Raw genomic sequence first — 60,948 nt, 5'->3', positions numbered from 1 at the left:
ACTACATCACTACAGTTTGTTTCAAACTAACAAGTTTCAGGCCTCAAGGAGCTGACAGTCAGGTTTTGGAGACAAGTATGAATCTAATAATTGTCTTCTTAAAGGTAGAGAAGAAACTTCAGTAATCATTTTACACATAAATTGAGGACAAGAGATGTATGGTCTTTGCTCAATGTCACTTAGCTAATTGGTATAATAAATGCAAGAGAAGAAACATTACAAGACAAATGTGACTTAACTGCCAGAGGATGATAAAACCTACACTTGTGGGCCGGAAAGGACTTTAAACGGATTTCAGCTGACTTATGAACCAACAGACAATGTGAGGAACATTCACTGAAGAGCTGATTTGTTAAAGTGGTCTCAAGAATATTAATTGAGGTGGATGGTAGGCAGATAGTTAAGAACATTTAAAATTTCCAACCAAGAAATATATATTTGATTCTGTGGAACATGGGAGATATCTAAAGTTTAGAGAACATTTCTTAAGAATGCCCTGCTACCTCAAAAAAAAAAAAAAAAAAAAATTAGCCAGGTGTGGTGGTCCACGCCTGTGGTCCCAGCTACACAGGAGGCTGAGGCAGGAGAATCGCTTGAACCCAAGAGGCAGAGGTTGCAGTGAGGTGAGATTGCGTCACTGCACTCCAGCCTGGACTACAGAGTAAGACTGTCTCAAAAAAATAAATAAATAAATAAAAGCCCAGGTAGCAATATGCCAATCATCCTAAGGACTTGAACTGATATACTCAAATCCACTAGGTAACCTTATTTCTGACCTGCTTTATTAAAAACACTGAAAATAGGAAGGCTTGAAAAAAATACATTGCTTAAGTTACTCTTAAAAATTAAGTATGTTTCCACTGAACTTAAAACGATGACTCTTAATTATATTTACATTTAAAAGAAGTTTCAGATAAGTCAAACCTCTATTTGGTCAATTTACTTCTGGTGTTTTCATTTCTCATGTTTTGGACACAACCAGTCTGAGTTATAACACCACTAGGAAAACAAGCTTAAAAGTAATGTCACACCCAAGTGGGTAGAAGATACAAGCGGATTTCATTACCAGGCAAAATACTGATATTATCACCATTTGTAATTAATGAATCAAAATAAACAATTACTTTAAAAGAGAGAGAGGGGAATGATGTCAGCAACAGGGCAGAATAGAAGGCTCCTGACTGTCCTTCATCCCACAGACACACTGGGTAAACACCTACACATGGATCAGCTCTCAAGAGAAAGCCAGAATCCAGCTGAAAGACACCTACACACCATATGACTGAGAAAATATCCACATCAAAACAGGTAGGAAAAGTGGAGATACACCAGCACACTAACCCTACCGTGAGCATGGCACCTTAAAAACAGAAAGGAAACTCCAAATCCTAGCTTCTTCCTGATGGGTGAGGGACTTATACCACATGTGCTCAACATTTACAGTCCCTGCCTTAAAGTCTGACACTTAAAATTACTTTGCTTGGGAAACAGGAGGGCATGGCATCAGATTTCCTTCAAGCACAAACAACAAAGGGGGCTTTTGAACCAAACAAACACTCCCAGTTGCTGCAGTCCCCAGGATCAGCTCAGCTCCCAACTTGTTCCTGAAAGGGTTTGAACACACACTTTTCCAGCAGCTCCCTGAGATTCTGGCTTCTAACAAACCTGTACCTGGTAACCTACATAGCAAAATAAAGAATAAACCTCACTTTGGGAGGCTGAGGCAGGAGGATGAAACCAGGAGTTCAAGACCAGCCTGGGCAACATAGCAAGATGCTGTTTCTACTTAAAATTTTAAAATTAGCTGGGTGTGGTGGTGTGTGCCTGTAATCCTAGCTACTTGGAAGGCTGAGGCAGAAGGATCACTTGAGCCCAGGAGTTTGAGGCTGCAGTAAGTTATGAAGCTGCGACTGCATTAAAGCCTGGGTGACAGAGCAGGACCCTGTCTCCAAAACATATATATATATATAAGGCTAGGTGTGGTGGCTCACACTTATAATCTCAGCACTTTGGGAGGCCAAGGCAGGATGACTGCTTGAGCCCAGGAGTTCAAGACCAGCCTAGGCAACATAGTTCAGACCTCATCTCTAAAAAAAAACCCCCAAAATTTAGCTGGGCATGGTGGCATGCACCTGTAGCCCCAGCTACTCGGGAGGCTGAGGTGGAGGATCACCTGAGCCCAAGGACGTTGAAGCTGAAGTGAACCATGATCATGCCACTACACTCCAGCCTGGGCAACAGTGAGGCCCTGTCTCAAAAAATATATAAATAAATAAATAAATCTCTTCAAGTCTAAACGGGAAGCATGGCACTCCCTATGTCACCTTCCTTAACTTGCTATAGCTCTCCAGGGAAAGAGGTTGGAGACTTCTGCCAGCAAGAATGGGAGCGATAGCATCCCCTGCACCTTCTTGACCAGCAAGGGGTACCTCTCTATGTATAAAAGGGAAAGCAGACACTCCCTGCCTTCCTCCCTGGCTTACTTCAGTGACAACTCCAGGAAAGTCTCCCCCTGCTAGGAGGTTGTGAAACTTCTGTTTGCTCTAACAGGAGAGTGAGCACTCCCAACATCATCTTCTCTGGCTTGTTCCAACAACAGATCCAACCTGCAAACTCTGTGGAAAGTTTCCACATGCATCTAGCACCCCAACTTGTAAAGCCTTCACTAAGCCTTTACTGGCACCTACATCACCTAGTTCTGGAAACTGACAGAGCTCTGTATTCCTGAGTCTTCTGGACCATAGAGAACAAACAGATGACTTTTAAACTTGTACGTTCAGCAGCTATCTCCCCAGGTTCAAAGTGCACAACCTGAACAAGACTTTAAGGATCTGCTTCTGACCCGTCCTTGATGTAAGATAGAAAGAGTCAGAGATAAACTCTGGCTCTCAGCTTCTCTGCAAGGGAAGAACTGAATCATATCTCACACTCCAACCTCTGCAGTTGCATTCCAAAGGACTGCCTTCTATCCTGCCTCTTACAAGGCAATAGTATGACTTGATGCTCTCTAATTTCTTGGGGTCCACTAAGAACAAAGATTCTTTGGACAAGCACAAAGAGTTTAGAGGCACTTAGAATCTCTGGTGGGGCTGACTGAGGGAGAACATCTACATGAGGCCAGTCTACCAAGACTTGGAGGGGGATTCTTTTATCTAATGAGCAAAAACTAACACAAAAATTACGGACAATGAAGAAAAAGGGAAATGTATTCCAAGTAAAAAAAAAAAAAAGATAAATCTCCAGAAGCCAACCCTAAGGAAATGGAGATATGTCATTTGCCTGACAAAAATTCAAAAGGACAGTCATAAAGATGCTCACCAAGGTAAGGAGAGCCATTCTTAAAGAGAGAAATTCAATAAAAAGATAGAAAATATTAACAAGTACCAAACAGAAATCATCAAGCTGAAAAATACAATAACTAAACTAAAAAACTCAGAATGGTTCAACAACAGATTAGATCAAGCAGCAGGATTAGCAAATTTGAAGACAGGTCATTGGAAATCATTCAGCCTGAAGAGAGGAAAAAAAAAGGATAAGAAGGAGTGAAGACAGCCTAAGGGACATACAGGACATCATCAAGCAGAATTTATGCATTATCATTGTGCCAGGAAAAGAGAGAAAGGGACAAAACATTCAAACAAATAATGGTAAAAAATTTCCGAAGTCTGAAGAAGGAAATAGAAAGCCAGGTCCAGGAAGTTCAATGATGTAAAAGGATGAATCCAGAGACCAACACCAAAACATATTATAATCAAACTGTTCAGAAGTTAAAGACAAAGAGAAGATATTGAAAGCTGCAAGGAAAAAGTGACTCGCTACATTCAAAGGGGCTGCCCCATAAGACTATCACTGGGTTTTTCAAAAGAAACCCTGCCAACCAGAAGGAAATAGGATGATATATTCAAAAAGCTGAAAGGAAAAAACCTTACCAACCAAGATACTATCTATACCCAGCAATCCTGTCTTCCAAAAACTTTACCTGAAAAACAAAAGCTAATGATTTATCACCGCTAGACCTGCCTTACAAGAAATCCCAAAAGGACTCTTCAAAAAATACCGCTAAGTAGCAACATGAAAATATATCAAGATAGAAAACTCACTGGTAAAAGTATACAGTCAAATTCAGAACACTCATACTCTGATGGTGGTATAAAAAACAATTATATATCTAGTACAAAGGCTAAAAGACAAAACTATTAAAAAAACCATAGCTAGAATAATTTCTTAAGGAACACAAACTATAAAATATATAAAACATGTCAAGAAAAACACTAGTAGGGAGTAAAAGTGTAATTTGTGCAAGTGATCAAAATTAAGGTGTTATCAGCTTAAAATAGCCCGTTATTAGTATGTTTTACGCAAGCCTTGTGGTAACCACAAAGCAAAGATCCTTAGTAGATATACAAAAAATAAAAAGTAAATATTAAAGCATACCACTATAAAAAGTCAAGGAACCACAAAGGAAGACAGCAATAGAGGAAGAGAGGAACAACTGATCCACAATATTGACCAGAAAACAATTAACAAAATGACAGTATTAAGTTCTTACCTATCAATAGTTACTTTAAATATAAATGGATTAAACACTCCAATCAAAAAGCAGAGCAGATGAATGGTTTTAAAAAAAAAAGAAAAAAGAAAAAAAGACCCAACTACATACTGCCTAAAAGAGACTGACTTCACTTCTAAGGACATATATAGACTGAAAGTGAAGGTATGAAAAAAGATATTCCATGAAAATGTAAAGCAAAAAGGCAAAACAGTATGGTAATGGCATAAAAACAGTCACATCAACCAACGGAATAGGATAGATAGCACAGAAATAAACCCAAGTATTTATAGTCAATTGATTTCCAAAGAGGATGCCAAGAACACACAATGGGAAAAAGAGTTTCTTCAACAAATGGTGTTTGGAATAAGTGCTTTTACCAACATGCAGAGGAATGAAATGGAATTCTTATCTCACACCATAATCAACTCAAAATGGATGAAAGACTTAAACCTAAGACCTGTAACTATAAAGTTACTGGAAGCTCTACAACATTCATCTGGGCAATGATTTTTTGAACAGAACTCCAGAAGCACAGGCAACAAAAGCAAAACCAGACAAATGGGGTTGCATCAAACTGAAAAGCTCCTGCACAGGAAAAGGCATAATCCATATATTGGGAGAAAATATTTGCAAACCATATAACTGATAAAGAGCCAATATCTAAAACATATAAGGAACTAAATTCTATTTATTTAGAAATAATTTCTTATTAATGTCTAATAATTTCTAATGATTTATTAATAAATCAATTCCAGTTATTAAGAAAAATAACTTTTTTAAATGGGCAAAAGATAAACAGATATTTCTCAAAACACACAAATAGCTAACAGATATAAGAAATGCTCAACATCTCTAATTATCAAGGAAACACATATTAAAACCCAATCAGAGATCACCTGTTAACAATGGTTATGATCAAAAAGACAAATAAGTATTAGTGAGAATTTTGAGAAAAGGGAACCCTTGTACACTCTTGGTGGGAATGTAAATTAGTACAGCCATTTTGGAAAATAGTATGAAGTTTCCTCAAAAAACTAAAAAAAACAGAATTACCCTGTATCCCGGCAATCCCAATTCTGGATATGTATCCAAGGAACTGAAATCAGTATGTTGAAGAGATATTTGCACTCCCATGTTCATTTCAGCATTATTCACAGTAGCCAAGATAGGGAAGTAACCTAAGTTTCTGTCAATGAATGAATGGGTAAAGAAAATGTAGTATACATGCTGGAATACTATACAGCCTTAAAAAAGGAAGGAAATTCTGTCACTTGCAGTAACATAGACAGAATTGAAGGACATTATGCTAAGTGAAATAAGCCAGGAAGAGAAAGAAATACTGTATGATCTCACTTATATGTAGAACCTAAAAAAGTTAATCTCATAGAAACAATACAAAGGTGGTTACAAGAGGCTGGGAAGTAAGGGAGGAATGGAGAAAGAGAAGATGTTGATCAAACAGTACTGAGTTCCAGTTAGACAACAGGAATACATTTTAGTGATCTATTGCATGGCATGGTGACCACAGTTAATGCATATTTCAAAATAGCTAACTTATATTTTTAACATTTTCTCCACAAAAAAAATGATAAACTGGTGAAGTGATGGATATATTAGCTTGGTCAAATCTTTCTACATGTACACAGATAAAAACATCACATTGTATCCTATAAATATACACAATTATTTCCTGTCAGTTAAAAATAAATGACAAAGGCCAGGCACAGTGCCTCACGCCTGTAATCCCAGCACTTTGGGAGGCCGAGGTGGGCGGATCATGAGGTCAGGAGATCGAGACCATCCTGGCTAACATGGTGAAACCCCAACTCCAGTAAAAATACAAAAAATTAGCCGAGCATGGTGGTGGGCACCTGCGCCTGTAGTCCCAGCTACTCGGGAGGCTGAGGCAGGAGAATGGCGTGAACCCTGGAGGCGGAGGTTGCAGTGAGCCGAGATCATGCCACTGCACTCCAGCCGGGGCAACAGAGTGAGACTCCATCTCAAAAATATAAATAAATAAATAAGAAAAAAGGGGATATGTTACACCTGTTCAAATATATAATCTGACTTTGCTATTTACATATTACCAAAATTCCAACTTAAATTTATTGTTACTCTAGTTTTAATGGTTTCACAAATACAAAAGTTGCTAGATAAGCAGTACCAACATATCTAAATCTCCAATGATGTTCAATTAAAATTTTATTTATAGACTCATACACTCAGCAAAACCACTCATTTAATAAGTCCAACTGAAATAAATTCTTATTAATAAAATACCTATATTGAAAGTAATATATTGTAAGAACTCTACCTTAAATTGACCATGGGGATGAACTACAATGTCATAAAATATGAGCCAAAATGTTCACTCAATAATTTTAATTACATCACAATTAAGCCCAGAACTATGCCTTTTTTTGTGTAAGGCTGAATAAGGACGAAACTGATGAGAGAAAATTGCTTTCTAAAGCATCATTTACTGCAATAACTTACTTTATGCAATAACCAACATCACGAGACTGCAAATACTGAATAATTATGGTTATTTATGAATAGCATTTATTCACTCCTACATTCTGACAGGAGTGAAATTTTAAGACCAAAATAATAGCCGGGCATGGTGGCACATGCCTGTAATCCCAGCTACTTGGGAGGCTGAGGCAGAAGAACTGCTTGAACCCAGGAGGTGGAGGTTGCAGTGAGCCAAGATCATGCCATTGCACTCCAGCCTGGGCAACAAGAGTGAAACTCTGTCTCAAAAAAAAAAAAAAGACCAAAATAAGAGATTGCTGAATTTCATGTACCCACACTGAAGAAAAAAAACAAAAACAAAAACAAACAAAAAAAGATTTGGAACAAGAATTAGATTCAAATTTTACCTATTTGTACCACACCTCTGGGCTGACTCACCTGAAAGATGTGCAATGCTTACCTGTCTTGCAGTTGTCATTAGGACTAAATTAATAAATACAAGAAAACAACAAAGCTCCAGTAGGTACTTGGTAAATGGCAGCTGTTAGATGTAGCCAGAATTCTTCATTAAAACTTTTTTCAGTCTTTCTGATAATCATTAAGTATTTACACAACGTAAGGTAGAATACTGTATTTTCCTCTAGAGATCAGATTTTACAATACTTCAGTAGTACAGCTGAATTGATTATGGTGGGTAGGTGGCCCAGAATTCTCCAGGATATTACTTTTACTATACCTTATTCTTTCCTAAACCATTTGTAAATAATCCCAAAGTTTCTATAAGCCTGTTACTAACTGAAAATTAATTACTCAGATGTCTACAGTGACAATCTTTAAGAACCGTGAGATTATATGTTTCCTGAAATTTCAAGACCCTATCTGTTCAGCCAACTTTACATTTTCTATAGTACAGGGGTCTTTTTGTGGTTTTTGTTTTGCTTTGATTTTTTACTCTATAGAATCTTTCTGGTCACATATTTTCTAATAAAAAAATTGGCCATGTCACATATACTAGAACACTAAAAAAAAAAAATGCTTGATTAATGAGCATTACTGTCCTTAAACATCTCAATAGAAAAAGAAGGCAGTCTTTTGATTACACATATCAAGTACATATATAGGAACACACAACTACTCATCTGAACATCGTTAAATACAAAGTAATAAAGCATACCTTCAAAAAGCAACCAGAAATCATACTGGTCTTCAGCTTTAATGAAGTGGTTAGAAAGGTTTATTTTGTGCTTAGGATATTTTTCTAAGGCATCACAAGTTACACATCCAAACTCTTCAATGGTACAATATTTTAAATTCTAAAGGAGAGGGCTTTAAAGAAAACTTGTATATTACGATACTGTAAATCTAATGGATTCACACAGCAACAGAGCCTAGAAAGAAGGGGACATTACAGAAATTGTCTACTACGTAATGGTCAGTTGATTCATTGTATTTATGATTTTCCCCCTTCTTTTAAGGTGAAAACTATGTATTCTAGCTCTTTAAGGAGTAAAAATACACTAAAATGTTCCATCCTACTGACTTTTACCTGTGAAATCCCACACAATATTACCAGTCAGGAAAGAACACAGGATAATATGAAGTTTGTCTTTTAAAAAATATAAAAATGTTATTATTTTAAAACATCAAGCATTACAGACTGTAAAATCAATTAAGAACTTTCTGTATATGAGGACAAAAATACATTTAAGACATATACAAGAAGATGCTTTTTCCTGAGTAGAATGCAAACTTTTATATTAAGCTTCTTTGAATTTTCAAAATGTAAAATACCAAGGCTTTTTCACATCAGACAAAAATCAGGAATGTTCACCTTCACATCCAAAAAGAAAAAAAAAAAAAAACAATTTCAAGTTGAAGTTCAGCAAGAATGATGTAAAATCTGAAAAAAGTGGCCAAAATTTTAAATTACAACAGATTGTTCAATTTGATGGATCTCTCAGTAAACTTCAGTTTGAAACAACAAAAAAATACTGTTTACTAAAACATAAAAAATGTTTCCAAGAAATTATCATCCAATTTGAAAAATAAAAAATGTAACCCATAGTAAGTAAGAAAAATACAAGAGAAAATCAAACTTTGTTGGAATCAAGAGAATACCATGAACTTAAAAACTTCCTAAATCAGTAGCATATCCTGTATTACCATGTGTAGAAAACTGTAATTAATTAATGTAAGGTAGTTTTTATTAGTTGCATAACCTAAAAATACAAGGAAATTTTGGAATATACCTCTAAAAAGACCACGAAATTGTCACTGAAATACACATTTCTTGAGACAATGGGCAAACTTCCCATTTATGGGAAATATCTTCTTTTTTTCACACAGTGAAACAGAGAAAAATTATATCAAATGAGAAATATTTTTCTCTAAAATAATCTTCTTAAATACCTCAATAATGCAATACTTGGGAAATGTAAATTTTCAAAACTCAGACTTGAAATAGGTTATTATTAAACAAATATACATAAATCTTATTGCTTGGCACGATTTTTCAAAAATTAGAGAACTATTTAAACCATCATACTGTGCTTAAATCATATTTCAAACTTGTATACCTAGTGCTTTTATGTTCTGAATGTAGACTCTTCAATTTAATGACAATCTAGACTGAACCCTGCAATATTCAAAAAAGTCACAGTTCACTTCAAACCAAACAAAATGATCAATCTTCTGTTTTTATCAAAATCATAATATTAAGATAACTATAAAATTTAACTAGGATTTATCTGTGGCCAATGATGGACCCAGAGAGCGTTGTCTTATGGCATTCTGTGGAAAGTCTTTGTTTGTTCCTTCTTTACTTTCAGCTTCTTCTTCTGAAACATCTTCTTCATCCGCCTCTTGTTCCTCCTCCACTTTTTTCAAAGGTTGTGCAGATTCTGATAATAATTTTTCTTAAAGACAAAGACCAAAAATGTATTTTTGTTGATGTATTAGATTTGCTTTAGAGTAAAATCAAGATACAATGTCTCATATGCCCCAAAACTGCTTTGGCATAAATTTATCATGTTTGGATGTCCAAAAGGAAAGTTATTCAAGATAAGATAAAAAAAACCATGAATATTATAAAAATAAAAATTGTTTGAGCCATTTTAGTTATCAAAGTCATTCTAATTACCCACCTATTTATAAACTGAACTGAAATTAATGAATCAGCATTAATGTTGTGAATATGGAAGTTGTGAGAAAATATACAGCATTAAAAAAAACTGGTTGGTCCAATGGTAGTAGGTTATCAGAACTTACTATTACTGTCACTAATGGTGATACACAACCCCCACTGCTAAATTTGACTGCCTTTTAAAAAAACTATCTCATATTAATTTGCTATTAAACTTCTGGTCAACAAGTATACTAAAACTTAAACAGTATCCTTGTTTCAGTTCCCAGGGGAACAGAAATCACACATTTACAGTTGAAGGTTGTATTTCTGTCCATATCTTCTTCTGGTCTTATAAATGTGCTTCCCCTTACTCATCCCCCATATGTATGATTTTATTACAACATAGTTACAAGAATAAAATGTACAAATCTTAAGTGTACATCTCAATGAATAAATACACACCCTTTCGATGTTTTATATGGCCAGCTGCTAGTTAACTTAAGCTTAGAGCACACCATGGTGAGATACAGGAGACAGAACTGGGTCAAAGAGCTTTACTCTGTTCAATGATCTCAGACTGCCCCCAATCCTAGGCAATCAAGAATGGTGGGGCCAGGGAGGGGACACCCGCAAGGAAGGATTGGGTTAATAAGGCAGAATAAACCATGGGGAAAAATTACCAGTAATGAACCATCTGTTGTTTAGTCTGCCTGGCATCCATCTTTATTTTGGGCTAACAGCCCCTTTTCTATGCCACACCCCAGGCGGTCCTGGTGAATACTAGTTTACAGCAGTGGTTCCCTACCAAGGGTAAGTTCTCGCCCTCCTCAAGGAACACTTAACAATGTCTAGAGATATTTGTTTTTTCACACCTCAGAAGGGCAGTGCTATTGGCAAGTAGAATGCTATTAAATATTCAACAGTGTATAAAAGGCAGTCCATCACAACTAAGAATCATCTGGCCAAAAACGTCAATAGTGTCAAGGCTGAGAAACCCTGGTTTCCAAAAAATGAGACCTTTACACAAGCAGAGTGCACCAGAATTTCTCCAAAAAATAGGTGGGTGTAGAAAAAAAATGAATTTCCTTCTTATTCTTAGATTGTGACTATGGTTTTCTCTAACCACCTTATGCTAGTGACTGGAAAGGGCCAAACTGATCCAGATGTCCTTGTGAGCAGAAAAAAACTAGAAAAATAAAAAATAAAAAATTCTAAACACTCAACTGAGAATTGAACAAGTCAAGGTGTGGAGAACTGAGTAACTCAGAAACAGCATCTTAACAACATCATTTGAGCCTTAAGGATCCAGTCAACCCTGACCTCAGACTTCATCCCTACATAAACCAATAAATTCCAATTTTGCTTAACAGTAGATTGAGTTGGGTTTCCTTAGCAACCCTAGCAACTCAAAATCAAGACAAGCACACATACTGAAAAACAATTCAAATCATGTGTTCCATTACGGAAGGGGCATGGCAATATCACTTTAAAGTCTGGATTAATATCAGTTGTATTACTAAAGAAAAATAAATTACACAATCATATACATAGTGCTTACTGCTTATATGTTACTAGGATAATGTGAGCATTACATACCTATCTCCTAAGTGTCATAATGATCCAAAGGGGCAAATTTAATTACTTTCATTTCACAAAGGAGGTTACACGCTCAGAGGGTAAAAAATGTCTGTCATACTGCTTTGCTACTAAGTGGTAGAGTTGGGATGCCCAATCAGATCTCTCTGGCTCATAGACCATGCTTGCCTTCTTTTTGAATGATTTGGAAAGGCATTCAAAAAACCCTTTACTTTATACCTTTCAATCCCTCCAAATTAACAGATATTTAAAGGGAAAGATTTCTTTAGTGACTTTTACTGTGGATCATAATAGAGGACAGAAAAACTTAAGTAGCTTGACATTAATTAGCCAAGTCATTTTAAAAATTTCATTTCCAAGAAATGAATTCCCTTGTAACTTCCTAAAAGAGGTAGAGTATTATCTCTGTCATTTCCTTAGGTTCAACTCTTTTAAAGTTTCTAAAATTGTGCCTATTCACTGACTTACCCATCTTGTTTGAGAACACTTACCTCTTTGTGTACACCAGTTACGTATTCCACGATATTGCACAGAAAGGATTCTATCAGAGTCAGTATTCTTTTAAAAAGTTTGTATGGTCAACACCAAAAGACAAGTTATTTCAGGCCCCGGGGCCTATAGATTTTCCCATTGGTAACCACTTTCTCTAAGACAGGGGTTCTCAAATAGTGGTCCTCAGACCAGCAACATCAACTTCACCTGGGAATTTTAAGAAATGGAAATTCTTGGCCCCAATACAGAACTTCTGAGTCCAAAACCCAGGGTGGGGAATCAGCAATCTGTTTGAACAAGTTCTTCGGGCAAGTCTCAGACACTCTCAAGTTTGCTCTAAGTGGTAAGATGACTCAGACTCCAACACCTACATCCTCAGAGAAATCAATCTATGCAGACTCCCAAAGTAAACTCTTGGGAGACAGGAGGACGACCTGGCAACAGTGGCAGTAACAGCCTGCACATCACATGACTTAGTAGGTACTTTGGTACATTTATGGGATCCAATGCTAGTTGCACACTTATCACACAACGGATTTTCTGACGGCCATATGATTTATGTGAGGGTGAAGACAGAATATAAAAAAACAAAACATAATACAGATGCTCCTTGACTTATGATGGGGTTATACCCTGATAAATCATCATAAGCTGAAAATATCATAAGTCAAAAAGGCATTTAATACAACTAACCTATCCTTACATAAGTTGAAATACATTAATACACCTAACCTAACCTAATCTGCCCAGCATCACAAAAGTACTCCATACCAGTAGCCCAGAATAGGTCAAAATTCAAAATTTAAAGTACGGTTTCTACTGAACGCATATTCATTTTGCACCATCGTAAAGTCAATTTTAAGTTGAATGATTGTAGGTCAGGGACCATCGGTATAGCTACTTTTATATATCTATCTTTTGTATCTACTAAATTATATCTTACATTTTATTCACAATTTAAAAGTTGGTGAGTAAACATTTTATATTCATTTCACTTCAAAAACCTTAAACCTAACAATACATTTGTCTTTTAAGTAATCTGTGCTTACGTTTTTTTCCTAGACATCAGTGGCCCTTTTTGGATAAAATGATTCCATCCCCTATGCATGTCCTTTTTAGTATCAATGCAACTATCTAAGAAATGAAAAGATGACCTACCAGTATGAAAGGACAAGGTACACTATAAATTCAATCTCCATAGACTTCATTTCGGAAATTTTGATCTCAATAAGCTAAGTTAAGAAAGACATCATGGCTGGGCGCAGTGGCTCACGCCTGTAATCCCAGCACTTTGGGAGGCCGAGGCTGGCGGATCACGAGGTCAGGAGATCGAGACCATCCTGGCTAACACAGTGAAACCCCGTCTCTACTAAAAACACAAAAAATTAGCCGGGCGTGGTGGTGGGCACCTGTAGTCCCAGCTACTCGGCAGGGCAAGGCAGGAGAATAGCATGAACCCGGAAGGCAGAGGTTGCAGTGAGCCAAGATCGCGCCACTGCACTCCAGCCTGGGCAACAGAGCGAGACTCCGTCTCAAAAACAAACAAACAAACAAACAAACAAAAGACATAATAAATGAAGGAATATCAGGCCACAAGTCTGATTTAGTTAAAATCAGCTTTGTCACTTCTGTGTGACTGTGAACCTTAGTCTCCTCAAGTACAAAATGGGAGCAGTAACACCTATGCACTCTACTACAGAGGTGCTGAAGAGCAAACGAGGTAACAGATAAGTAAAAGTTCTTTAAGAACTGCAAATATAAATGCTTCCATTAACAGTACAATTACAAGATTGGTAAATGCTTGTAATTATTTAAATTGTTCTGTAGTACAGTTCAGTGTCAGTGGCATCCTAAATCAACTATAGGGATTGCTTTTCCCAATATCCTACCAGAAAAAACTTACAGTTGGCTGGCATTCAAAGAATAATCTTCAAATGTGGCGGCCGGTATACTAATGAAAGACTTCAAGAGTAGAATATACTCCACTTATAAAACGACACCAAATAAATATTATTAAATAGCTACATGCTATATGCAATGTTAAAATTCCCCATAATATAAGAGTCAAGAAAATAACAATGTTCCAAAATCCACTGGGCTACATTCTTATATGAAATATACATCTCCTCTACCTTCCTTTATGCCATAGCTGATAAAGACCAACAATCCACAGTTAGAATTCTAAGCTGGAAGAGCAACCTGTGAAATGTGTGATTGTGATTACAGAAATGAATAGGACTATCGTGAATAAAAAATAAACATTTTAAAATATACTTACTTGAAGGGTATGGGTACGGCTGTGGTCTGCGCCTTTTTGAAGGACAAAGGCAATCTGCCACAAATATCATACACTGTAAAAATAAACATTGTAAGAAATCTGAATGTAGAATATATGCCACAGCTAATGTAACTATTTTAAATAATCACATTTTTAAATATCTTTCTTCCTAGCACTCCAAAAATGAAATACTTACGAGTCCTAATAACAGTCCGGAAAACAGAGTTGCTAAAGCAAAAACAGTATATGATCCCCACACTGGCAATCCAAGGTCTTCAATAAAGTAGTTATGGCAAGTCTAAAATCAAAAGAAAAAAAAAAACTAAAAATCTGTTCATTTTTGTTAAAGTGATAGTGGTAAAAATGTTTAAGATAAAAATATTTTAGTCCATACCCTGATCCACATAGATAGCTGAAAGAGTGCTGACATACTACTCATCCTAAAAATAAAAGAGATGATTAAAAAACTGAGTAACATACACAGATTTGTCTATACATACTATTTTCTACTCTATAATTTCCCCAATATGACAGATTTTATTGCTGTTAATCAAGACTAGTGACACATCACTGATTTCATGCCTGTAATAAGCCTTCTTCATGAAAACTGTTTCTAAATTGACACTACCATGTGACAGCCTCATAAATAAAAATACTTGACAGTATTTTTTTCCTTTTCTCCCACTGTTTTGATGTTAATATTTTGTATTTCATCTGATGATTTCTCCAATACACTGAGTAAAGGGTTACAAGTTCCATGAAACCAGTTGGAAAAGGCAACTCTTACTCACCCTTAAAAGCCTTCAAAGCAAGACCAAAGGGAGGCTAAAGTAAGGACTGGAAACAATTGTCAAGCCAATTCTTTCCATTTAAGAACTATCCCTCTTTTTTATTGAAATTAATTAAAATTTACAAGAGCATTAGTTTGACATCTTTTAATGATATACAAAATTATTACATAGGAAATAAATGCTAAGTCATCATATAAGCAAAAATTAGTATTTTACATAATTAAATGGCCAGTTTTAAAAAGGCATGTTTCAGAAATAAGAAAGGTCTGTGAGTTCCCAATTGTAGCTGCTTGAAAATAGACTTACAAGCAACTACTTTCTTCTACTGGAAGGACAAGATTCATTTATGAGATGAGATTTCAGAGAACAAAAATCAGTTATACTTTTAGTTCGACACAGAAAGGTATTTTAATCATGTTGCTTCTGTTGTTTAAAAGCCAAGTGAGAAGAGAAACAAGGAACTGAAACATAAAGCACTGTATAGCCTCACTGTAGTCTGCAGTAATTTATTTCAGAAACAGTAGGATCCAAAATTGAGTTGGGCATGGTAGTTCAATGGGTGAGTGTTAACAGGGCTAATCTTTCTCCCATCCCCAGAATCTAGAGCATTTTTCTCTTATGTGATTACTGTCCCAACTCCCTATCCTCCAAAGGTAAGTGTGGTGAGAGGACAGGAAGAGACAGATGGCCACACAGGATCAGTCCATGGTGACCTCAGCAAAACTCACTGTTCCCAGAGGTCTCTCACATGACCAGTGAGGCCTTGTACTCCAACAGCAAAGCAGAAAGCATGCTTGCTACTTCCAATCCTTATCACTCCATAGCCAGTTGCTACGAGGAAATTCATCTACCCTCTAGATATCTATAAAGCTCAGTGCTTAGGCACACTATTACGGTCACCGTTTATACACACTATTCATATAAGAAGTTATCAGACAGGTGGAATAACCAACCAAACATAATTCAGTCGCTTGACATCAAGAGTTGAAGTTTATGTAATTAATTTAGTTGGTATCGGCAATTATTGACGGTCTCTATGGAGACAGAACATTAAAAGACAAATTGAAGTCTGGAGGTAGCATGAGTACAAGTTTGAGCCTACTCATTCAAATTATTACACTCGAGTGATAGCTTTACCCATTACACTGTGAAGACTCTTAGGGGCATTTAGTTTTTGATGATACATATGACCAAATCTAGCAAGCTAAAATATTCCTGAAAAGGTGTACAACTTACTTCTATAAAATGCCTTCTCTAACTCAAGAAGCATGAAAATATGTTTGACTTAGAAGGTCAAACTAAAAAGATCAAACATGTAGGCCGTGCATAGTGGCTCACACCTGTAATCCCAGCACTCTGGGAGGCCGAGGTGGGCAAATCACGAGGTCAGGAGATCAAGACCATCCTGGCTAACACAGTGAAACCCCGTCTCTACTAAAAATACAAAAAAATTAGCCACGTGTGGCGGTGGGCACCTGTAGTCCCAGCTACTCGGGAGGCTGAGGCAGGAGAATGGCGTGAACCCAGGAGGCAGAGCTTGCAGTGAGCCGAGATTGCGCCACTGCACTCCAGCCTGGGCGACAGAGCAAGACTCCATCTCAAAAAAAAAAAAAAAAAAAAAATCAAACATGTAATAAATGTGGATATACCTTAACAGCTCAAGAAACAAACTGAGTATGAATGCTTTACATAAAATATAATTATCTGTTCCAATTAATTATGAAATGGGTAAGAGAAAAAGCCCTCATACTTACAGAACAGAACCTGGACCAAACCATGATGAAACGGGCTCAATACTCTTCCACTCTTTATCACTTATAAAGTTTATGAAGTCCTTCTTAGTCCTTGGACCCTGATAGCGCCTAAATTCACCATCTTTACAACTAAAGAGAATCAGAATTAAATATTATCCAGCACTGAGAAATAATTTAATATTTATTTTGCTATTTTTTCACTTCACTTTACAGTCAATTCTAACATTCAAAAGCATTAGCAATGTACAAGTATTAATAGCAAATTATACTATTTACCTACTCATGACATTTTAGCCCCCAATTTAACAATGAGGTTACATTTTTTTAAATCATAAGCCTTAAAATGTAATTACTGTTATTCTTCCAAGTAATGAAACTATGAAATACAGTAAGTAGATAAATCTCAGGAAAGTACTTTTAAGCCTTATGTGTAATACACATATTAAAAGAATTATATAAAAATTATTAGAATAGTGCTTGGCACATAGTAATTATTAGCTGTTAAGCTATAACTTAAAATTTTAAGGCATTTTTCTAGTACTTTTGGCTATAATAGCATCACCTCAGACACCCTGCTTTAAATCACTGGAGGCATCTGGTATGGTGCTTCCCTTCCTCTCATTTCAGTGACTATTTAGTGAGCTTTGCAGCCTTCCTTAGATCCACCTCCTCCTTCCCATTCCCAATGTAGAAAGTTCTGTCAGAGTCACAAATGTTCTCTTGGCTCCAACATCTTTAAGTGCAAAAACTCATCAGCTCCCTACTAGGGACCTGTTAAGTAGGGTTAAGGGACCCTTTATCCACTCAGAGGTAAAAACCACGAGGAAGCCCCCCACCCCAAAACACAAAGTTTTTGTGAAGTGTCATTTGAGCTATTATTTGAAGCATAGGTAAGATTTCGACAGGCAGGAAACAGGAGAAAGGATATGGTAAACAATTTTGACTAAAAGAAAAAGGGCAGGAAATTCCAAATAAGGTCACAGGGCACTAAGAAGTGAAAAGCAAAGGGAGAGACTGAAGGGGCACGTGGGGAAAAGGACTGAATGAGAAGGGCAGGACAGAAGCACTTATGGAGACAGCGAACAGAAATTTATATAGATGTAAAGGGAGTAGGGGTGAATTTTAAAACCATAAAAAAAAGAAAAAAGGGCAAAGAAAAGCAAGCTATAAATACAAAGAATTGTCAACTTATTTTCAGTACCTCCTGGTATTTAACCTACCAGCTACATGATGTTGGGGTACACAGACTTGAGATTTCATACCCTCAATTTAGAAGATAAAGTCAAACTAATAGACCTGACACTGAAGACTACATAATCTTGCTCATTCTGTTTTATTACCCAACTGTCACCTATTACTCTACCCAAGGCTGTACAACAGCACTTTCTTAGCTACTTTTTGGACATAACATGTTCCTGTTAATGACTGTTTATGAGATTGTCCTCACAATAAAATGCTTACGCTCCACTCTTAAAATTCTACTTCCAAGGTTTCATTTAAACCCCATATTCTCTGGGAACCAATCCAGGTAACTGTGATTTCTCCTTTATCCAATTACCTACAGGACTCACCACTACTTTGGATGCATAATGACTTAACACGCTGAACAGGATCACACCATTTCACAAGAACATCACTTTCCAAAACAACTGTAAATCTTTGAGAACAGAGACTGTTTCACACATCACTCAACTACCTAAAGGCACCTAGGATAACACTAAGCAAAACAAGCCCTCTAAAATACCTGCTGAATATAATGAGATTACCTCAGCTCTTCCAGCATGATCCAAGCCAGAGGCCTACTACTTCTGATTACACTATAATGCATCCTTCTCCATAATTTAGAATCTTCAAATACTTACTGATAAATAGTAGGAAGAGCAGTTATGATAAACCGTCCACTCAGTCCTACAAATAAAGAACACACAGCAGGTTTTACATAGGCCAATCACTGACTACTTAAAACGTGACTTTGAATTATTTAAATACATACTAATAGGAAAGAATATGAAATTATACCTAATAGTTGAGCTTCGTAATACATAATTTAAAAATGAATTATGTACTTAAAGCAACTTTAAAAAACACAATACTGCACATTATCTCAGTTAAAAAGTATGTAGAACTAGAGTACTGAATACATTTTTAAATAAAAACACTTCAACATTTATATCACTGTCAAAATTAAGACTACTAGTAATAAGAGCACCTTGTGCTCATGGGAGAGCACAAGGTAATAGGGTCTTAGATCTAAAATCCAATGGAATTGTACTTGACATTCAACAAACAAAGGCAGTTTATGGTGCTGCTAAAAATGGAAAATACTATGAATCTTTCATGAGACAGGCAAAAATAATAGCAGCTAACATTTATTGTTAGCCATGTGTCAAGCACTGATATTACAGAGAATTGACCTGTGCCTCAGTTTTCTTATCTGTGAAATGGGGACATTACATATTTCACGGGGTTGTATAAGGATTAAATAATAAACACAAGATATTTGGAAGAGTGCTATAATAGGCAAGCGCTCGATAAATATTACCTATTATTACCATTTGGGATGGGACAGCCAAGAATCCAAGGGTAGTGTGACTACCGAGAACGGTAAGATGAGATTGGTCTGTGGAAGGAACCTCCTTAAGGGCAGGACCTGCCACTTGTCCAGGGACCAAGTCAGGAGTGCACTTGACCTCACAACCACGAGGGCTTTATATTTAGAAGCCCACATCCTCAAATCATAGGTACTAAATTTAAAACTCAATTTCAGAGATTCAGGTCTTCTTTTGTCAGGGAACGTGACCTTGACTCCAGAAAAACACTCAACCACATGCTCCTTATTCTGAAGCCTGGTATGGATGCAAATGTGGCTTGGCCAATGTTCACCTGAACCACAGTGTCCTAGGACTTCTCAAAGGCATCTTACATACTAGTCTGGGGCCTGGGATGCAAAGAACAACAAATCAGAGGCAGTTATGTGGGCAAGAATAAAAAGAGGGTAATGTCTTCAAGAACCCTTAAAGCAACACATTCAAGAAATGAGGTGTATACACAACCAGGGAATCTCCATTTTGCAACCATTGCACACTGAGCCCCCAGCAGGGAGGTGGACAAGTCAGGTTAACTAGCTGCAGACTGTTAGGTTTTCAAAACCTAAAGAAAGGTAGAATTAAGACTATGCAATGTAGAAAAAAGGATAAATATATCAACCCAAACAGCAAAGAAACAAAACTAACCAAAGACTTACAGTACCTGGCTGCTCTGTGACATCTACTTTCGCAATATTAACCTCAAGATCTTCTCCCCATTCAGCAAAACTTTCCCATTCCGGTTGAAGATTTTGACAAGCAGGGCACCACGGGGCATAACTAAGAAATACAGATTTTTTTTTAAAAAAAGTTAAGCACTTTAGTATGACCATTTATCTTGGGATAAAAAATTTAAATGTATAATTTATGAAGAATATTTCATATGAAAACACTGAAGATGATAAGGTGGTTAATTTTATGCAGATGAAAAACTTTTAAGGGTAGATCTAACAATCCGGAAATCAAGAATGATGAACTGATGATGCTAATCAAATAAAATTCTGAGAATAAGACACAGGATTTTTTCACATGCAAAACAGCTCTTTAGAAAACTTTTGCATTTCTCTATTAACGGTGTGGCCACCAGAAAGCTCAAGACCAAAGTTAGAGCTTACCAATTTTAATAATTTATAATGCAGAGTCACAAATGCAAGGTGTTGGAAAAACAGAAGTGTCCTGGGCTGTGGTGAATAAGAAAGCACATATTCCATCTTAAAGTGGCAACCATTATTAAGTAGGATTGCCACTAAGGATGCTGGCACACTAAGGCTGGCTATTCATATTTAAAAGAAGATGGAGAGCTGCATTTTTATATGAGAATGTTACCTCAAAAAATAACCCACACACAAATACTAAGCAGGCCAAACAAAACTCTTGGCCAGTTAGGTCATCCTGTTTCCAAGACCTTGGATTTACAAATGCAAGCATATTAGCATTTAAATTACTCCTCTGGTATTATCTCCTGAGGATCTTATTTTTCCACTTTATTGTATTTTATCTTATAATACACCACAGGGTTGTTCTTTTTTTTTTTTTTTTTTTAACAGAACCAGGAAGAATAAAGCCTAAAGCAGTTAAACACAAAACTATACTTTCTGTACTTCACATTTTCTTCACTTGTTTTATGAAAACCAAACTCCTAAAATAGACATTGTAGAACAAGACAAACTGGTAGTATAAAAGCCAAGCTCCTAACAATAAATCGTATTACAATGAAAATATCTCCATGACAAAACTTCTGAGCAGAAATGGATTTACTGTAGATAATTCACTTGTAATTAGGAGCAGACTATTACTAAAACTACTAGAGTCCTTCTTTTTCAGGTTCGTTTTGTTGCTCAGTTGCTTTTTTATTTTTTGAAACAGGGTCTCGCTTTGTTACCCAGGCTGGAGGGCAGTGGCGCCATCTGGGCTCACTGCAACCTCAACCTCCCGGGCTCAAGACATCCTCCCACCTCAGCCCAAGTAGCTGGGACTACAGATGCCTGCCCACACGCCCAGCTAATTTTTCGTATTTTTTTGTAGAGACTGGTTTTTGCCATGTTGCCCAGGCTGTCAGTTGCTTTCTAAAAACTTACTTTAGAATCTCTACTTAAGGAAAAAGAAAAACTACTACTCTATAGCATAATTTCAGATAGATGCTCCAATGTGGATTTACCTCATACTCAATGTTTTGTTAGTCTTGTTCTCCTTAATACTACTTCTGATTGCTGTATTTATATAGTTGGACCATAATGAGTTAAAAAATATCCTTGAGTAATACTTGACTGTATTTTGCATATACACACACGATCACTATTGCTTAATATATTGCTTATAACACTATTTTACAGGCACGATCTAAAACAAGTTACTCATGATGATGACTGAAAAAGTGTCACAGTTCCTCTCCCCTGAAGCTTTCAATGGTGCCTGAATGAAAATTCATTTCAGAATTGCAGACTACATGCATACTATGAAAATTTCCCTTTATCTTACCCTCCATATAAATGTTCTACTTTTTTTTTGAGATTGAGTCTCACTCTGTCGCCCAGGCTGGAGTGCAGTGGTGCGACCTCGGCTCACTGCAACCTCTGACTCCCAGATTCAAGCGATTCTTCTGCCTCAGCCTCCCGAGTAGCTGGGACTACAGGCGCGTGCCACCACGCCCAGGTAATTTTTTGTATTTTTAGTACAAACGGCGTTTCACCGTGTTAGCCAGGATGGTCTCGATCTCCTCACCTCGTGATCCACCGGCCTCGGCCTCCCAAAGTGCTGGGATTACAGGCGTGAGCCACCGCGCCGGCCAGTTTTGTTTTTTTAAAAAATAACACAGGACTTACTGATTTAGCCTTCTGGGTTCTCCCTTGGGGATGTCACTTTCACTGGCCTCCTTAACTTGACAACCCTTGCTGTATTCGTGACACAAGAAAACACTCACCTGAACCCTGTTGTCTTTTCATTTTTATTTATTTACTTATTTATTTTGCTAGTTGCCCAGGATCTCTTGAACCCCTGGGCTCAAGTCATCCTCATACCTCAATCTCCTGGGTAGCGTACGCCACTTCCAGCTGAACCTTTTTAAAGAAGAAGGTGTTCTAACAACAATTATTGTATGCCTACTCTGAAGACCCAAAGAAAGCCAGCACAGCAATATCTGCATAGGTTAACTAAAGTATTTAGGTATCTTGTTACTCATTTGTAAAACGTGAAAAACACCTGTCATAGAGAATTTGTAGGGAATTAAATATGGTATTCGTGTAAAGGTGCTTAGTGGTGTCCAGTACACTGTTAATAATTATGCTTTTACTATTATCAGTAAATACTGCTAATATGTATAATACCACCATCAACAACGACTTAGCATCTAAAGCAAAGACAGATACTTTATTTCCCACCGCGGCAGAACAGATATTATTAAATTGAAATCACCACACAAAATACATGATTTCGTTCGAGCAATAAATGATGACCTGGCGCTCTTGAGAGTGTATACATTAATACATTATCTTTTAATGTAATACCATTTACAAAGACCTAGGAGTCACAACCCAAGGTATTCTCTACACTACAAAGACACCCAAAGGAAAAATGAGATGAGGAGTGAAAAAAAGAGAAAGCAAAAGAGGAGGCAAAAAGAGAAAACGAAAACTTAAAAATAACCCAACTTGAATTGACTCAGTATTTACAATAAAAAAGAAACGTACCCAATCCATTAAAAAAAGCTTAAAAGCGCCAAATTCCAACACCATAAAGAGACTATCTTTTAAGGACAGACAAAACGAGAGGAGAAATTTTGCTCAATATTCTCTTATGTAAAATGTGGTGAAAATAAGTGTAGAAGTCTGTGAAGAATCACTTTAACTACTTAGACACGAGTCGGACACCTCCCTCCCCGCGCCCCAGTCGCATCCTCAAAGTCATGAAAAATGTCAGAATTCGCATTGGCACTAACCCTTTGGGCGCACCACAACCCAAGAAACGAAACGAGGGTGCACCCCAGAAGAAACTTAACATTCACGGGTAAGAGACGAGGGGGTGGGACCAAGCTGGCGGCAGATCCCAAGAGTTTGGGGAGCTGCAGAAGTCGGGGACGCTCGCTCCGCAACTCGGAGGCGCAGTCCTGGGGAGCCTGCGACCCGCACGAGGAACGTGCGGGGTGAAGTCGTGTGTCCAGGCACGGACGTAGGACCCTGGCCGCCCCGCACTCACAATTCTATCATCCAGTCTCCTTCCAGCAGTTCTCTCCAGTTCTCGTCCGTGATGACGCGAACGTTGCTCCGCCGCCCGTGCGTCCAGGGAGCACCCCAAAGCAACAGCACCAGGACTGCCAGGGGAACTGCAAGACTCCCGGAGGGCGCCATTTCGCCGCTTGCCCACCTCACAGGGAGCGCGGTCGCAGCTCCCACTTCCGCCCTCGCGGGCTGCTCAGCGCAAGCGCACTACGGTGCTGCGAGGAGCGCCTGTCTAGAGGACTCTCAATGCGCATGACAGGGGTCTGATCCCAGTGAGTGGTGAAGTCGGGAAAGAGGGAAGAACGACTCTCCGCAATGCGCATGACAGAAAAGCGGCTGCTTCTACCGCCTAGGGTGTCCCAATATTGTGGGGGAAGGAACAGAGCAAAAGGAGGCGTGGTGTAAAAAGTGGGGCGGTGCTTTGAGGAAGAACGGTTTAAAAGACCCTCCCAGGATTTTGGCGCCAAATGGTTAGCGTTTACAAGCAAATTGGTAAGTTTATAATGTGCTAAAGCAGTTTTCCAATTAAATGTCCTTCAGAGTTCTCATTTGTTTTCTTTGAAACATGTAGTAAAGCTAATGGATTTTATAGGAGTCGGAATATTGGTTTACTTCTGAGAGATTATAGACAGGGAAGGTGCAGAGGAACATTATGGTTATGTTGGATGTGTTGGAGGTGTTCAACATCTAGATATGAACAGTAGTTACATGGGCGTACGTATATGATTTTTTTTAAAGAAGGATCAAGCTGTACATTTTAAGACAGTGCACTTTATGCACTTTCAGGTGTATGTTATCTCTCAAAAAAAATTCAGTAGGTACAGAGATCCTAGGTCAGTACTTCAAAATGGAACCAGACACATAGGCTTGTAAGATATTTGAGTTTTTTCTCTCAAACATTCGTAAATACAAATGCAAACCAAAATGTGCACTGCCCCATCAGTCAAATGAAAATAGTTGCAGGTGCGGTGGCTCACGCCTGTAATCCTAGCAAAACAGGGAGGCCAAGGCAGGCGGATCACTTGAGGTCAGGAGTTTGTGACCAGCCTGACCAACATAGTGAAACCCCGTCTCTACTAAAAATACAAAAATTAGCCAGGCGTGGTGGCAGGCGCCTGTAGTCCCAGCTACTCAGGAGGCTGAGGCAGGAGAATCGCTTGAACCCGGGAGGCGGAGGTTGCAGTGAACCGAGATCATTCCACTGCACTCCAATCTGGGCTATAGAGAGAGACTAAGTCTCAAGGAAATAGTTGCCACTATCTTACCTCACCTTTTCAACTTAATTAACCCCAATTAGTCCCCTTCCCCACCCCTCCACTGAATAGCCCTCTCAAGGACACCAGCGACCAGCAAGATAAATCCCAATTGTTTCTTCTCAATGCATCTAGCATGACTCCTAGCCCCATTCTACCACACCCTTGAAACACTTTACTATCTTGCTGTCTGGGCAGCTCGCTTTTTTTTCTGTCCTACAGTAGCTGATTCTTCTCAAACTTCTTGGCTGGTCCTCCTTTACTTCCGGACATCGGCATCTCCAGGATGCTTTACTGCCCCCCGCCCCCCATCTCCCGCCACCTTTCTCTTCATATCATCAGGCTCTCATCTTTCTGGGAACTACAGGCATATGTATTCAACTGTATATCATTCAGACTCTGATCTTTCTGGGAACTACAGGCATATGTATTCAACTGTATATCATTCAGACTCTGATCCTTCTGGGAACTACAGGCATATGTATTCAACTCCTTGCTAAACATCTCTTGGGTATGTAATAGCTGGTGAAAGGAAAAGAAATCTTGGGGCCCCAAAATCATTAAGCTAAAGGGAAAAGTCAAGCTGGGAACTGCTTAGGGCAAACCTGCCTCTCATCCTTCTTCTCACTGAGATAAATGCATATCTGATTGCCTCCTTTGGAAGGCTAATCAGAAACTTAGAAGAATGCCACCATTTGTCTCTTACCCACCTATGACCTGGAAGCCCCTTCCTGGCTTCGAGTTTGTCCCGCCTTTGCTTTGAGTTGTCCCACCTTTCCAGGCCAATACAATGTTCATCTTACATATGTTGATTGATGTCTCATGTCTCCCTAAAATATATAATATAAAATCAAGCTGTGCTCCACCCACCTTAGGCACATGTCCTCAGCACCTCCTCAGGCTATGTCATGGGCGCGCATTCTTAATTTTGGCAAAATAAACTTCCTAAATTGACTGAGACCTGTCTCAGATTTTGGGGGTTCAGAAGCTCAAACATCAAACGGCCAAAAAAGATAATTCTTGATTCTTCCTCTCCTGGTCTTCCATCCACTAAAGAGCCCCGAGGTTCACCAGGTTTCTCTAGCCAAACATGTACATGTTAATTCTTTATTGTTCTCTCTCTTCACCTTCTCCTCTTGTAACCTATGAGCAAATCTTGTAAACGTTACCTTCAAAACGTATCCTGAATCTGACCACCAATTTCCATCTCAACAGCCAACACCCTAGTCCAGAGTTTTCTTGCCTTGAGTACAATGAGAACTTCCTAAATTTGTGAGAAAATAAATTTCTATTGTTTAAGCCACCCAGTCTATGATATTTTATTATGGCAGCCCAAGCTAAGACACTAGACCTCCATTACAATGTTGAATAGAAATGGCAAGAGTGGCCAAACATACTTATCTTGTTCCTGTTCTTAGGAGAAAAGCGTTGTCTTTTACCACTAAGTATGATGTTAATGTGAATTCTAAATAGTTGCCTTTTATACAGGTGAGGAAGTTTCCTTCTATTCCTAGAAGGTCGTCTGTTTTTATCTTGAAGAAGTGTTGAATTTTGACAAATCCTTTTTCTGCATTTATTGAAATGACCATGTGGTTTTTGTCCTTTACTCTATTGATATGGTGTTTTTTTTGTTTTTTTTTTTTTTTTTTTTTTGAGACGGAGTCTTGCTCTGTCATTAGGCTAGAGTGCAGTGGTGTGATCTCAGCGCACTGCAACCTCCGCCTCCTGGATTCAAGCAATTCTCTTGCCTCAACTCCCGAGTAGCTGGGATTACAGGCACGTGCCACCACGCCCAGGTAATTTTTATATTTTTAGTAGAGACGGGGTTTCACCATGTTGGCCAGGATGGTCTCTTTCTCTTGACCTCATGATCTGCCTGCCTCAGCCTCCCAAAGATACAGTGTATTACATTGATTGATTTTGGGACATGAAATCAACCTTGCATTCTTGGTATAAATCCCACTTAGCCATGGTGTATAATTCTTTTTATATATTGCCACATTCAGTTTGCTAGTATTTTGTTGCATATTTTTATGTCTATATTCCTTAGAGATATTGGTCTGTAGTTTTCTTGTAATGTCTTTGGTTTTGCTATCAGGATATAACTGGCCTCGTAAAATAAGCTGGGAAGTGTTCCCTCCTTTTCTATTTTTTGGAAGTGTTTGTGAAGAATTTGTATTAACTCTTCTTTAACTGTCTGATAGAGTCTAGCAGTGAAGTCACCTAGGCCTGGGCTTTCCTTTGTAGGTAGCTTTTAAATTACTAATTCAATCTCTTGTTATAAGTCTACTATGATTTTCTATTTCTTCTTGAGTTGGTTGTGGTAGTTTGCATCTTTCTAGGAATACGTCCATTTCATGTAAGTTGTCTAATTTGTTGGCCTAACGTTGTTCATAGTATTATAATCCTTTTTATATCTGTAACATTGATATTAATGTCCTCTCTTTATTGCTGGTTTTAGTAATTTGAGTCTTCTTTCTTTTATTTATTGGTCAGTGTTATGGTTTGGATATGGTTTGAGTTTGTCTCCATCAAAACTCATGTTGAAATTTGATTCCCCATGTGATGGTATTGGGAGGTGGGGCCTATTGGGAGGGATTTGAATAAAGGGGGTGGATCTTGTGAATGGCTTGGTGCTGTTCTTTTTTAAAAAAAATATATAGGGTATCTCTCTGTCACTCAGGCTGGGGAGAGATGGTGCAATCATGACTCACTACAACCTCAAACTCCTGGTCTCAAGTGCTCCTCCAGTTCAGCCTCCCAAGTAAAGGTGATAGCCTCAATGCTGGCCCTGGTGTTGTTCTCATAGTGAGTGAGTTCTCACTCTGATGAGACTGGATTAGTTCTCTTGGGAATGAATTAGTTCCCTTGAGAATGGGTTGTTATAAAGCCAGGATACCCCTTAGGTTTTCTCTCTTTGCACTTGTCCGCTTCCCTTTTGACCTTCTGTGCCATGTTATGACCCAGCACAGAAGACCTCACCAGAAGCCAGGGCCATGCCCTTGAGCTTCCCAGCCATTTGCACCACGAGCTAATAATCATGACCTATTTTGTTTATAAATTACCCAGCCTTCTGTTATAGCAACACAAAACAAAGTCAGTATAGCTAAAGGTTTCTCAATTTTGTTGACCTTTCCAAAGCACCAACTTTTAGTTTTGTTGGTTTTCTCTACCATTTTTCTATTCTCTTCTTGATTATTTCCTTCTTCTTTATGCTTTGGGTTTATGCCCCCTTTTACCCTGATTGTTTTAAGATGAAAGTTATGATTATTGATTTGAGATCTTTATTTTTTTAACGTATGTGTTTAAGCTCTAAATTTCCCAACCCTGCTTTAGCTGTATCCCATAACTTTTGTTTTGTTGTGTCATCATTTCATTCATCTCAAAGCATATACTAATTTTCTCTTTTGATACCCTTTTTTGTCAATTGGCTATTTAGGAGTGTGTTTTTCATTTTCACGTTTGTGAATTCCCAAATTTATTTTTGTTATTAATTTCTAATTTCATTCTATTGTGGTCAGAGAACATACCTTGTATGATTTCAATCTTTTTAAAATTTATTGAGATTTGTTTTATGGCCTGGTATATGGCCTATCCCAGAGAATATTCCATCACTTGAGAAGAATTTGCATTCTTCCATCACTGGGTGTTCTATAGTTAGATGTCTGTTAGGTCTGATTGGTGTATAGTGTTGTTCAAGTCTTCTAGTTTCTTGTTGATATTCTGCCTACTTGTTCTGTCCATTGTTGAAAGTGGAGTATTGAAGTTCTCCAAATATTGTTGAATTGTCTATTTTGCTCTTCGTTCTGAAAGTTTGTGTTTCATGTATTTTGGGGCTCTGACATATATCTTTATAATTGTTATATATTCCTGAGGATTGACCCTTCTCATCATAAAATTTCCTTCTTTACACCTAGAATTTTTTATTGGTTTTATATTCATTTTGCCTGATATTAGCATAACCACTTCAGCTTTCTTATTGCTGCTATTTGTATGATATATCTTTTCCATCCTTTTACTTTCAACCATTTGTATTTTTTAATCTGAAAAGTGTGTCTCCTGTAGACAGCATATAACTAGACCTTGAGGGTTTTTGTTTTTGTTTTTATTTCTTTCTACCTAGTCTAACAATGATTGCCCTTTGATTGATTACATATTTAATCCATTTGCTTTTTTTTTTTTCTTTTTTGGTGGGGGACAGGGTCTCATTCTGTTGTCCGGGATGGAGTGCCTGGACACTCCACTTACTGGTAATGTTATTGTTTTGTTTGTTTGTTTGTTTGTTTGGCTTTTTTGAGAAAGAGTCTTGCTCTGTCACCCAGGCTAGAGTGCAGTGGTGCAATCTCAGCTCACTGCAACCTCTGCCTCACGGGTTCAAGCAATTCTCCTGTCTCAGCCTCCCAAGTAGCAGGGACTACAGGCATGCGCCACTATGCAGAGCTAATTTTTGTATTTTTAGAGAGATGGGGTTTCACCATGTTGGCCAGGCTGGTCTTGAACTCCTGACCTCAAGTGATCTGCCTGCCTCAGCCTCCTAAAGTGCTGGGATTACAGGCATTAGCTACCACAACTGGCATGTTATTGTTAATATGGTTGGATTTCTGTCATTTTACTTTATGTTTTCTATATGTTTTATGACTACTTCATTCCTCTATTCCTCCTTTACTACGTCTTTTACAATAAACACTTTCTAGTATAACATATAATCCTATAAGAATTTCTTATAGTGTATATTTTGAAAGTTTTTTTTAGCATTTTCTTTAAAGTTTACTATATATATTAATTTATCAGAATCTACTTCAGATTTATACTAACTTAATTCTAGTGGGATACAGAAACATTACTCCTATGTAACTGTTTACTCTTTCTACTTTTTGTGTTATTGTTATATATTGTATCTATGTTATAAATTCAGTAATATATTGTTATAATTATTAATTTATGTACTTTTATGTTTAATAAAGAAGCTGAGGAAAGAAACAAGAACAAGTATATATTTAGTGTTTATTATATTAATATTCATATTATCATTTTTGGTTATCTTCATTTGTTCCTGTGGATTTAAATTATCATCTGGTATAATTTCCTTCCTCCAATACAACTTTGCTCCCACCCACCATCTTTATGCTGTTGTTGTTAATTATATTACATTTCTGTATGTTATAGGCCTAACAATGCAATTGTAAAAAATTGTTTTATACAATTGTTTTTTAAATCAGCTAAGAGACAAAAGGAAAATAAATATACATTTATACTGCCTTTTATAATTACATAATCACCTTTGCCCATTCTCTTTGTTTTTCTTGTGGCTTTAAATTACCATCTAGGCACACTTGCTTTTAACTTGAGAAGCTTCCTTTAGTATTTCTTATAAGGAAGATCTGTTTGCAACCACTTTTCTCAGTTTATGTTTATCTGGGAATGTCTTCATTTAACCTTCATTTTTGAAAGATGGTTTTGTTCTATATAAGATATTTGGTGTATAGTTTTTTCTTCCAGTGCTTTGAATATGTCATCCACTGTCTTCTGATCTCCATTATTTCTGATGAGAGGTATCTAATAATCTTATCAAGGTTCACTTGTACGTGACAAGTTGTTTTTCTGTGGCTGCATTCAAGTTTTTTTTTTGTCTTTGTTAGCATTTTTACTATGATGTATCTGGGTGTGGAGCTCTTTGCATTTGTCCTATTGGCATTTGTTGAACTTCTTGTACATTTAGATTAATGTTTTCTGGAAAATATGAAGGTTTCAGTCATTATTTCTTCAAATCCATGTATTTTTTGCTCCTTTCTCCCTCCTTTCCTTCTGGTAATCTCGTTAAGCATATGTTGGTAAACTAAATGGTGTCCCACATTTATTGCTCATTTTTCTTTATTCTTTTTTCTTCCGTTCTTCTGATTGCATAATCTCTGTGAATCTATCTCAAGTTTACAGATTCTTTCTTCTGCCTCCAAATTACTGGTGAGCGCCTGTAGTGATTTTTTTTATTACAGTTATTGTACTTTTTAACTCTAGACATTCCATTTGGTGCTTCTTAAAAATAATTTCTATTTATTGATATTCTCTTTTCGATGCAACATTGTCATCATACCTTCCTTTAAGTTCTTTAAGCACGATTTATTTAAGTTTGTTGAATATGTTTATAATGAATGCTTTGATATCTTTGTTAAATCTGACATTTTGGCTCTGTCACAGGTAGTTTCTGTTGCCTACTTTTTTCTCTGATCTATGGGTCATACTTTGCTATTTCGCTGCATGACAATTTTTTCATTGAAAACTGGACATTTTAGGTAATACATTATAGCAATTCTGAGTACTGATTCCCTCTATATGGTTTGGACTTGTCTTTTGTTTTTATTTGATTGTGGTTTGTTTAGTGACTTGGCTAGGCTATTTTGGTGAAGTCTATTTCTCCAGTAGCGGAAGGCCTCTGCTCCCATTTCTCAGAGAGTGCAGCCTTGGACATGTGCACCGTCACCAGGGGATATCAGTGGTTCTAGCAAGGCTCTCTTTGACTGTCTCTTTCCTTGATCTCTCTGTTAAACTTTCTGTCTCGTTTGGTGTTACCTCTAGCTGTTGTGCTACACTAAGTGTAGGATGATTTCTCTGTTTAAGAAGATACCCCCTGGGGCATAAATTGCTCCACAGTCTAATCCAATAAAATTCAGGCATTGGTAGTTTTTGAGGCCAGTCTTGGAGGTTTCCTCTAACCTCAAGAGGGCTCTTCTTAGTTGTCTCCTTCCCTGGTTCTCTCTGGTAAACTAGCTAGCTTATGGTTTAGCTTGTTGCTTTTTATTACAGGAAACTATTGTTTTTTTTAGAGCAACCCGAGGCTTGACCATCACCCACACTCTGTTTCAAATAAAGGTAAGTCCTCTGGGGAGAGCTTCAGGGCTCTCTGTTTTTATGGGCTGCGTCTACTCATGGGCAAAATTGCTTAGTTATTATTCTGGGCACTGGGTAGAACAGGAGGCTCTGATCTTCTTGACTTGCTTCTGAAGTGGAACCTCTGCCATATGAGCAAGCTGGGTTAAGGGTGATTGGAGTTCCCAGTGTTCTCACTCTGCTGCACCTGGCATAGAACTTTTGTCCCCTGTATGGGGCCACACTTACCAGGAATTTAGCCTTTGCAACTCAGAGTTGGAATGGATGAAAAATGCTGGTGGCCTTTTCCTCCTGGTGAGATATTGCCTCTCTTGATTGAGAGTTGAGGAGACAGGGAGCCCTATGTTCTTGGTCACACTCACCCAGAGTAGAGTTTTGACCAAGATGAGCTCAGGGGGTGAGGAAGATGGGTAGGAATCGAGTGTATGGCTCAGACGCCATAGACTGTTACTGTTCTTACTCAGTTTTAGTGGATTTTCTTGAAAAAAAAGAATGCTTCTTCATTTGCTGTATGCCCTTAGGACAATTTCCACAGACTTTAGATGGTTGTTTTTGTTTTTATAGTTTTCAACAGTATTATGGGATGAAGTTGTGTGCCCCCTCCAAATTCATGTGTTGAAGTCCTAACCTCTAGTAACTCATAGTGTAACTGTATTTTGAGATAGGGTCTGTAAAGAGTCAAGTAAGTTAAAATGAGGTCATTAGGGTGAGCCCTAATCCAGAATGACTGGTATCCTTGTAAGAAGAGGAAATTAGAAAACAGACTTGTACAGTACAGAGGGAAGACCATGTGAAGACACAAGGAGAAGATTGCCATCTACAAGCCAAAAAGAAACACCACAGAAGAAACCAACCCTGTCAAAATCTTGATTTCAAACTTCTAGCCTTCAGAACTATGAGAAAGCAAATTTCTGTTGTTTAAGCCACCCAGTTTTTGGTACTTTGTTATGGCAGCCCCAGCAAACTCATACAACCAATTATGCTTGTTTTGCTGGGATGGGTCTACACTGCCATCTGGAAGCCCAACCCAAGCCATCATCTTGTCTCATGTGGATTATTACAACATGCAAGGTTCTTAACTAGTCTCAATGCTTTTATACTTGCATCCTCCCAGCTCACCAAGTATATTTTCCTGTCTAAAACCAAAGTGGTATTCCTGAAACACAAGGCTGACCATGTCATCCCCTACTTAAAACTGTTTAATGGCTAGGTAACATGCTTTCTATTATCCTTAGCATAAAGTTCAACTTTCTTAATATAGTCTCCAAAATCATACTGTATCTGGCCTTTTCTAATGACCAAGCCTCAGTTTTTGACCTCTTTTGTACTGTCTGATAAAGTCATACTAGGTTTCTTACAGTACCTTGACCAAGCTATATTTTCTCTTCTAGGTTTTTGTGGAAGGTATACTGCTCCCCTCATTCCCCAACTGCCCTGCTTCATTGCCACATAACTATTCAATCTTCAGATTTTACCTATGTATCCCTTTCTTCAGAAAGTCTTTCCTAAGCCAATTAGTTTGGGTATGATGTCTTCCCTGGTACACTCTCTGAACCCTGAACTTCTAACTTCACATTTAGTATACTGTATTGTATTTGCCTACTTACTTGTGTCTCCCCCACAGGATTGTGACTCCAGATTATGAACTGTGTCTATCATGTTTATCATTGTTTCTTCAGTACCTATAGGTCATTGGTATTACCAGATTCTGCAGGCTAATTAAATCTATAGCCCAAAGAGTTAGAGACACCAAGATTACATAAAAACATAGAAGTTCTATGTGCTTAACTCAACAGACATCAATGTCTCTGTATGTATACACACACAGACACACAGACACATATATTAAGTCATATATACATACATATATAAAGTCAATGTAATGAAATTTTTCTGTATATTTATAACATAAACGTAAATGGAAAGTATAGATTTCTTTTACCTTTTAAGTTTTTAAAATTTAGAAGGTAACCGATACTTGGAACACTAGTCATCAAACAAAACATGACTATTAGCCTGATAAATCAGAACAGCACTTTTGGAAATAATTTGGCAATATATTTTAAGAATTAGAAATATGGTTCATACAGGCCAGGCACGGTGGCTCATGCCTGTAATCCCAGCACTTTGGGAGGCTGAGGCAGGCGAATCATTTGAGGTCAGGAGTTCAAGACCAGCCTGGCCAACATAGTGAAACCCCATCTCTACTAAAAATACAAAAATTAGCTGGGCGGTAGTGGTGTGTGCCTGTTATCCCAGCTACTCGGGAGGCTGAGGCAGGAGAATCACTTGAGCCTGGGAGGCAGAGGTTGCAGTGAGCCGAGATCGTGCCACTGCATTCCAATCTGGATGACAGAGTGAGACCCTGTCTCAAATTTAAAAAAAAAGTTCCTACATTCTGGAACCCTACTCTAGGTACTTCATCACATGGAATGAACTGAAAAGTGGGACCTTTTTCCAACATGTATGCGAAAAAATCTTCATGTATGTTTATAATTACAGATGAATAAGAGAAAAGATATTATCTCACAGATATTGTAGTAAACAGTATCACTGATATCCTGAAAGGGGAAAGCCTTTTGTATATCAGCTTGGAAAAGAAATCCTTTCATATATATAGTTAGTGGCAGCAAAAGACTATCGCTAAAACTAGAAACAAAACACAATTGGAGAAGTATGACGCCATGTGTCATCACAAAAGGACATGGCTCTTCAGACAATCTCACAGCTCCGTAGGCCAAGATTAGGATTATTGACTAGTCCTCTCCCATCTAGATGCAGAAAGACAAAAGTAAGGGTCATTTTGAATTTATGAGATTGGCTTTAAAATTTAACTTCAAAGAAGCTTTAAATATTTTATAATGTTCTTGTTCATGCATAAAATTTTTAAACATAACTAGAGAAAAATCTAGCTGTTGAAATGGATCTTATCATTTAAAACCCTGAATTAAAGTATATAAACAACATTTGGCCATCTGAAAGGTTACTAAATCACTGCTGTAATTATGTGGCAAGTTACAGGGATTTGGAGCTCAAGATTAGTTTAATATGTGTGATTGTAATTGTCAAAAAAGCAGGAAGAAAACTAAAGTTATAGACATCAGAATTAAATTATGAAGTCTGGTCAGTTTCAGGAGAACGAGCATTGTGTGCACATAGCATTAAAATCTCTGGCACAAGTAGCAGCTCTTCCCATGCAGATGGCCTGAGGCATAGAAGTGGATGATAAATGATGCAGAGCCAAGACAAGAAATGCTTGAACTGGACCAGGACAGGGATCATTATCTGAGCACATCTGGCCATGGATAGTACTGTTTCCCTGTCCATGATTATTAGCAGTTAATAAAGAACAACATTGCATATTAATTTATAGTTACATATATTAATTATAGATGTCTTAGAAATTCAATAAGTATAGAAAATGACCACTTAATCATTTAAAAAAAGGCAACAAGTCAATATGCTTTAGATTTTTAGTATTCCCATTGTATATAATATTTGGACCCAATAGTATAAGGGCCATCTGTTTTTACAAAAGCTTAATATATTAGTTATCTATTGCTGCCTCAAATTCTCTCAAGATTTAGTAAGTTAAAGCAATAGTAAACATTATCTCTCACACTTTCTGTGTGTCAGTGAGTCAGGAGTGGCTTAATTTCTGGTGGTTCTGGCTTGAAGTGTTTTATGAGGTTGTTGCCAAGATGTCAGTCAGGATGCAGTTATGTGAAGGCTTTACTGAGGCTAGAGGATCCACTTCCAAAGTGGATCTCATACTACTGGCAAATCAGTGGGAGCTGTTGGTGGGAAGCTTCAGCACCTTTCCTCCTAGGCCTCTCTCTCAGGATTGCTTGAGGACTTCATGATTGGCTTCCTCCAGAGCAAGCCATCTGAGAGAGCAAGGCAGAAGTTGCAATGTCTTTTATGGCCTAGCCTTAGAAGCCACTTGCCATCAGTCCTATTGGTCTGAACAATTACACGTTTTTAATGTGGGAGAAGACCACACAAGTATATGATGCAAGCAGACATAAATCACTGAAGGCCATCATGGAAACTGGCTACTAAACCTAACAGCTCCATTTTGATGGTCATGCTAGTTTAAGTCTGGTGGTCAAGCATCTGGTTCCAGAGTCAGATGGAACAGCTTTCCAATCTTGATTTCACTACCTACTTACTCTTTCCAATCCTCAGTTTCCTCATCTGTTATACAGAAATGATGGATCCACCTCGTAAGTTTGCTTAAAGAAGTAAATGAGTTAGCACACAAAGAATGATCCTTTCTGCCAGATCATGTTATTTCACAGCTCAAAATTCTCCAGTGGCTTCCCATCAGACTTAGAAATTTAAGATATAGCAGAACCTGATCTAGCAAGTAACTACCATGCTGATCGTGTTTGTTTTCAATGTCTCCCTTCCTCACTCTGCTCCATCCAGTGGCCTCCTTGTTCTTCAGACTTTCTAAGCCACTCCCAGCTCAGCCTTTCCACCTGCTCTTCTCTGTGCCTGGAATGTTTTTCCCTATGTTTTCATGGGTCATTTGCTCACTTCATTCAAGTCTCTACCTAAATTTTACCTCCTCAGAGTTCTCCGACTACTCCTTTCATTACTTTATCCATTCTTTAAAATTCATAACACTTATTACTACCCGGTATTTTATTATATACAGTTGACTCTTGAATAACACAGGTCTGAACTGCGGGGGTCCACACATATATGGATTTTTTTCAACCAAATACACTATTCGCAAGGTGTAAAACCTGCATACATGGAGGGCCAACTTCCACAGGGTTGACTGTGGGACTTGAGTATGCAAGGATTTTGGTATTGAGGGAGTCCTGGAACAAATCCCTTGCATATCCTGAGGGATAACTGTAATTGTTTACTAATTTTGATTATTGTTGCCCTCCTCCCCTAGTATGTCAGTTCCATGAAGACTTTGTCTCGTTCATCACTTCTAATGCCTAGAAGTGTGCCAGTCTTACAGTCGGTGCTCCATACATATTTGTTTAAAAATTAAATAATGCATGTAAATTAGCCCATTGCTTGATCCACACCATCACAAGAGTTCAATAAATGCTCTCTGACTTTATCAACATCATCCTCATCATCCCCTTACTAACCTAATATCTCACATGTCTATGATACTTTTGTCATTTACAAAGAGTAAGTAATAATGCTTTTAAAAGAAGAGCTGTAAGGATGTAGCTATAGTTGGGCATGCTCTGATAAGAAATGAAACTGAGAAGTGCAGGGGAAGGATTTATCTCCTATAAGTGACTTCTTTTTTTCAGATGGCCCTCCCCAAAAATTGGTCTTTTCCAACCAAATAACCAGGCTTTCCTCAGGACAAAAGAGTGATGCTTTCGAAAGAGTTGTCCATTGAGTTACAACACAATAACCTCTGAGAGAGTATAATGTTAAGTCAGATACAAACAATACATAGGGAGAAGGGAGATTTAAAAAGTATCAACTACCATGCAGGTGTATGTTTGTGTTAGTCAAATTAAAACTTTAATAGACTTTAAGTTCTCATTGCATAGTGGGAGTTTGATCATTTTTAATTAGTCATTTCACTTTACTCATGAAATACACAGTGAAAGAACCTTTTAAAGATAGATTCTGCAATGGTGCCTGCCTCAAATGTTTATTGCTGCACTATTCATAATAGCAAAGACTTGGAACCAACCCAAATGTCCAACAATGATAGACTGGATTAAGAAAATGTGGCACATATACACCATGGAATACTATGCAGCCATAAAAAATGATGAGTTCATGTCCCTTGTAGGGACATGAATGAAATTGGAAATCATCATTCTCAGTAAACTGTCGCAGGGACAAAAGACCAAACACCACATATTCTCACTCATAGATGGGAATTGAACAATGAGAACACATGGACACAGGAAGGGGAACATCACACTCTGGGGACTGTTATGGGGTGGGGGGAGGGGGGAGGGATAGCATTAGGAGATATACCTAATGCTAAATGACGAGTTAATGGGTGAGCACACCAGCATGGCACATGTTTACATATGTAACTAACTGGCACATTGTGCACGTGTACCCTAAAACTTAAAGTATAATAATAATTAAAAAAAAGAGAGAAAAAAAAAAGAAAATAGTAGTCAGGAATCAGGCATCTGATGGATAGGACAGGGGTTGGAGTAGAAGAACACCTTGAAGAACCTTGTCCTAGCTAGAAACAGTTCTAGATAAGTTACATGTTCCCAACTGTTTCTTTGCTTCATTATTCTGTTATTTGAATTTCAGCGTTGTTTTGAAGTGAACTTCATGACCACAAGCTGTTTACATATTTGACTCTTATTACGTTAACATTTGATATCTAACAGATGTACACATCTAATGGCTGATGTTCAAGGAATGTACCAAGGCAGAAAATTTGCAACAGTTAAATAATAATGGTAGTCTTAATAAATAATCATGTTTTGCTAAAGTTTTATGTTTGTTTGTTTGTTTTCAAATTCAGGCTTGCCCATATAATCCAATGCAGGATTATGAGAATCTCCTAAATTAACTCCTACCTGTATTCTAGTTATGATTATTTCTGTTTTCAGACAAATTGGAATATTAATGTAACCTTTCCAACTTTTTTCTATTTGGATAACACTTATTAGACAAGCAGTTTTCAGGGAAAACCATATATTATAAACTGGTCATTTTAAATTATTTAAGACTTGACTCTTGAGTCTTTAGTGGTTGAACAGTGTGCTGGATCATTCTAGGTCAATCTCTGAAGCCGAGGATCATGTTTTATGAACTCTCCAACTTTTGAGGTTCTCCTATAAGGTTATTAATTTCTCACTGTCCCCTCCATTTGCCCCTTACTGCCCCTGCCAAATAAGATCCCCATGCAGGGCTGCTTTGCCTGTATGGTACCTTCATATAAATTAGGAAAGGGCATTCTTTCCTCATGGCAAAGGCAGCCCTGCAGGGCACCTGATTTGGTAAGAACAGTGGCCAGAGCACAGCACTTTGCTAGCAGAGCACAGACTGAATTTGAGCCCCCACTCACCCAATGGCTGGAGGCCCCAGAGCACAGTAGCATGCATCAAAACTCTCTCTTCTCTCTGTGTTGCCCATAGGCTGCTGGTGTCTCCAGTATTGTCCTAGGAGATGACAGCCCCGCTAAATCATATGGGATATAACAAATATTCACTGAGAGGCAGTCTAGTGCAGTGGAACTGCATAGTAAAGTGCTTAGGAGTGGGAATTCTAAAGTCAAATGTCTTGGCTTTGAATCTTGCCTCTATCAACGAATAGACTGAGATCTTAAACTAGTTATCCAATCTTTCTGTGCTTCAGTCTTGGCTTATTGTAAGGCTAACATGAGTTAATATCTATAACACATACTCAATACACATTATTTATTAATGTCTGGTAGCACACAAATCCTGAGAGAGTTGTTCAAATATTGCTTCCTCATGCAATTATGAGCAACTAGATGAAAGTGTAATTCCATCTGAGAAGGCTTAATACCTTCCACCCACCCTTCCTGGAAGCTGGCACACAGCACTGAATCATTCAGCAAGCATTTGAACACTTACTGTGCACAGTGGTAGACAAAAATATTTTAAGAAACAATGTTCACCCCTCAAAATATGTTCCCTAATTCTCAAAACAATCAAAATAAGAGAACAGTATTTATTGTCGTAAAATGTGACCATATCAACAAGCATGGCATAGGCCTTCTGGTTTACTAGAATGAACATGTGCTTTACAGATAGGTCATCTTTGAATCCAGCCTCCCTCTCTTATTGGCTATGTGACCTCAAATAAGTTACTTAACTCCTCTGAGCCTCAGTTTCCTAAATGGTAAAATAAAGTAAAACAAAAGTTTCAAGCGTTATTGTAAGGATTGAGATAGTATTTGGAAACAAAAATATTTCTGGCACATAGGAGATACTTAATCAATGGCAGCTTTTGTCCTTATCAATATTTTCTATTATCACCATCTAATTTCCTTTGTAGAGAACTATGGTGGCTCCCAATAGTCCACAGTTTAAAGTCCAGATGCATAACATTCAATACCTTTGAGAATCTGGCCCTCACCTACCCTTCTGATATGGCTGTGTCCCCACCCAAATCTCATCTTGAATTCCCACGTGTCATGGGAGGGACCCGGTAGGAGGTAATTTAATCATGGGGGCGGGTCTTTCCCATGCTGTTCTCATGATAGTGAATAAGTCTCACGAGATCTGATGGTTTTAAAAATCTGATGCTTCTCCTTGCCCTCCACCATGATTGTGAGGCCTCTGCAGAGGCCTGTAAGTCCCCTAATCCTCTCTTTCTTCCATAAATTGCCCAGTCTCGGGTATGTCTTTAAGAGCAGTGTGAAAACGGACTAGTACAGTAAATTGGTACCAGTAGAGTGAGGCACTGCTAAAAAGGTACCCAAAAATGTGGAAGCGACTTTGGAACTGGGTAACAGGCAGAAGTTGGAATAGTTAGGAGGGTTCAGAAGAAGACAGAAAAATGTGAGAAAGTTTGGAACTTCCTAGAGACTTGTTGAATGGCTTTGCCAAGAATGCTAATAATGATATGGACAATAAAGTCCAGGCTGAAGTGGACTCAAATAGGAATGAGGAACTTGTGGGAAACTGGAGCAAAGGTGACTCTTGTTATGTTTTAGCAAAGAGACTGGCAGCACTTTGCCCCTGCCCTAGAGATTTGTGGAACTTTGAACTTGAGAGAAATGATTTAGGGTATCTAGCAAAAGGAATTTCTAAGCAGCAAAGCATTCAAGAGGTGACTTGGGTGCTGTTAAAGGAATTCAGTTTTATAAGGGAAGCAGAGCATAAAAGTTCATAAAATTTGCAGCTTGACAATGCAATAGAAAAGAAAATCCTATTTTCTGAGGAGAAATCCAAGCCTGCTGCAGAAATTTGCATAAGAAACGAGGAGCTGAATGTTAATCCCCAAGATAGTGGGGAAAATGTCTCCAGGGCATGTCAGAGGTCTTCACAGCAGCCCCTCACATCACAGGCCCAGAGGCCTAGGAGGAAAAAGTGGTTTTGTGGGCCAGGCCCAGGGTCGCTGTGCTGTGTGCAGCCTAAGGACTTGGTGCCCTACATCCCAGCCCCTCCAGCCATGGCTGAAATGAGCCAACATGGAGCTTGGGCCGTGACTTCAGAGTGTGCAAGCCTCAAGCATCCATGTGGTGTTGAGCTTGCGAGTGCACAGAAGTCAAGAACTGGGGTTTGGGAACCTCTGCCTAGATTTCAGAGGACGTATGGAAATGCCTGGATGTCCAGGCAGAAGTTTGCTGCAGGGGCAGGGCCCTCAGGGAGAAACTCTGCTAGGGCAGTGCAGAAGGGAAATGTAGAGTCAGAGTCCCCACACATACTCCCTACTGGGGCACCGCCTAGTGGAGCTGTGACAAAAGGCCACCATCCTCCAGATCCCAGAATGGTAGATCCATTGACAGCTTGCATCATGCACCTGGAAAAGCCACAGACACTCAATGCCAGCCCATGAAAGCAGCCAGGAGGGAGGTTGTACCTGGCAAAGCCACAGGGTAGAGCTGCCCAAGACCATGGGAATTCACCTCTTGCATCAACGTGACCTGGATATGAGACATGGAGTCAAAGGAGATCATTTTGGAACTTTAAGATTTGACCGCCTTGGCTGGGTGCAGTGGCTCAAGCCTGTAATCCCAGCACTTTTGCGGATCACCTGAGGTTGGGAGTTTGAGACCAGGCTGACCAACATGGAGAAACCCTGTCTCTACTAAAAGTACAAAAAATTAGCCAGGCATGGTGGCACATCCCTCTAATCCCAGCTAGGATTTCAGACTTGCATGGGGCCTGTAGCCCCCTTTTTTTGGCCAATTTCTCTCATTTGGAATGGCTGTATTTACCCAATGCCTGTATCCCCATTGTTTCTAGGAAGTAACTAACTTTCTTTTGATTTTACAGGCTCATAGGCAGAAGGGACTTGCCTTGTCTCAGATGAGACTTTGGACTATGGACTTTTGAGTTAATGCTGAAATGAGTTAAGACTTTGGGGGACTGTTGGGAAGGCATGATTAGTTTTGAAATGTGAGGACATCAGATTTGGGAGGGGCCGGGGCAGAATGATATGGTTTGGCTGTGTCCCCACCCAAATCTCATCTTGAATTCCCACATGTTGTAGGAGATACCTGGTAGGAGATAATTGAATCATGGGGGCAGGTCTTTCCCATGCTGTTCTGGTGATAGTGAATAAGTCTCATGGATCTGATGGTTTTAAAAATGGGAGTTTCCCTGTATGAGCTCTCTTCTCTTGTCTGCCATCCATGTAAGACGTGACTTGCTTCTCCTTGCCTTCCACCATGATTATGAGGTCTCCCCAGCCATATGGAACTGTGAGTGCATTAAACCTCTCTCTCCTCTGTAAATTGCCCAGTCTCGGGTATGTCTTTATCAGCAGTGTGGAAGCAGACTAATACACCTTCTATCCACTCCCCTAACCTGTGAACCTTAGAGCCCAAACATGGCGCTTCCTGAAAGTTCCAGAACCTGCCATTACAGGTCCTTTGCTGTGATGATTAATTTTGTGTATCAATTTGGGCCATGGGTTGCCCAGATATATTTGTTCAAACATGATTCTGGGTGCTTCTGTGGGTATTTTAGGGTGAAATTAACATTTAAATCAGTAGATCAAGTAAAGCAGATTATTCTTTCTACTGTGAATAAGCTTCAGCCAATAAGTTGAAGGCCTGAGTAGAACAAAAAGGCTGACCCTCCCCTGAGGAGGAAGCAATTCTCTCTGCCTGATGGACTTCCAACTAGAAAATAGGATTTTTTTCTGCCTTCAGACTTCAACTGTAACATCAACTCTTCTACAATTTCAAGCCTTGCGGGCCTTTTGACTAGAGCTACAGCACCAATTCTCCTGGTTATCAGGCCTTAGAACTCAAACTTAAACTCTCAGTTATCCTGGGTTCCAGCTTGCTGACTTACTCTGCAGATCTTCGGATCTGCCAGACTCTGTAATTACCTGAGCCAATTTCTGGTAAGATTTATCTGTATATGTATATGTATATGTATGTACATATATATGCGTGCATCCTATTGGTTCTGTTTTTCTAGAGAAACCTGACTGATACATCTGTCTTTACATCCAATGTTCCCTCTCTCTAGACAACCCTTCTTACTGCTTTTGTCCAGCAAATTTCATTCATTCTTATGTAAACACATGTATTTAGTTTAAATAATAACAATAAAATAAACATGTACTGACCCTCCAAGAAACAAATAGAAGGCCCTTGACCACTCTCTATATTTTTTACATCAGTATTTTTTTATTTGTATTTTAAAAGCATAAAGGATAAAATCATTATATCACCTCTGACTTGAAGAAACCAAGGAACTTAACTGTGCCCTAAAAGCTATAAAGTTTCGTAGTCACTAGAAATACCATTTGACCCAGCCATCCCGTTACTGGGTATATACCCAAAGGATTGTGAATCATGCTGCTATAAAGACACATGCACACGTATGTTTATTGCGGCACTATTCACAATAGCAAACACTTGGAACCAACCCAAATGTCCAACAATGATAGACTGGATTAAGAAAATGTGGCACATATACACCATGGAATACTATGCAGCCATAAAAAATGATGAGTTCATGTCCTTTGTAGGGACATGGATGAAGCTGGAAACCATCATTCTCAGCAAACTATCGCAAGGACAAAAAACCAAACACCACATGTTCTTACTGATAGGTGGGAACTGAACAATGAGAACACATGGACATGGGAAGGGGAACATCACACACCAGGGCCTGTTGTGGGGTGGGGGGAGGGGGGAGGTATAGCATTAGGAGATATACCTAATGTAAATGACGAGTTAATGGGTGCAGCATACCAACATGGCACATGTATACATATGTAACAAACCTGCACGTTGTGCACATGTACCCTAAAACTTAAAGTATAATTTTTTAAAAAAAGAAAAAGAAAACAAACAAAAATAGAGGAAATTAAAAAAAAAAAGTTCGTAGTCACTCTGCAGGTGTGCTATTAAGAATTAATCAAATGCAATTTGAACAGTATAATACTATGGAGAAAATAATAGGATTTCATTATTTTAAATTTATATTTTTTCTTTCATGTATTGCGTCTTTTTATCTACAGCATGGGTTCTTTTTTTAAAGTAAGTATGGATTTTGTTTTTTGTGTTTTGTTCTGGTGTCTTTTTATGTTTTTCTTGACTGGTGTTAAGGAGCCACTAGGTGGCAGAGGTTGCTTCTTTTGGTTACAATGAGAAACTATTTTAAAATAATTCAGTGGGAAACAGGTTTTAGAAAAATTTAAAAATCACATTATAGACTTCATAAATACATTTGCACTAGTATCTCATGGTTCTGACATCAGCAAATTTGAACTATTGGCTGTATTATAGTAATAATGATGACAAAAGCAACAACAATAGTTAAACCACGAACACTTACCGAGTGCTTCTTATGTACCAGCAACAGACTAAGAGGTGTTCATAGATTATGCTGTTTAATCCTCACTGCAGCCCGATGAGGCAAACACTGTTAATCTTCATTATGCAGAGGAAGGAGCAGAGTCTTGAAGAGGTCAAGTAGTGCCTAGGTCATTGATAAGTAGCAGAGGCTGGATTCAAAACAGGTCTGATGGACATCAGAGCCTGAGTGATTAACAACCTCACTTCACAGACTCAGAACTGGGAACATTTTTTTTTTTTAATTTTTTCTTTTTGGAAGGCTGAACCATGTTGTGAAGGAATTAATGTTAGACATGTATTGGTTTCAGGCATATTGTCATGTTGTCAATGTCATGTAATATAAATGAGCTTAATCCTTAAAGTCCTTATGAAACAAAGAGTTTATTAAGGTCTTTACAGTTATATAGGCCAACTTCTCATCTTTTATCTAATCATCATGTTTATTCCCTCAGAACGTCTTTCCGTTATGTTTGTATGCCTGTAAGAGATAATTTATCGGTGAAAGCCAGTTTATCCCATTGATCTTTCTCTAGCCAAAAAATTAAAGATCCCTGCAACAGTGTAATTGGCAAGAACAATATTATGATGGTGTCAATGTACATATATAAAAATAAAATAAACTACAGTGACAGAGCTGTTAAAAAATTAGTTTTAACAAGTCCAGTGTGCTCATCTTCAGAAAAGTACATCATATTCTAAAGCTTCAAGTAGACAGAGGCATCCACGATAACAAAAAGACGTTTTTCTTTATTTCCTAAATAATACTTAATAGCTATCTTAACAATATAATGGAAAAATTGAGAGATTATGGAGATAATATTGGTTAATGTTAGCTGGGCGTGGTGACACTTGCCTGTAGTCCCAGCTAATTGGGAGGCTGGGATGGGAGAATTGCTTGGGCCCAGGAGGTGGAGGCTGCAGTGAGCTGAGATCACGCCACTGTACTCCAGCCTGGGTGACAGAGCGAGACTCGTCACACACACACACACACACACACACACACACACACACACACACACACAAAATTGGTTAATGTTAAGAAGCTTTGTGCCAATATATGACTGTTTTATACATGTGAAACAGGGCAGTGAACGTGTAGAAATTTCGCAGGATTATGTGACTCTTAGGAAATCTCACAGGGCTAGTTCTCATTTTGTTAATTGGTAAAGATTTACTTGGTATCTTTATCTTGTGGTTCCTTTCTATTTCTCTCTTTTGGGAAAAAAAATAAAGTGAGAAGGAGTGAGTAGGTGATTTGCCACACCTACACAGATGTTATTTGAATAAATGAAACAGCATCTCAAAATCTTCATGTTCCCAGATGTGAAGGTAGGACTCTGGGGTAAAAGGAGGAAGTTTACATTTCATTTATCTTTATTACATGTTAAGTTATGAAATTGTCCCTAAATCATCTAGATTGAATGATACCTTTTTTTTTTTTTTTGAGACAGTCTCCCTCTGTCTCCCATGCTGGAGTGCAGTGGTGCGATTATGGCTCACTGCAACCTCTTGGGTTCAAGTGATTCTCGTGCCTCAGTCTCCTGAGTAGCTGGGATTACAGGCACATGCCACCATGCCTGGCTAATTTTTATATATTTTGTAGAGAAGGGATTTTGCCATGTTGCCCAGGCTGGCCTCGAACTCCTGAGCTCAAGCAATCTTCCTGCCTCGGCCTCCTGAAGTGCTGAATGATATCTTACACTATATTCATATAATGCTTTCTAGTTTAGAAGACGCTTTCAAAAAACATCAGCTTTGTATTTTTTTTTTAAGACGGTGTCTCGCTCTGTCGCCCAGGCTGGAGTGCAATGGTGCGATCTTGGCTCACTGCAACCTCCACCTCCCAAGTTCAAGCTATTCTCCTGCTTCAGCCTCCTGAGTAGCTGGGATTACAGACGCACCCCACCATGACTGGCTAAATTTTGTATTTTTAGTAGAGACGGGGTTTCACCATGTTGGTCAGGCTGGTCTCAAACTCCTGACCTCGTGATCTGCACGCCTCGGCCCCCTAAAGTGCTGGGATTACAGGTGTGAAACATCAGCTTTTTAAATCTTTAAAACCATGCTTTAAAATAGAGAAGTAAACAGATTCAAATTGAAATTAGTAGCTCATTGGATATTGGAGTTTGTTGGCTATTAAGTATGAAACTTATTTGTATTATAATTTAGTGGTTTTTCAATTTTTCATTAACATCTTCAAATTGTAGTAGAATTAAATGACAATTCAGAAATAATTTTCTTCCACTTGGTTTCCTTTTACATACGCACACTTTATGTTAGTCAAACTTAAACGTTTGGTATGGCTGTATATTTTAGATGTGCCAATAAGTTGTGAATTTATATAACTAAGTACTTTTCTGAATAACAGAACAAAAATAAATGAAAAAAACATTCAAGAATCCAGTATCTTAGGAATTTTAGATTAAAAAATTGCTATCACACTGATTGGAAATTTTACTGACAAGTAACTTTTTAATATTATTTTTCCTTAGGCTATAGAAGTACATGTTTGGGATTAGCAGTTTAATGCTATTTACTGTCAGTTTATTGATTAATTCGTATGTTGTTTACTGACTCCTTTTTTAAAAAAGAAATTATATTTACCCATAGCAAGTTTGAGAGGCTTCTTATCAGAATAATTGTTAAAAGAAATCTCTTCTAATTTTATAATTTAAAATGGTGTGCCTGTAGAATGTAATCCTGTACAGTATTATTTTATCCTATTTATTTCCTCTGTTGGGTCATATTCTCTTCTATCCCTTTATTGTTTACAAAATGATAACTGCCTGTGTACTTAGGTTTTCCATGATTTGTATGTGTATCATCATACAATAAAATCATCAAGAGTCAGACATTTTATGTTTGTCTGCACCTTTCTCTCCTCTGAACCTCCTTAATGTCTTTTGTTTTCCTGCTAAAAATAGCTGTTCTTCAGCTATCTAATAAGTACCAAGAGCCCTCATTCTGTTGAAAATAGTTTAAACAAAAAGGGGGCAGCCTTAGCAAAGGTATAAAGGTTAAAAATTTTTCATATTGTGTAAAACTGCTTCCCTTTCCTCATTGTACTAGGATAAGTAACGCTAGTTGCTGTGACAGTCAAATCTCAAAATGTCAGTGGCTTACTACAACAGAAGTTTACTTTTTGCTGTCATGCAAAGTCTAATGATGATATTCTGGGTTGGATAACAGCCTTCAATGTGGGCAGTCAGAGAACCTTCTCCTTCCTTTAAGATGAATCCAGGAGCTGGTTTTTTGAAAAGATCAACAAAATTGATAGACCACTAGCAAGACTAATAAAGAAGAAAAGAGAGAAGAATCAACTGGACGCAATAAAAAATGATAAAGGGGATATCACCACCGATCCCACAGAAATACAAACTACCATCAGAGAATACTATAAACAACTCTATGCAAATAAACTAGAAAATCTAGAAGAAATTGATAAATTCCTGGACACATACACTCCCGCAAAACTAAACCAGGAAGAAGTTGAATCCCTGAATAGACCAATAACAGGCTCTGAAATTAAGGCAATAATTAACAGCCTACCAACCAAAAAAAGTCCTGGACCAGACGGATTTACAGCCGAATTCTACCAGAGGTACAAGGAGGAGCTGGTACCATTCCTTCTGAAACTATTCCAATCAGTAGAAAAAGAGGGAATCCTCCCTAACTCATTTTATGAGGCCAGCATCATCCTGATACCAAAGCCTGGCAGAGACACAACAAAAAAAGAGAATTTTAGACCAATATCCCTGATGAACATCAATGCAAAAATCCTGAATAAAATACTGGCAAACTGAATCCAGCAGCACATCAAAAAGTTTATCCACCATGATCAAATGGGCTTCATCCCTGGGATGCAAGGCTGGTTCAACATACACAAATCAATAAATGTAATCCAGCATGTAAACAGAACCAAAGACAAAAACCACATGATTTTCTCAACAGATGCAGAAAAGGCCTTTGACAAAATTCAACAGCCTTCATGCTAAAAACTCTCAATAAATTAGGTATTGATGGGACGTATCTCAAAATAATAAGAGCTATCTATGACAAACCCACAGCCAATATCATACTGAATGGACAAAAACTGGAAGCATTCCCTTTGAAAACTGGCACAAGACAGGGATGCCCCTCTCACCACTCCTATTCAACGTAGTGTTGGAAGTTCTGGCCAGGGCAATCAGGCAGGAGAAGGAAATAAAGGACATTCAGTTAGGAAAAGAGGAAGTCAAATTGTCCCTGTTTGCAGATTACATGATTGTATATCTAGAAAACCCCATTGTCTCAGCCCAAAATCTTCTTAAGCTGATAAGCAACTTCAGCAAAGTCTCAGGATACAAAATCAATGTGCAAAAATCACAAGCATTCTTATACACCAATAACAGACAAACAGAGAGCCAAATCATGAGTGAACTCCCATTCACAATTGCTTCAAAGAGAATAAAATACCTAGGAATCCAACTTACAAGGGATGTGAAGGACCTCTTCAAGGAGAACTACAAACCACTGCTCAATGAAATAAAAGAGGACACAAACAAATGGAAGAACATTCCATGCTCATGGGTAGGAAGAATCAATATTGTGAAAATGGCCATACTGCCCAAGGTAATTTATAGAGTCAATGCCATCCCCATCAAGCTACCATGACTTTCTTCACAGAATTGGAAAATTCCATATGAACTTTAAATTTCATATGGAACCAAAAAAGAGCCCACATTGCCAAGTCAATCCTAAGCCAAAAGAACAAAGCTGGAGGCATCACGCTACCTTCAAACTATACTCCAAGGCTACAGTAACCAAAACAGCATGGTACTGGTACCAAAACAGAGATATAGACCAATGGAACAGAACAGAGCCCTCAGAAATAATACCACACGTCTACAACCATCTGATCTTTGACAAACCTGACAAAAACAATAAATGGGGAAGGGATTCCCTATTTAATAAATGGTGCTAGGAAAACTGGCTTGTCATATGTAGAAAGCTGAAACTGGATCCCTTCCTTACACCTTATACAAAAATTAATTCAAGATGGATTAAAGACTTAAATGTTAGACCTAAAACCATACAAACCCTAGAAGAAAACCTAGGCAATACCATTCAGGACATAGGCATGAGCAAGGACTTCATGTCTAAAACACCAAAAGCAATGGCAACAAAAGGCAAAATTGACAAATGGGATCTAATTAAACTAAAGAGCTTCTGCACAGCAAAAGAAACTACCATCAGAGTGAACAGGCAACCTACAGAATGGGAGAAAATTTTTGCTATCTATTCATCTGACAAAGGGCTAATATCCAGAATCTACAAAGAACTCAAACAAACTTATAAGAAAAAAACAACCCCATCAAAAAGTGGGCAAAAGATATGAACAGACACTTCTCAAAAGAAGACATTTATGCAGCCAACAGACATATGAAAAAATGCTCATCATCACTGGCCATCAGAGAAATGCAAATCAAAACCACAATGAGATACCATCTCACACCAGTTAGAATGGCGATCGTTAAAAAGTCAGGAAACAACAGGTGCTGGAGAGGATGTGGAGAAATAGGAACACTTTTACACTGTTGGTGGGACTGTAAACTAGTTCAACCATTGTGGAAGACAGTGTGGCGATTCCTCAAGGATCTAGAACTAGAAATCTCATTTGACCCAGCAATCCCATTACTGGGTATATACCCAAAGGATTATGAAACTTGCTGCTATAAAGACACATGCACATGTAGGTTTATTGTTGCACTATTCACAATAGCAAAGACTTGGAACCAACCCAAATGTCCAACAATGATAGACTGGATTAAGAAAATGTGGCACATATACACCATGGAATACTATGCTGCCATAAAAAATGATGAGTTCATGTCCTTTTTAGGGACATGGATGAAGCTGGAAACCATCATTCTCAGCAAACTATCGCAAGGACAAAAAACCAAACACCGCATGTTCTCACTCATAGGTGGGAATTAAACAATGAGAACACTTGGAGAACACTTGAACACAGGGGTCTGTTGTAGGGTGGAGGGGAGGGGGGAGGGATAGCATTAGGAGATATACCTAATGTAAATGACGAGTTAATGGGTGCAGCACACCAACATGGCACATGTATACATATGTAACAAACCTGCACGTTGTGCACATGTACTCTAGAACTTAAAGTATAAAAAAAAAAGATGGGGTAATAGAGCCCATCTGCTAAGAATATCAGAGTTTGCTGCTGGATCCTCTGCATCCAGCTGGCGAATGGGGTCTAAGAAGAAGAAGAATCACATAGGAAGTTTTTATGAAACTTCCAGGCCTGGAAATGGCTGACATGGTTCTGTCCTCATTCTATTGGTCATAACTCAGTCATGTGCAAGGGAGGCAGTTAAATGTTGTTTAGCTATGTGGCCAGGAGGTAAAGGAAAACGTTCTGTTGGACATCTAGCAGTTCTTGCCAAGCCTGTGGTAGTTGTCCTATGGAAGAGGTTCCTTAGGCAACTCTCATATCTTCCTTATGTGGAAGTCATTTGGGTTTGGGGCTGCAGGATTTTCAAGCCACATCCATGCCCTGCTACCACTCTTAATCTTTGAACCTTTAGAGTATATTATCCTGAAGTCTTTTACTGACAGGTCTCAAATGTTACATTGCTCTGAGGGACTTAGGGGCTGACAAGAGTTGTGTATAGGCATGAAAGATGGAAAATGGACATGTAGTAGCTGAAACAGGGGTTCAGATTTTCCTGACTCTGCTGAAATTACTTCCCAAATCCTATAGTAAGAGTTCCACCACTATCTTTTCAAGCTCTCCTCTGATTCCTATTTCCCACTGTCTTTAGCATGACCTGGACTCCACTTCTGGCAGGCAGTGAACTCGTGATCAGTGTGGCCAGCATTCATTCATAGAATTGGCTCCAGGAAAAACTGAACAAGAAAATTAATGAGGTTGTATAGGTTTATTAAGCAGATGTATTAATGAATTCTTCAGTGATATTTGAAATAGATTAAAACATTATTTTTATTTTTTTGCTGTGAAGTACACATGTGTCTAGCACTGAATTTGGTAATTGGTTTACTTGGTTATTAAAAATTACATTCCAGTATATCCATCAACTTTTTAATCTTTGAAACTGATTGAATGTAAATTTAATTCTATTAACTTGTTTTATTATTGTTACCATGGAGGCCACAGGAAGCACAACCTTTGTAAATTCATAACCCAAATGAATTAGCTTCCAAGCAATTAATGTTTTTATACATTTAGTTGCTTTAAATGACTTTTGAAATGATTTTCATTTTTTGTCAAAAATGAATATGGATTGTTTTACTTGCTTGAATTTCTAAATATGCAGCCCAAAACTATAGGTTATAAACATAAAATTAATTCATATAGGATGAATTAATTTATAGGATGTATAGGATATATATTATTCTGTTCTAAATTTTCAAATAATAGTTATTTCAAAATACATACATAAAATGAAAATTGCTAAAAGTCATGACAGAAAGTAATTTGCTATTTGTCAGTGTAGTGTTAGTGATAGTTATGACCAGTTAACTCTCATAGATAACACTTTGTTTGAATGATAACATTTTTTCCCCTGAATATTGTGTCTTTCTCATTTAGAATTATGACCCACTCAGAAATCTCTATGGGGATTCTGGAGAAAATATGGATTCAGCCCAATGACTAAAAAGTTTCATTCAATTCACTCATCTTAGCCAGAAATGACATCTTATGATAACTTTAATTTAAGAAGAAAAGTAAATTGACATTGGTGTTCTCCACAAAGTATTTTCAATAAGATTCTGCGTATTGAGCTTGAGTTCAGATGCAGCTTCCTCCTGGGACACATGGAGAGAGGCACCAGTCCTTTTTAGCTTGGTAGGGTCTCTAACCAGCATTCTACCCATCCAGGCTAGAGAATCATCCACCTCTCCGTAAAGCTACCCGCTTCACCAGAATAGCCACAACTAGTAATTAGAATGTAAACAGAGTTGAATTCAGTCACTAGGACCTGTTTTAAGTCTGTACTTCTCCATCAGAGTAGCAGAACAGCTTTGGAGCCTGAGTTTGTTATCCCAGCTCCACCATTCACAAATTATGGTATCTTAGGCAAATTCCTAAACTTCTCTTGTCCACAGTTTCCTTTTAATGTAAAATGGGGATAATAATAGTACTTATTTTATAGGCAGTGGTATGAGGGGTTATTACTATTTGCAAAAACCAATTGTTAAATTTTCAGGAATTTTAAAAAATTTAAATTATTATACAATTTACTAAATTATATCAAATTAAAGGCAATAAATAGTCAAAACTTATTTCCTAATTATTTGACTATATTTTACTGTTATCTATGTTTTGGGGGTTATTTATATCTGTTGTATGTGTGTAGTGCAAATAGCATATAATGGTGAGCTACTTACTGGGCTGTTGTGAATCTTGGCCCAGCTCCCATGTTCAGTGACATCAGGTTGGTAACTTGAAACTAGCAATGGTGGAAATTGGCAAACACTACAAATCAGGCTTTTTTTTTTTTTTTTGAGAGCTGGTTGTTAAACTTTTACCAGTAAACCACTGCTCATAGTGTTTTTAGTATTTATCATCCTTAAAAAAATGTTAAATATATCTATGTTGTATAAATGTGTAATATATAATATATATATTAACATGTACATATGTTTTGCATGTGTGTGTAAACAAAACAGCATGGTTTTGAGTAAATTCTCAAGATGTATTAGCCATTATTACTTCTAAGTTGTGTTTATTTCATTTTTCGTTTCTATATTCTTTCTTCCCTTTCTCTTTCAGTTCTATTTCTTTTCCCCTCCTTTCCCTTCCTGCAGCCCCAAACCTAAAACAGTGAGTATGGGAAAATAGGAGAATAACTGGAAATTATTCTAGTTCCCCTTTCTTTCATCCTAATGTCTACTGACTTGATCTGAGACTATGTATATCTGATGTAGCACTGGATCCCCAGCACTGAGCAGTAAGCCTGCCCAGCCCTCAACTGGTCCCTGCTCTGCAGATCCACCCGAGGGCAGGCAGGCAGCAAGAGTGTTGAAGAGGCTGTGCTGAACACAGGCAGAGTCTTCCTTCTGTGCACTGAGTTTCTCATATGCCCCATCTGGCTCTAGAAAGTCAAAGCTTCAGTTAGGAACTGCTTCCTTCAAGCAATGTTGCCCTTCCAAGACCACCCAAAGATTACTAAAAAGGTTTTAGAAAATGTTCTAGAGAGTATATTAGATTAAGTAACTTCAAGCAGCTGTCAATAGCAGTGGACTATTCAGTGAAGAAGTATGCAAATATAAGGACTTACTAAGGTTTTAATTTGCCCCCAATTCTGGAAACTCTTCATCTTGGCCCTTCTTCCATTTTATATGCCTAGTCAAGAGCTTTCCTATGTAGTAATGTAGTAATTGTTATCAAACTGGCTCTGGTTTTCAGAATCAGATATTCATCCTGTTTGTCAATTTAATGACTTGCTTTGGCTCATTTTACAATAAGAAATCCCTCTTTCATGTGGCCTAATTCAGTTTTTATTAATTTGCCTTTTAATGATGAACTTTGAGATTTAGTTTTATAATGTCTTGGTTGCATTTTTTAAAAAATTATAGGTTACTATTTTGCCCTAACTCAAAGTAACAGTAACACCTGAATTTTGAGTTGCTATTAAGTAGATAAAAATACCGATTTGCTACAGTTCATTTACCGATAATTACACTTTTAGTGAACAGAGTCCTTTATAGATTCTAAAATGTAAAGAGAACTACCCATTGGATTTTTATGCATATGACTTTTGCCACAATCCTCATTGACCTTCCTAATGCTCTTTGTGATCAAGAGTTCAGGAATCTATAACCAGCTCTTTTATTTATGCTACTGGTACTAACTTATCTAAATATGAAATCTTGTACCATCAGATAATTGTAGATAAAGAAATGAAATTCAAAGACAAAAGTTTTCTCTTAATGATCTGGTCCCTTAAAATAAAAAAAATAAACATTTTATCTCAAGATTTTGCTGCCCAAATCATCTTAAATAGATTAGGGATTGGCATTAATCCATCCTCTGGGACAATTGGGTTGCTTTTTGGGTTAAAGGTGGTTCAGCACCTGGCTCATGAGTGGCCCTCTGCAGCAGTAAGTTAATTGTCTGTGCAGCCCCTGGTGTTGTCCCAGCTGCAAAGCAGATGGTGCAGTGAGCAGAGGGCAGCTGTATTGGTCCTGCCCCTGGTTTCATTGCTTACAGGCCACAAATATCTCTGTCTCCTTCCTTCCCTTTCTCTCCTTACACGTATATTTACTTCCATTTATTTGCTACTGTGGGCTCAGAAATATTCCTTTTCATCCCTGCCTTCCCAACCACCAACAGAAACCTGAAATACAAATTCTGTTCTTGTGTAATATAAGATAATAGAATTATTTCCACACATAGTTGAAAAAAAAAGCTCTTTGAGTTTAAGGAAAAGGCCTGGGCTAGGAGTCTCCTGAAGAACAGGTGTTGTAGTATGTTTGAACCCTGGGCCATCTGCTAGGTTGTGAGAACCTGCTGGGTACAGCTGGCTCCCTGACACATCAGGGTGTCACTGATTAATACATAACATGAAATGTATTAACACCATAGTTATAGGAAATAGCTCCCCAGTATGATGTGTAGCTGAAATTTTAAAGGTAGATCTGCAACCTGTTATACTTTCTGTGAAACTTAAAGTGCGTCAAAATGAGACTTAGAGTGTGTCATATTTGGGAGCTTATGCTTTCCATTCACTTAGACAACCTGTTATTTCTCTTTTATGCTCTGAAGATCCAATGATATTAATCTTTCAAAATGTCAGATTTCCTCTCCATGAAGTATAATGCAAACAAATAATATTCTACTCAAAAGCGCATCTCCCAAAGATCAGACTATCTCTTTAGTAAAAGATTTTTCCATTCTAACCTGAAAATTTTTATAGTATTACCAGAATTAAATTCCATTTCATGAAGGTAGTATATATCCAAAATGCATTACTTTGTCTTGACTTCCTTTGGATATGTTTCTGTCTTCTGGAAGTTCTTGTTCATATTTTTGAGGGCAGTAGGTGTAGACAGCCATTATCTACTTTTTTGAACTATGTTTTGTGTTATCTGAGTGATCTGTCTACTAGTCTTACATCTTTCAGACAAGCTCCAAATTACTAGTAGTGCTCCCCATCTTAAAATACAGCTGACAGAAACTGAAGGAAACACTTTACAAGTACCAGAGGGAAATGTTGTATGTGGATTATAAGTTTCCTTCCCAGAGGGAACATATTATCTGGACACTGGAAATAGGTTGGGAAATATAAACTGAGCAGCAGATACAACTGGATCTATAATAAATTGATAGCTTTTGGTAATCTTCAGTGAAACTAGAAATCTCTTCTCCATGAAGGAAGTCTTATATGAAAACAGTGTATCATCTTCTGTGTTTTCCTTTGTCAGACTTTTCCAGTTCTCATAGGAATTAAACAGATGAATTGCAATAACGTGCTAATAGTCCTAGAGACCAGACGCATCATTGATAACATTGTTGATTTGTGAACATTTATTGCGACTTCCATCTCAAAACTCAAGTCATAGTCTGGGGCTTTCCTCTCAAAAAGGGCACAAGAGCTGGAATCAGACCCTTGGGGGTTCTGGCAAGTTGGGAAGGATATTTTATTAATCTGCTCAAATGCTTCCTGGTTCTAATTTGGTCAGTCTGAGCATTAAGACAGAATCAGTCCAGACCTTCAGACAGCAGCAGTTGGGATAGAGGAAGAGGAGGGAAAGGAGAAGAAGGGAGGGAGCAGCCACATTCCGTGGGAAGAGCCCCTCCCAGAACTAGAGGGAAGGGGAGTTCTTACAGACGTGCCCCAGGGGAGGCCTCATCTACAAAAAGCCTACATGAGGGATGTTGGCACATTAGTGACTCCCCAGGTAAATAAAACCCCAACCCCTAAGCTAAACACCTGTTCCTCTTCATAAGATGCCACAATCTGTCAGCAAATAAGTTGGGCATCCTCTTGAGCAATAGCCTATGACGATAATCAACATTCAAGATCATTATCATTCATAAGAAGTAAAATAACGTTTTAAGGATTTGTTACCCACTCCTTTGTTACGGCACATGATTCAACAGAAATTCTGGTTCCCCCTGATGAAACACAGGGATTATTAAAATTAGATAAACTAAAAATAGTTCTTAAAAAAAAACTGAAGATGTTGCATACATGTTACCAAAAAGAACAGAAATCTGAGTTGTGTTCAGAGGAGGTATCTTTTACAAAAGCAGGGAGAGATATAAAAATAGAAATTTGAGCAGTGGCTCAGAGACAATTTTATATCATTTGGATTTGAGAACAAATTGTGCCACCATATCTATCCTTTAAAAAGAACATATCCTCCCTGAATGGGAGAATGGGAAAAAGTTATTTGTGAGGTACTTTTGGAGAAAACATGCCTTCTGGGAAACAAATGAGAGATAATCAATGGAACAGCTGTAAACAGTGAATATTAAAATTCAGGAAAGAAAATCTGGACCAATATAAATTGAAACATGAGTGTGAGATGAATAGGTGAGGAAACTTAGGGTCGATACTTATATCAGGCTCTTTGTACTCAAATGACCATAACCAAGTAAGTTGTAGCTTTTTTATTTTTCCAACATAGATAAATTATAGCCATCCCTTGTATGTGTTCAGTGTATTTAACAACAAACAATAAAAATCTCAAAGAAAAAAATTATCCACCAAAAGGAGGTCTCTTAGCCACCTAGAACCTTCAAGTTTAGAAAAATTGAGGCATCTGAATTCATCTTGAAGTACATGGTAGTTTTAATTACTCCAGAAGCTGGGTTTTAGGAGTAAGGAGGTGCTATATACTAGTGGTAACTTCTGAGCTATCACAAGAGATGGGTGTATCTAATATTGCATCAGATATTGAACATAGAAAATGCTGAGCCCATCACCATTTTTATGAGTAGGGCTATGAAATAACAAGAAAAATATATATTTGGTCACTACCCCCAGTTCCTGGCACAGAGCTCCTAAAGCCTTGTAATTTCCCAAGCAATAGTGGTGCTAGGTGCATCTTTTACTCAAATATTTGCTCTTTGTCCCTGGTTCCTGACACAGAGCTCCTAATCCCTTGGAATTTCCTGGGTGATAGTGGTGTCTTTTGTTCTAAGGAAGTGACTTTTTGAGGTCTCCTGGATGGGGGCCATCCACCAGAGAAACCAAGCCTGATTAGAAGCTTGGAACTTTCTGTCCCCTTTCCCATCCTTCAGAGAGGGAAGAGGGCTGGAGACTGAGTGAATCGATCATGCCTACATGATGAAGCCTTCATAAAAATCCCTGAATTACAGAGATCAGAGAGCTTCCTGGTTGCTGAAAAGGTGGAGGTGCCTAGAGGATGGCACATCCAAAGCGAGCATGGAAACTCCTGCCTTTTCCTTCATACCTTGCCTTATGCATCTCTTTCATCTGGCTGTTCATTTGTACCCTTTGTAATGTCCTTGATAATAAGCCAGTAAATGTAAGTAAACGGTTTCCCTGAGTTCTGTGAGCTGCTCTAGCAAATTAATTGAACCCAAGAAGCAGGCCATGGGAACCCTAATTAGAGCCAGCTGGACAGAAGTTTCAGGGACCCAGACTTAGGATTGTCATCTGAAGAGGGGACAGTCCTGTGGGACTGAGCCCTTAACCTGAGGGATCTGACTGTAACTCCAGGTAGCTAGTGTCCGAATGAATTGTACACCTAGGTGGTGTCCACTGGACAATTTCTTGGTAAGTGGGGAAAAAGCCACACATCTGGTTTTAGAAGTGAAGTATTGAGAGTATGTTGTGTGGTGAGTATGAGAGTAGGAAAAACAGTTGGCTTTCTTTTTTTTTTTTTTTTCTGTCTAAAACAAGGCACCTGGTGACATATTTCCTGGGCAGAGTGGAGACACAAGCCTTCGTCACTTCCCCCTCACCTCCTCTTGCCACAGCCTTCTTGCCTGCCACAGCTAGCCGCCCATGTGGTCTCTGGCACAGCATATGTTCACATGATATTAAAAGCAGTCGAGAGTAATGGGGAATTAGTTCTGGTGGGGGTTGGAACTGGACTGCTCTTCACCACAAGATCTGACCCTACTCCTGACCTGCCTGTGGCGTGGCTCCTTCCAGACCAGAGCAGCAGATGGGCTCTGGCCTCCCTGCCCTCTGATGTGCATTCTGGTTGCTGGAACATACTCATTCGAGGCAGAGGGGCACACTGTTCCTACCATGGCTTTAAAAGGTCATGTTTCCCCCCATTTTTGCGAGAGAGGGCTGCTGAGTCAAGCACTATTGAAACCGAAGAACGCGCACAGTAACAGCTGATCACCAGTGTGCTTACTATGCCTCAGAGTCCAGAATTTCTGATTTTTTTAAAAAGTACACTCTATTCAAAGTGGTTTAGCCAAGAAAAATGAGTATTTCTTTCTCGTTATGGAAAAAGAGTTTTAGACTTCAAATGTGATAAATGCGTGGACTGGCTCAATCATTAATTTTCCTTAAATGACAAAGGAAATTTATACAGATTAAACTTTAATTTTCCATTGGCATGTCTTTCTGTTTGAGATTTTTATAAAGAAATGAGATTTCTTTTTTATTTTATATTTATATAAAACATAAAATTTTAGATTTTTAATATCTTTCCAAAATTTTCTAATACAGATGGTTCCATTTTTTACAAATATAATAAAAGCCATATGCAATAGTTTCTTCCCCATTCTGCCCTCTGCCTCGCAAGGCCTGTGGGGATCTACCAGCCATTTGAAATTGAGCTTTGCAAAGCCTTTTGAGCTCTCCCACCCTTCATCTCACCAGGGATAATTAATGTGTGAGTTGGTAAGTTCTACATTCACCCACTTGCCATTTTTATTTGGTCTCTCTTCTGATATGGTATGGTATTTATTGTTAAGGGTAACGTTCCCTCTGGAAATAATAAATAAACAGCCAGAAATTATTAGCCACAGGGGGGAATTGGATTACAAATAGGAAGCCTTGGAGATCTGAAACATTTCCATAGGGAACAAACTCCCAGAAGACTCCTCCGCCTGCTTTATTTCCTTCCATTTCCCCTGTAGATTCTGCTTTGCTTCAGTCAGGAGAGTCCTGCATTGCCTCCTGTGGTATATGGAGGGGTAAGAAAAGTCCAGGCTAATCTCGAGGAGAGGGACAAGATGGCTGACTAGATGCAGCCAGGAAACCCCTCTTCCATCCACAGAAAACAAAATGTTGAATAAACCATCAGACTTCGAACGGATCTTTTGAGAGAAAACACTGAAAGTTCATAGAGCGGCAATGCAGACACCAAGGTTGAAGAATAAGGAAGCTGGGAAGCCTGCACGGAATTGCCAAATGCCAGGACTGGCTCCCAGACCTGAACAGGTCCTAAGGAAGGGGTTAGCAAAGGACCTCTGGGGCACCACACTCCCACTATGGAACTCTGGGATTTTAGCTCCAAGAGATCCCATGAACCCCACAGACATTCGAATTGGCAAGGAGACTGCCTGGAGAGTAGGCAGAGGCAGAGCTGCAACATGCACAACATGCACAACATGCAACATGAAACCAACAAAGGTTTCAAATATGGGGTAGCTGTAGCAAAACAGCCACAGGCGCCCGTCCCCCAGGGCTCTCCATCTTGCTCTGAGAGGCTCTAGCCCCTGCTGACTGCTGGGCTGGGAGAAGGCAGGATTGCCTTTCCCATGGGACCAAGGCATATCTGATCTGCCTGCCCCCTTGCCTGCTGGCCGCCCTCCTGTAAGCAGGCACACAAAGCACAGCCCCTACTGCTCTGCCTGAGTGTTTTGCCAGTGGCCTGGGAGTATTTTGGCACCCCCAGCACAACTGGTGCTCAACCCCAAGGGGCCAGAAGACAAAGCTATGGGCCTGGTCCCAACCCTGCAGGGTTTAGCACACTGCCCAGGGGTATCAAGCTGAACTCTGTGGTCTGAGTTCAAGTGGGGGAGGAGTCCCCACTCTCAGAATACTGAGAAGAGTGAGGCACAGGTTCATGAGCCAGCACAGGAGCTGGGCATCTCTCCCTTTGCAAGACCAGTCTGGGAGGGTTGTAGCCTATTGACCAGCTACAGCTTCTGCCCAAGGGAGCCCCATAGTCTGCCACAGAAGTCTCAGGGTTTGCAAATCTAGCTGAGTGGGCTTGCTCCTGGGGCAGACACTAGAGGGAGATCTGCTCAGGGCAGTGTGAACTGGGAGGGCCCCACAGCTGTTGCTGGGCAAAAAACCCCTGAGGCATGGGCACCACACTAGCTACACACCCAGCACCACCACCCTGCCCAGAGATCTGCCACCCTTGACCCACTGCATCACCACACCACCCACAGACATACCCCACAACCTGCTATGACTCTGCCAGGCACAGAGGAACAGCAGGTCCCCAGGGAGTTGCAGGCTTTCTGGTGACCTAACCTTTGGCTGAGGCCACCCTCAAG

The 60,948-nt window shown here is 38.5% G+C and overlaps 1 protein-coding gene and 1 non-coding gene across 2 annotated transcripts, besides 5 other annotated features; both read right to left on the bottom strand.

The window, feature by feature from the left end:
* Nucleotides 1-6,627: 6,627 nt before the first annotated feature.
* On the bottom strand, nt 6,628-24,036 carry TMX1 (thioredoxin related transmembrane protein 1). Its single transcript, NM_030755.5, has 8 exons — nt 23,839-24,036; nt 20,312-20,427; nt 18,925-18,970; nt 17,063-17,191; nt 14,912-14,957; nt 14,714-14,815; nt 14,518-14,590; nt 6,628-9,942 (listed from the first exon to the last, which is right to left on the bottom strand). Exons 1-8 carry the CDS (start codon nt 23,988-23,990, stop codon nt 9,764-9,766), a joined length of 843 nt encoding a protein of 280 aa, NP_110382.3. The 5' UTR covers nt 23,991-24,036; the 3' UTR covers nt 6,628-9,763.
* Nucleotides 16,011-16,100: an enhancer, noted in NCBI's record as "active region_8373". NCBI's record gives its function as "activates an Ori minimal core promoter by ATAC-STARR-seq in GM12878 lymphoblastoid cells {active_cell/tissue: GM12878}" and the evidence as "EXISTENCE:reporter gene assay evidence [ECO:0000049][PMID:35858748]".
* LOC124900346 (small nucleolar RNA SNORA70) lies at nt 20,059-20,193 on the bottom strand. Its single transcript, XR_007064395.1, has one exon. It is a non-coding gene; the product is annotated as a small nucleolar RNA SNORA70 (small nucleolar RNA).
* Nucleotides 23,758-23,997: an enhancer, noted in NCBI's record as "active region_8372". NCBI's record gives its function as "activates an Ori minimal core promoter by ATAC-STARR-seq in GM12878 lymphoblastoid cells {active_cell/tissue: GM12878}" and the evidence as "EXISTENCE:reporter gene assay evidence [ECO:0000049][PMID:35858748]".
* Nucleotides 23,758-24,200: a biological region, named in NCBI's record as "ReSE screen-validated silencer GRCh37_chr14:51706801-51707143".
* Nucleotides 23,858-24,200: a silencer, noted in NCBI's record as "fragment chr14:51706801-51707143 (GRCh37/hg19 assembly coordinates)". NCBI's record gives its function as "represses an EF-1alpha promoter that drives an FKBP-Casp9 reporter gene in an ReSE screen in K562 erythroleukemia cells {active_cell/tissue: K562}" and the evidence as "EXISTENCE:reporter gene assay evidence [ECO:0000049][PMID:32094911]".
* Nucleotides 60,407-60,586: an enhancer, noted in NCBI's record as "active region_8371". NCBI's record gives its function as "activates an Ori minimal core promoter by ATAC-STARR-seq in GM12878 lymphoblastoid cells {active_cell/tissue: GM12878}" and the evidence as "EXISTENCE:reporter gene assay evidence [ECO:0000049][PMID:35858748]".

Source organism: Homo sapiens, chromosome 14 (genome assembly GCF_000001405.40).
Source record: "Homo sapiens chromosome 14, GRCh38.p14 Primary Assembly".
NCBI lineage: Eukaryota > Metazoa > Chordata > Mammalia > Primates > Hominidae > Homo > Homo sapiens.
This window is presented reverse-complemented; position numbering and strand designations above follow the sequence as displayed.

Coding starts and splice junctions, on each gene's coding strand:
- TMX1 (NM_030755.5), bottom strand. CDS start 23,990: ATGGCGCCCTCCGGGAGTCTTGCAGTTCCCCTGGCAGTCCTGGTGCTG. Junction 14,958..17,062: donor TTTGGTCCAGGTTCTGTTCT/GTAAGTATGAGG, acceptor TTTTATTTTTAG/GATGAGTAGTATGTCAGCAC. Junction 14,591..14,713: donor CCGGACTGTTATTAGGACTC/GTAAGTATTTCA, acceptor TTATTTTTACAG/TGTATGATATTTGTGGCAGA.